The following is a 72,089-nucleotide window of genomic DNA, read 5'->3' as shown; positions in this document are numbered from 1 at the left end:
GTGTGATATTGGATTTGGTATCCTTCCCACTCCCAAGTGATTGGGAGTCCCATAGGATGCCGCATAATTGGCCCAGCGTCGTCCAGGTTTGGCCATCATTGTAAATAAGAATTTGTTCTTAACTGACTTGTCTAGTGAAATAAAGGTTAAATAAAAATAAACTATTCGAGCTGTCTGCTATATTGCTGTGTAAATCCACACACTGCAGGGGAATGATGACACATGCTGTGCAAACACATCGTTACAGTAGTTGTCAGTTTTGTAACGTAAATAAAGAGTTTGTCAAATACTCTGTGGAATACAGTATGTATTATTTTGACCCTGCACAGACTCATGAGCAATAATGATCCACATCTTAATAAAATAGTTTTAAGGCAGCAGTGTTCATACTGTATTTTACATTGATTTCAACCACTATAGGTCTTCATCAGCAAGTGAGGATTTCTATGGATAAAAACTAGTGTTAAGTGTGGGGGGGTGGAGTCTCAATTAGACCCATGTCAAACACTTACAATCACATAAGGCACAACCACAGTCACATTCAGTCAACTGAATGATTCTAGAATAATAATAATTCCATTCACATTTGGCTACTACAAATAGCCAGTGAAATATGATACGTTTTTTGTTACTTGAGAATAGGAATGACTGAGAATCCACTGCCTGCCGTTGTAAACTTTCAGCACACAAATCAAACACAGTACTGACTATATCTATAAGCCTCATCCAAAGGAACGGAATTCTAAGTCGTCCGCATTGTTTCAGGCATCATCCGTTCCAAAGTCTCATCTTGTTCACTGTTAAAAAATATTTAAAAAATTAAATAAGAGTTCCTTTTTGGACAATTCCAGGTTGTCCCTCCTTGTTTCAGTATGTTTAATCTGCCTAATGACCAGGATCCTGGTGTCTACCCAATGTGCTGAGCACTCCTCCTGGCCAGAGTCCGCGCTACATTCAGCTGCTACAACCATGGTCTCTGTGTGAAGGCACTGTTAGAGAGTCAATCAACCAGAACAAGGTTAGGAGACCAAATCTGTGTCCTAGCATTGTGAAATACTGTATATGTAATGGCCTCAATACATTAATGAAGCGCCCTTACATCCTATCCTCTCCCCACACTGAAACAACTTGTTAGGGTGAACCAATAAGACTGACACTATATACCTTCTAAGCATGATAGTTGGCTCATGATTTGTTTCAGGACTTGTTAGGGTAAACCTATAACAGCTTCTAACCCAAAGTCATAAGACTGCTGAACAATTAATCAAATGGCCACCGGACAAGTTCAAATGTTTTATTATTTGTTACTTTAGTTTATTAGGTAAATATTCTCTTAACTCTTCTTGAACTGCACTGTTTGTTAAGGGCTTGTAAAGTAAACATTTCACGGAAAGATCTACACTTGTTGTATTCAGCGCATTTGACAAATAAAGTTTGAGTTGATTTGACTATGTACCTTCTAAGCATGATGGTTGGCTCATGATTTGTTTGTACTGAAATCTATTCAGGGAGGATAAGGGTATATCATAGGCAGTGATGTAGTGGTAAAAACATTGACTGGTAAATGCTGATTGCCGTTCAGGATTAAAGAAGTAACGCTCCCTCTACTTTCAATGCATCTTCCACAAAAGGTGGGTAAATGCTTGAACAAAATAAAATAAAAAGTGTGTAAACAGCTTTTACATGTGTTCCCCCCCACCACCACTGATTATAGGAGGCTTCTTCTGACAGTATTCACACCTTTCATAAGAAACCTCCAGAGAAATATTCATATTCACCGTAGCTGTCATTTAAACTTGGACTAACCTGGCCAAGGCCAAACAGTATATGGGGTTTTCTCTGGGTGTGCGGTCACAGTGGAGAGAAAAGGCCTCCAGTGAGGTGGTGAGTATCTGGGCGGAGTTTGGCGAGGCAAACACAGGTCTGAGATTGGTGTCTCTGGAAATGGGCGGGAGCGGGACTCTGCTCCTCCATTGGTTGCTGTTCTGATCCCCACTCTCATCTTCCTCACATCCCTTCCCTGCACATCCCCTCTTCCTCTTTCTTTCATCCCTCGTGGCCACAGGGTGTAGCCGCCTCGCTTCTCGTTCCTAGGAAACTATGCAGTTTTTTGTTTTTTTTACGTGTTATTTCTTACATTAGTACCCCAGGTCATCTTAGGTTTCATTACATACAGTCGAGAAGAACTACTGAATATAAGATCAGCGTCAACTCACCATCAGTACGACCAATAATATGTTTTTCGCGACGCGGATCCTGTGTTCTGCCTTACAAACAGGACAACGGAGTGGATCCCATGCAGCGACCCAAAAAAAACATTCCGAAAAAGAGGGAAACGAGGCGGTCTTCTGGTCAGACTCCGGAGACGGGCACACCGTGCACCACTCCCTAGCATTCTTCTTGCCAATGTCCAGTCTCTTGACAACAAGGTTGATGAAATCCGAGCGAGGGTAGCATTCCAGAGGGACATCAGAGACTGTAACGTTCTTTGCTTCACGGAAACATGGCTCACTGGAGAGACGCTATCCGAGGCGGTGCAGCCAACATGGTTTCTCCACGCATCGCGCCGACAGAAACAAACATCTTTCTGGTAAGAAGAGGGGCGGGGGCGTATGCCTTATGGCTAACGAGACATGGTGTGATGAAAGAAACATACAGGAACTCAAATCCTTCTGTTCACCTGATTTAGAATTCCTCACAATCAAATGTAGATCGCATTATCTACCAAGAGAATTCTCTTCGATTATAATCACAGCCGTATATATCCCCCCCCAAGCAGACACATCGATGGCTCTGAACAAACTTTATTTAACTCTTTGCAAACTGGAAACCATTCATCCGGAGGCTGCATTCATTGTAGCTGGGGATTTTAACAAGGCTAATCTGAAAACAAGACTCCCTAAATTTTATCAGCATATCGATTGCGCAACCAGGGGTGGAAAGACCTTGGACCATTGTTACTCTAACTTCCGCGACGCATATAAGGCCCTGCCCCGCCCCCCTTTCGGAAAAGCTGACCACGACTCCATTTTGTTGATCCCTGCCTACAGACAGAAACTAAAACAAGAGGCTCCCACGCTGAGGTCTGTCCAACGCTGGTCCGACCAAGCTGACTCCACACTCCAAGACTGCTTCCATCACGTGGACTGGGATATGTTTCGTATTGCGTCAGATAACAATATTGACGAATACGCTGATTCGGTGTGCGAGTTCATTAGAACGTGCGTTGAAGATGTCGTTCCCATAGCAACGATTAAATCATTCTCTAACCAGAAACCGTGGATTGATGGCAGCATTCGCGTGAAACTGAAAGCGCGAACCACTGCTTTTAATCAGGGCAAGGTGTCTGGTAACATGACCGAATACAAACAGTGCAGCTATTCCCTCTGCAAGGCTATCAAACAAGCTAAGCGTCAGTACAGAGACAAAGTAGAATCTCAATTCAACGGCTCAGACACAAGAGGCATGTGGCAGGGTCTACAGTCAATCACGGACTACAGGAAGAAATCCAGCCCAGTCACGGACCAGGATGTCCTGCTCCCAGGCAGACTAAATAACTTTTTTGCCCGCTTTGAGGACAATACAGTGCCACTGACACGGCCTGCAACGAAAACATGCGGTCTCTCCTTCACTGCAGCCGAGGTGAGTAAGACATTTAAACGTGTTAACCCTCGCAAGGCTGCAGGCCCAGACGGCATCCCCAGCCGCGCCCTCAGAGCATGCGCAGACCAGCTGGCCGGTGTGTTTACGGACATATTCAATCAATCCCTATACCAGTCTGCTGTTCCCACATGCTTCAAGAGGGCCACCATTGTTCCTGTTCCCAAGAAAGCTAAGGTAACTGAGCTAAACGACTACCGCCCCGTAGCACTCACTTCCGTCATCATGAAGTGCTTTGAGAGACTAGTCAAGGACCATATCACCTCCACCCTACCTGACACCCTAGACCCACTCCAATTTGCTTACCGCCCAAATAGGTCCACAGACGATGCAATCTCAACCACACTGCACACTGCCCTAACCCATCTGGACAAGAGGAATACCTATGTGAGAATGCTGTTCATCGACTACAGCTCGGCATTCAACACCATAGTACCCTCCAAGCTCGTCATCAAGCTCGAGACCCTGGGTCTCGACCCCGCCCTGTGCAACTGGGTACTAGACTTCCTGACGGGCCGCCCCCAGGTGGTGAGGGTAGGCAACAACATCTCCTCCCCGCTGATCCTCAACACTGGGGCCCCACAAGGGTGCGTTCTGAGCCCTCTCCTGTACTCCCTGTTCACCCACGACTGCGTGGCCACGCACGCCTCCAACTCAATCAACAAGTTTGCGGACGACACAACAGTGGTAGGCTTGATTACCAACAACGACGAGACGGCCTACAGGGAGGAGGTGAGGGCCCTCGGAGTGTGGTGTCAGGAAAATAACCTCACACTCAACAAAACTAAGGAGATGATTGTGGACTTCAGGAAACAGCAGAGGGAACACCCCCCTATCCACATCGATGGAACAGTAGTGGAGAGGGTAGCAAGTTTTAAGTTCCTCGGCATACACATCACAGACAAACTGAATTGGTCCACTCACACAGACAGCATCGTGAAGAAGGCGCAGCAGCGCCTCTTCAACCTCAGGAGGCTGAAGAAATTTGGTTTGTCACCAAAAGCACTCACAAACTTCTACAGATGCACAACCGAGAGCATCCTGGCGGGCTGTATCACCTCCTGGTACGGCAACTGCTCCGCCCACAACCGTAAGGCTCTCCAGAGGGTAGTGAGGTCTGCACAACGCATCACCGGGGGCAAACTACCTGCCCTCCAGGACACCTACACCACCCGATGCTACAGGAAGGCCATAAAGATCATCAAGGACATCAACCACCCGAGCCACTGCATGTTCACCCCGCTATCATTCAGAAGGCGAGGTCAGTACAGCTGGGACCGAGAGACTGAAAAACAGATTCTACCTCAAGGCCATCAGACTGTTAAACAGCCACCACTAACATTGAGTGGCTGCTGCCAACACACTGACACTGACACTGACTCAACTCCAGCCACTTTAATAATGGGAATTGATGGGAAATTATGTAAATAAATCACTAGCCACTTTAAACAATGCTACTTTATATAATGTTACTTACCCTACATTATTAATCTCATATGCATACGTATATACTGTACTCTATATCATCGACTGCATCCTTATATAATACATGTATCACTAGCCACTTTAACTATGCCACTTTGTTTACATACTCATCTCATATGTATATACTGTACTCGATACCATCTACTGTATCTTGCCTATGCTGCTCTGTACCATCACTCATTCATATATCCTTATGTACATATTCTTTATCCCCTTACACTGTGTATAAGACAGTAGTTTTGGAATTGTTAGTTAGATTACTTGTTGGTTATTACAGCATTGTCGGAACTAGAAGCACAAGCATTTCGCTACACTCGCATTAACATCTGCTAACCATGTGTATGTGACAAATAAAATTTGATTTGGTTGAGGTTTATCCTGGGATGCCAGGGCGCGGAGCGGGCAGGATACATGAGATGGGCAGTTGATGGGGGTCAAACGTCGAGAGGCTGTGGACATCACCCTGTTACTCGCCTTGGCCTCACTCCTCCTGGGCTTGGAGGACATCTTGGGGAGGGTGAAGCCGTCCACCAGGACCGTGTCGCCCACCCTGGTCCTGAACAGAGCCCTGTTGAGGCCCATGCAGTGCCTGGATGCTGCCCTCCTCAGCCCCAGCCTCACCCAGCCCTTTATCTGGAGGTATGTCCGCATGGGCAGGGCCATACCTGGGAGGACCACCACAGAGCACAGCTTGGTGGCCAGGTGACTCACACACTCCCTGTGGCCGTACTGAAGGGCGATCCTCAGGGGGTCACGACCCTGGGGATCCCGACAGGCAAGGGTCAGAACGCTGCTGGCGATAAAGAGTTTGAGGATGGTGAGCTGGCCGCGCTCGATGTAGGCGACAGCGGGACATTTGGCGACGTCGGGGTGGGCCGTCTGGTGGCACCACTCACGGTAAGGGTGAACCCCCACCGGCTCAATGACACGCACCCCCCTCTCCAGCAGCCAGCCGGCCAGGTCCAGGTGGCCCAGAGAAGCAGCGATGTAGAGTGCCACCCGGAGCTGGAACCTGGAATAATACAGAATCAATGTATTTATAACACGTTTCAAGTTTTTTTTGTCAAGTTCACAAGATACAGTGGGTTATAAAACAGTACAGTAAAATGCTTACTTGCAAGCTCTTTCCCACAATGCAGTATTAAATATCAGGGTAAGAGAAAAAACGTATGAAGGAAAAAAACACAAGAATATAAGCTATATACAGGGTCAGTACTATCATTGTAAGCTATATACAGGGTCAGTACTATCATTGTAAGCTACATACAGGGTCAGTACTATCATTGTAAGCTATATACAGGGTCAGTACTATCATTGTAAGCTATATACAGGGTCAGTACTATCATTGTAAGCTATATACAGGGTCAGTACTATCATTGTAAGCTACATACAGGGTCAGTACTATCATTGTAAGCTATATACAGGGTCAGTACTATCATTGTAAGCTATATACAGGGTCAGTACTATTATTGTAAGCTATATACAGGGTCAGTACTATCATTGTAAGCTATATACAGGGTCAGTACTATTATTGTAAGCTATATACAGGGTCAGTACCATCATTGTAAGCTATATACAGGGTCAGTACTATCATTGTAAGCTATATACAGGGTCAGTACTATCATTGTAAGCTATATACAGGGTCAGTACTATCATTGTAAGCTATATACAGGGTCAGTACTATCATTGTAAGCTATATACAGGGTCAGTACTATCATTGTAAGCTATATACAGGGTCAGTACTATCATTGTAAGCTATATACAGGGTCAGTACTATCATTGTAAGCTATATACAGGGTCAGTACTATCATTGTAAGCTATATACAGGGTCAGTACCATCATTGTAAGCTATATACAGGGTCAGTACTGTCATTGTAAGCTATATACAGGGTCAGTACTATCATTGTAAGCTATATACAGGGTCAGTACTATCATTGTAAGCTATATACAGGGTCAGTACCATTAATGTATGTTATATACAGGGTCAGTACTATCATTGTAAGCTATATACAGGGTCAGTACTGTCATTGTAAGCTATATACAGGGTCAGTACTATCATTGTAAGCTATATACAGGGTCAGTACCATCATTGTAAGCTATATACAGGGTCAGTACTGTCATTGTAAGCTATATACAGGGTCAGTACTATCATTGTAAGCTATATACAGGGTCAGTACCATTAATGTATGTTATATACAGGGTCAGTACTATCATTGTAAGCTATATACAGGGTCAGTACTATCATTGTAAGCTATATACAGGGTCAGTACTATCATTGTAAGCTATATACAGGGTCAGTACCATTAATGTATGTTATATACAGGGTCAGTACTATCATTGTAAGCTATATACAGGGTCAGTACTATCATTGTAAGCTATATACAGGGTCAGTACCATTAATGTATGTTATATACAGGGTCAGTACTATCATTATAAGCTATATACAGGGTCAGTACTGTCATTGTAAGCTATAAACAGGGTCAGTACTATCATTGTAAGCTATACACAGGGTCAGTACTATCATTGTAAGCTATATACAGGGTCAGTACCATTAATGTATGTTATATACAGGGTCAGTACTATCATTATAAGCCATATACAGGGTCAGTACTGTCATTGTAAGCTATATACAGGGTCAGTACTATCATTATAAGCTATATACAGGGTCAGTACTATCATTGTAAGCTATATACAGGGTCAGTACCATTAATGTATGTTATATACAGGGTCAGTACTATCATTGTAAGCTATATACAGGGTCAGTACCATCATTGTAAGCTATATACAGGGTCAGTACCATCATTGTAAGCTATATACAGGGTCAGTAGCATCATTGTAAGCTATATACAGGGTCAGTACCATCATTGTAAGCTATATAAAGGTTTAGTACCATCACTGTTGATAGTAAGTCTATCATACAGTTCAGTGTGTAGATGTGTATTCTGACATCACAGGTCTCTCCCTAGACAGGTGTCGTTGGACGGTCAGTCTGTGTCCCAGGAAGCAGCCTCTGAGGAACTCCGCCCACCCATCCCAGGTCTCCCACCGTAGAGTAGCCCCTGGGAGACAGAGACACATGCAGGTTGTCCTCCTGGTTGCCATGAACCAAGAATGTGTTCCATACAGTCCATTTGTCTCTGTGTTACATCCATAAGGTGTTGAGCCAGAGGACCATTGAGGCTGTTCTGATGGCAGAAGGCGGGGTGCAACTCAATATTAGGAAGGTGTTTCTAATGTTTGGTACACTCAGTATATATAAATTAGGAGTCATATAATTACAGGGGTGAGATGAACTGGCTCCTTTGCACTGATCTTAGGTCTGGTTTGTGTTTTTACTGCTAATGGTAAAGGTTAGGATTTGGTGAGAGTAAACTGATCCTAGATCTGTGCCCAAGGGCAATTTCTATCCAGAGACAAATCAAAGGTCCATGCTATTTAAACTTTTAATCTACCACCATCTCGTGGCTCAAATTTGTAACAACATTTTCTAATTCATGTGCTTTACTGAGTTTTGTTCTATCACATTGAACACTAATCTGGGTGCAGATTAAATTGAACACTAATCTGGGTGAAAATTAAATTGAACACTAATCTGGGTGAAAATTAAATTGAAGACTAATCTGGGTGCAGATTAAATTGTTAACAGAAATATTATGAATATGTATTTCAATGAACCCAAAGGGCCTCTTCTTCTCCTACTATACGGCCTGCTGTACTCTACTGTGCTCTACTGTACTCTGCTGTGCTCTACTGTAGTCTGCTGTACTCTACTGTAGTCTGCTGTAGTCTGCTATGCTCTACTGTAGTCTGCTGTACTCTGCTGTGCTCTACTGTAGTCTGCTGTACTCTGCTGTGCTCTACTGTAGTCTGCTGTACTCTGCTGTGCTCTACTGTAGTCTGCTGTACTCTGCTGTGCTCTACTGTAGTCTGCTGTGCTCTACTGTACTATACACCACTGGGTATACAGACTCTTCAGATACTGTTAGCGAACACCAGACTGAGGTCGAGGCGATTACATGGGGAAAAGGTTTATGACTGTAAGGGTGTTTGGTACAAAGGCAACACTACATCGGGCCACATTTCAGCTCTATCCCAGGTCAACCATACAATACTATAGATTTCCACTCTAGTCAACCAGCAAGAAGGAGAGACAGACAGAATGTCTGGCTTTGACTATGTCAATGATGGGATGTGTAAGTAAGGAGTAAGGAACACAAATAAACATTATTCTGATGGTTAAATTTGTACTTAGATATATAACCACTCTCCTCTGTTAGCAAATCTTCCACAGAACTTTGTGGAACAGAGTGAGTTCTGTCCCTGTCTGGCTCTGGACATGTACCCAGGGATCTCTGTACAACAACACTTAACACTCACGAAGCAGTGTTCTTACTAACCAATCACTCTACCATAACCATGGTCTCGGTATAAAGCAGTGTTCTTACTAACCAATCACTCTACCATAACCATGGTCTCGGTATAAAGCAGTGTCCTTACTAACCAATCACTCTACCATAACCATGGTATCGGTATAAAGCAGTGGTCCTTACTAACCAATCACTCTACCATAACCATGGTCTTGGTTGAGCAAGGGCAATATTACTTTAAGTCTCAAGCAGGGTGAACTCAACATACTATATACCACCACACTATACAGTGGGGCAAAAAAGTATTTAAAATTTGAAGCAGAGCTTAATTTGTAAATTGGGAGGTGCCAGAACAAAGAGTGGGTGCTAGAGGGGGGGTTCTGTGGTACCAGAACTCATGAGAATAAACATCACCTATTATAATAGAGCATTGAACGCATATCATCACATTTGGGTAGAGCCACTTATAGAAGGTGCACACATGGGGAACATTTTTAGTAGCCTAGGGTCCGGGAAAGTGTTGGCCTTTTTAAAACCGCATTTCGTGCAATTCTACATCCTTTTACATGACTGGAGACTTTGGCATTATCTTTTTTTAATCCGCACAAATGATCGAAATGGCAGGCTACTTTGACACTGACAAACTTAGTATCTGAGATCAATAAAAACGACCTTGTCTTGAATCCATCAATAGCCTATAGGCCTAGGTTTGTGGAGAAACATATAGTAGGCTACAATATGAGGAGGAAATTAGTCCTAAAAATGCTTTCCAGTTTCACTGACTCACCCAATGATGCGCAGCTCACTCGCTGGAGATTGTCGATGCGCTCGTGTCAAAAGCCTATCTCTCCCTCTCTCTGTTTTGTAAAACAATGTTTGGGAGTTGATCAAATGTTTTGGTAGTCTACAGCATAGTCTTATCTTTTCAGCAAGAGTCATTGCTTTTCAACCTGTGTTTTCCCTCGATTATATTTGAAAAATTGCAAAAGGCCTGTTTTGTCTGCGTGCTGTTTTTTCACTGACAGATTTGCCTCGCGGTCCCGACTGTAGGCTATTCTTTGTTATTGGGCTACAATCCGCAGCTAGGCTATTTAAAAAAGGGGGCCATTGGTCCTCTGTAGCTAAATTATAGGGCTTCTCATGACGTATTAGGCTATTCTGAATGATTTAATTTATTTCTGAACAGACAGCAGTAATTCCGTAACTTTAGAAAATTCCTCCAGAACCCTTCATGCAGCTATGATTCTATAAGGAAACAAATGATGAAGTGCAACTCTGGAGAGATGAGGGGGCAGGATAATTGACGAAGAGGTGTAACAGTTCTCTTCTTGCGTTGTGTACAATCAGTCATCGACACGGAACTCCAAAATGTAGCACCAGTCATGTAGATTTATTCTGATAGGAACGGCACAAAATTGCACGTCATGCAATGCACGTCTCACCATCCAACTATGCACTCACGCACGCACGCTGGTTTGGTGCTTGTTCACTGGGGTAGTTACCAAAATAATTCAATTACAATATACAATATAATATATTTAACAATGTACCTGATAGGAACGGCAAAAAATTGCACGTCATGCAATAAACGTCTCACCAACCAACTCTGCACTCACGCACTGTACAAAATATATGACCCCCCCACCAGACACAGTAAGTTGCTAGCTAGTACTGGCGGGAATTCTCTACAACAAAATGCACAACAAATATTCTCCAAAAACCACTGCATCTTATGTGTGATGTTCGAATAACATTTACAAATAATTTGATATAAATTGAACATTTAAACCATCACTTGAGAGTATAAAAATCACTTTTGCTGTACAGTGCTTTGCAACCAACAACTTACCTACCGCTGGTTTGGTGATTGTTCACTGGGACGATTTTAACTGGAACATCCCCCCTCGTAAGCAGCTATTCAAACCAGCCAATAAGATGCCATGTTGAGTAGGTGAAGGCAAGACAAACTCAAACCAAAAACCCATTGGCTTAACAATAAAGTGGCAAGGGGAATCACCAATATAACCCTGTTACAGAGGCAACTCGAATGAACTTTAATGGCTTTTATTATAATTGTTACATAGCAAAAAGTGAAAATTATTTTTCATGGCACGAGAGGTACCGGATTCGGCCAAATAGGTTCCGGAACAAAACAGTCCAGAACGGCACGGTGCCGGATCCTGTTCTGGCATGATCCGGCTCAAATGAAGCACTGATTTGAAGTACCTAGGCCTCTACCTGCTGAGTATAAAGATTATTAAACTAGATTCAGTGGGCTTGTCATTCACAGTACTGATGAAAAATCAAGTATATTTGATCTAAATGTGGATATACGAGGACATCTAGTGGTCACCGGATTTTAAAAAAAAAATCATGCAAGCTATCTTTGCACTAGCATGCGATGCCATATATTTGACGCAGGTATTTATTATTCAACATGTATTGTCATTGACTGGAACAAAATATAATTGTATGAGCTATGCCTCTGTGTCCCGGCGTTGTTGTACCCCTCTACTATCTGGCTTGGTGGGGCGATCTCGTTCTGCATGCCTGCTTCACTGAGATACAATGTGTCGTCATCCATTTGTGCATTCACGCTGTTAACGGTCATACCCGTCTTGCTAGCTAATTTAGCTAGCTCATCAACCAGTATTTTATTCTCTTTCTGCACGATAGCACTTATTAAAGCCTTGAAACTCATGGGGACCTCACTGTTACCACGGGTCATCGAGCTAGCCCTTATTTGGCAGCAGGGTTGCATCGGTTTCCATTGGATTTGACAGCTTGTTAGTCTGGCTAGCTAGGTAGCTAATTCGCTAACGCAAACGGTTTATCACGTAGCAGCCTATGCTGACTAGCATCGCTAGCAACTAGCTAACATGGATAAAGTCTAGTCGTTGGTCCACAAAATCAAACAAATGGTACTGAACTGATGACAAAATCATGTTTCGAAATTGTAGTTTTTGTTGTTGTTGCTTAATGACATTGCGAATATCATATTTTTTGTCATTTAACTACCGGTATTTATTTAATCCGGTTTCGGCATGAGAAAAGTATTAATCGCAAATTCCAGCACTAACGGATACCGGGAAATAGAAATAAGAGAAACGGTCACGAATGCGGAGCCACGCCCTAAAATAACATGTGACCACAAGGCGTTTGTGACGCATTCATGCGTTCCAACTTTGTCATAATTGTCTGTAGGTTCTAAATTGCTTATGAGCTTGGCTGCCCTTCAGAAAGTAGCCGATTCTTGTACTTTACAGCTGTATTTTCCTACAGTTAATAATAATACTAGCAACAAAACAGATTTCATTCCTTAAAATGATTTTGCCAGATGGAAGAAAATAATAAGGTAGGCCTAAACTGTAATAAGATATACCTTAAAGACTGCTTGTGTTTAATCCTGAATCCAGTTGCCCCTCTTGTACTGCGATAAAACAATAGCCAAGCCATGAACCTTATGGAGGAGTACATGTGTTTTGTAGACACACCTGGGTTCTAAACTGGCTGAGGTAAACATTTTAGGAAAGCCTGGGTTTTTAAATCCCGGTGAGAGCGGATATGACAAGGTTTGTCAATGTCATGTTGCCCTTCTATTTAGATGAAACTAGCGAAAAGGATAATTTTGCTTCTCTTAATCCACATTTTCTAGCAAAAAAACATGTTCATGCTTTAGGGCTGGTGGGCTGCATATATATTGGTAAAATATAAAGTGTGTGTGTGTGGGGGGGAGGGGAGGGGCGTAGTGGATATAATGGGGTATAGGCCTAACTGTTGTTTTGAGGGTGAAATTTCAACCACAGTATGATGTCATCATTGTAAACTAAATTCAGCATAGCCAAACCTTGTTATAAAATAGGTTGAATTTGTACCTTTGAAACCATGTCAGATTTTCAACATTTATATACACTTTCAGAAAAAAACAATAGGCAGCACCTCAGCCCGGGATCGAACCCCATCCAGGGTTTTAATTACACCCAGCCCTGCTTAGCTTTAATATGTCACTGACTACTACCAATATGCTATTGTGAGAATTATTATTGAGAGCTCTCTTAATAACAAAATATATTCAGTGTTAATATCGAAGTCATTCTAAGGGGTAGGTTTGACAAAGCAAATGAGTGAGTGAGTCTTTGACATGAAGACAGTGGTTAGATTCTGCCATTGGGACTGCTCTGATGTTTCCATTCTCTCCTGGTTATGACCATAGAGCCTTGTCCCAGTCTCTAGACCTGCCTGTCTGTGTGATGGATGACCACCTGACCTCTGAAGCTGTCAATGAGATGGTAAGTTGACCTTGTCATTTCATATTACAACATTAATCCAATAAAATGTTATAGTGATGCTATCATTGGCAATGTTGACGTACCACAACCATCTCTGTTGTGTTGCAGTTGTTTAATTGGCCCAACGTTGCCAATGCTCCTCCACTCTTTAACAGTTAATAATTATTTCAGTATGATATTTGTTGTATATTAAGTTTGATTATTTGCAATATAATTACATTTCTACCAGGAGCAGAGCAATTGTACCAGGAGCAGAGCAACCTCAGTGATGGAAACCACAGAAGAGGGGAAGCTCAACATTGTGGAACATCTGACACTTATGGACTTCCTTCAAAACCTAACTGAGAAGTATGTTCTGTTTTCTTTGGTACTATCACACCTTCAAGGAAATAGGATTAAATTAGAAACTGATCAATCGGAAAAAAATGTTCAGTGCTAGAAAAGTTGTCACATTGCAATTTTGCCAAACAACTGACACAAAGCAAGTATAACTTCACGATCAGGCAAATAATTAAATAAAAACAATTCTGCCACGCATCCTGATATGACAACATTTATAACAATATTGTTTTCAGGCAATGGAGGGGGATTCGTGAGGGCATGTTTGACCCGGTAAGATCATGTTACTGACAATTTAATCAGATTACCATGAAAACTCTGCCTAATGTTTAACCTTGTTCATAAGCTTTAAAAAGACGCACTATGCAACATTTTAAAACACTTCTTCTGTTTCTGGAATACAGCTGACAAAACAACAGCTTGCCGGCTTGTGTCTGAGGATTGTCCAGTTTTTATCGGACAAGCTGATGCAGATCATCATCCCAGGTCTTTACGAACTACTGGGCATCCAAGATGCTGCCTCCTCTCCATTGTCACAGAGATCTCTCACAGCGTCACTCACCAGTCTGTTAGACGATAAGACTAACACCAAGTCCCGCGTGAGATTTACTGAGGCTGGTGTACCTAAGAGGCCAGGCAGTCGAAAGTCTTTCAATAGCTTTCGCATCCCGACTCCCTACCCTTCCTCCAACTGTATGGAGCAGGAAGAGGAAGAAGAACAGGAATCACAACTTAAGTTCAAGGAGATTTACCTGACTAAGGGCAGTCTGGGCAGTGGAAGCTACCTGCCCAAGGGGGCCATGAGGTATGTTCTTAAAGGGAAATTTAACAACTTCATATTCATCTCCAGCATCACCATATGTGAAAATTACACATTTCCATGCTTTGTAGTAAAAAAAATATAGAGGAACGTAACTGTTTCCAATAGTGCTGAGAAATTAGTGCTTTTTGAGGTTGGTTTGGTTTCCATTCAAATATTTAAAAAATAATCACGGTTTTGGATTTCAATACTTTTTTTAGACATTGAATGCACTATGGATTATGTGTGTTGAATGCTGTAACAACACATAATAAAACAATGAATAAAAGTCCCATGATGGTAGTGACTGTCCATTACTGTTTATGACTTATCAACCATCATTTACTTTCTCATATAAAATATTTATTTGATGACTTTATTATTTCATTCCAAGTCATCAACTCATCTCTATAGAGCTGCTGCTTATTCTGTCTGACAAAATCACTATTTTAGTAGTTCTTCTAAGTAAATAAGACCTACTTTTATGACCGCTGAACACCAACTGTCAATCACTTAGATCATGTATTTCCAGGTAGAGAATCCTCGCAACGCAACTGCTTTTTATCTCTCTCATGCATTCTCTCGTCTCTCCGTCTCAGTCAATGAGTTTTCCGTATCTGCTCCACACAGAGTGGACAAGCAAGTGGGCGTGCAATGGATTATGGGAATTAATTGCCGTATTTTCTGTGCTAAACTATGTAGAATATTGGCCTGTTGGAAACTACAACTCCCTACTATATTGCATAGTTTGTGCTTGATCTGATTTATCTCTACAGAAACTGAGCATCGAGCTCACAGAAGAAGAAAAAAATGAACTATATGGAATTCAAATAATTGAGCCGACGTCGGTCAATTAATTGTTTAAAAACCGAAAAATAACAAAAATGTTGGTTAAATGCTCAGCTCTAGATTCTAATGACATCATCAGTGTGCATCGTGTGATTTTAACCAATTATGAGTAGGCATTGCCTACTAATTGGTTGATGATGTCATAGAAAACACTTATCTTCCTCTTTCTTTTTTTACTACAAAACATAGAAATGCCCGTTTTTCACATATGCTGATGTTGGGGTGGTGCTGGAGTTGATGAATATGAAGTTGAAACATTTAGAAATTTCCCTTTAACATTTCTTCAAACTGCCTTGTATTTATGATTGTCCTTGAAGTTATTAGAAGTTACAGTATTTGAAGTTTATAGCAATTTGGATTTTTGTAGAGGATAGATATTGCCAGGATAGATAGATATCTACAGGCCAGTTTCAATACAAATGACTTATACAAAATACATTTTATTGGGCTTTAGAAATTAAGCAGTTAGGCTGACATCACACTAAGGTTTTTTCTCAGAGAAACAGCAGCGTTTTCCTCATTGTTTTCAATGGTGCAGATGTATTTGACACACTGAATGTGCATCACAGCCTTACATATTATTTGTTTGACTTTGATGATTTCTGCGGTTTTTTTCCCCAAGGACTCTAACCTCTCTGTCTGATGTGCAGAAGAAAACAACCAACTCTGAGACGCTACAAGTCCTCTTAGGTGTCTCAGAGGACACCCTTGTCACCTGTGTGCAGGACAGCCTGCAAGGTTCTCTCTCCAAACTTGCATGCATGTCCAATTCTCCATCTGGAAGTGCAGGCTCTATGATGCTAACCCCTGCTGTAATGGCAGAGTTGGCTAAAGATGTCAAGTCGGCCTTATCAGTGGTCGTTAAGAGTGCCTCCGCAAGTCAAACCTCTCTAGTGACACCGGTAAGGGGAGACTCACAGACCAAGGTGACTGAGAGCATGGTGAGAGAGCTGGCTGTTAAACTTGAAAAAGTTGACCAAGAGAGCAAGAGTCTAACAGGGCAAGTCATGACCACCATCTCTGACACAATGGTGGCTTTTGTTGACGAGAACGAACAGAATTTGCTGGAAGATCTGAAGGACAAGATCACGTTTTTAGCATCGCATGTTGGCTTCATTGAGGATCTTGATGCCCTGATAAGGAAATACGAGAGCAGCTACAATATTAGTGAATCTGGTTCCTCCTGCACGCTCACATCTAAGAGCATCCAAAAACTATCTAGCCGGGAGTTTCAAACATCAGCAATACAAGCAGTGAGTGGAGTTCTTGACAAAAAAGTCAGTAGTTTGAGCTTTCCTAGTTCAGTCATTAAGTCTGAGTTAACAGGTGCTGTATCAGGTCAAACATTGTCTGGCATTGTAAAGACAGAGTCAATTCACCCAGTGGGCTCAGCAGCGTCAGTAGTTGTTAAGACTTTCGTGTCAGATATGAAGTCCTTGGCTGAATCTGAAGAGAGTCCCCAACAGAAGAGTGCCTGGTCTGCTGCTGTTCACATTTACCACAGCATCCAAAACAACTTGAAAGATTATTTCGACAAGCTTCAGAGATTTTCCCTAAAGAGCATCGTCACATCTGATGACAACATCACAAATGCTGAGTTTAAGGAGACAGTTCCACTTCCTTGCTTAGACATGAAATATAGGCCCAGTAAGAGTGAGCCTCAGTTGCCAGAGTCCACTGGTGAAGTTACTTTACAAAAAGGCCTAAGTGAGAGCTCAAAACTTATTTGGGCAAAAACTGAGTCAGAAGAAAGCAAGCTCCTTCTGACAACTTGCACCAAAGAAGTCATCTCAGAGCTTCTGGTCTTGTACAACACTGAGATGTCAAAGGAGGACCCCCTGTACACTGTTGGAGAAAAAGGATCAGGCTTCTCTATTGAGAGAGATACATTTGTAGAGGGTGTTCTGGCTCAGCTTGGGGATATTGCCCATTCCAGGGCCTCATCACCAATAGTATGTGAGTTCCCCTGTCAAATTGAGGACAGCAGAAGTAAGGCCACAGCTTCTTTGACCAGTCTGTTAGATTGTATTAGAAAACTCTCAAGTGAGGAATTTAAGAGAAATGCCACTCAAGCAGTGAGTGAGTTCCTAGTTAAAAAGTCCACCAGTAGCTTAATTAGTGCACAGCCTGCTTATTCTGTAGCATCCAGGTCTTGTTCCATTCAAAACCAGTACACATGGTCAAAGGATATTTGTGCGGATTCTGCTGCCTTTGGCATCATTGAAACATTTGTGGAAGACCTGCAGAGCTTGGCGCAACCTGCAGAAGTAGAGGAGAGAGAACCTGACCTCCAGGAAAATGCACACAAGCTACAGAGCAGGATCTGGTCTGCTACCACTAGTTTATATAACAATATTCAGAAGACATTAAAGGACTTCATCATTCACCAGCGGAGGTCAGACATGCTGAGCAGAATGTCTAGTCATATACCCACAGAGGACTCTGGACATCTTGGGACTAAGGAGTACCTTGGTTTGGCAAGCCAGGACTTGAGGCAAGCTAGTAAGAGTGTGCCTCACTTGCACAGTTTGAACCTTGAAGTGGCTCTACACAGGGGTGTCAGCGAGAGTTCAAAACTTCTCTGGACTGAAACAGACGAGGCTCTACTGACCAATAGTACCAAAGAGGTCATTTCAACAATCTTGACCTCATGCGAGGATCAGACATCAAATGCACCTTGCTTCTCCACAGTAGGAAAGAAAATATCTGATATGTCCCTTGAGGTCAACATGTTGGTAGGTGGTGTTCTGTCTCAGCTGAAGGACATCTCCTTGTCAAGGTCCCCAACACCATGTGAAGACATGTTTGAACGTCTCCAAGGTTCTCCTGAGCGAACCTCTCCAGTAAGTCTAGATTGCAGCACGGCTGCCTCCAAAGGCATTGCATCTTCCCACAGTCTTTCAACAAAGAGCCTCCAAAAACTCTCTAGTCATGAGTTCCAAACTAAAGCTGAGAAAGGAGTGAGTGAGGTCCTCTCTAGATCATTTAACATTGTGGAGGAAGGCACAACAGATAAGTACCTCCAGTCTGTATCTACATCCACCACATCTACTGATATTATACAAACCATGGTGAAAGACCAGCAGGAGCTCACCCAGACCACCCAATCATCTGACATGGTATCTGGAACCTCCCTGCTCACCACTGGACAGGTTTCTGAGAAAAGAATCTGGTCTGTTGCTCGTAACATCTACTACAGTCTGCAAAGTAAGATTACGGAGTTTCTCAGAAAAGATCTTCAAAGATCAGACACAACACTTGGTTCAATCCAAAACTTTACATATAAAAGCAGTCCTGCATCACAAAGAGCAAGTCTCGGCCATCTTAAGGTCAACCAGAGCAGTGTTACACCTGGTGTAAACGATGCCTGTGTGGACATTCCGCACAAATTACTACCTAAAACCACTGAGCTCTCAGGATCCATGCTGGAAGATATTGACACGATCCGTTGTAGGAGTGCTGACAGCCAAAATACAAGAAATACCTCTTCTTCACGCTCCTCCATCTCTCTAACACCTACTTCAAAATTAAGGAAGTCGAAATGGCACTTTGCCTTACCCGGGACTCCCATCCCCACTGAGTTTCCTGCTCAGATTGACTTTCCCATTGTTAGAAACACAATCATTGAGGACTTCTTTCACACAGAGGACTTACTTCCTGTAACCTTTGTGGACAAAGTCAGGCAAGCTGCTGGGGTGGTAGTGGACATTATGGTGGAAAGTGTTGAGAACACACAGGAAAATGGACAGGGTGCTTCACATCTTGACGACCTCCGATCTGCTGTTAGGAAATTGAGAAAAATCATTTCCACTTGGACCATCCACATTTTCAGCCATGAATTGGTGGATAAAGTGATAGCCCTTCAGGACAGCCACAGCACTCCACAGGTCTTAACATTGGAAGCAGCCAAAAGTGCTTCAGACTCCATTCTTTCAAGGCTGAAATGGGGAAAGGAACAATGTGCCATATCCAAGGAGCTCTCCTCTCAGCTTCTCCAGATATTTGCTGAAGAGACAGTGAAGTGCTTCCTGAGACAGTGGTCAGATGAGTATGAAAACATAAACTTTGATGTTTCAGTCCAGAACGATCCAAAGACTTCTACTTGCATGGTCATTCTTCAAATGATCACCAAAGCCACTGCTAAATGTTATTTTGAGTCCGCTACCAGCGTGGCCACCAGTGGCATTGTAGAAGGCGTGTTTGATTTGGAAAGGGATACCATCAGCAGTACTGGAGAGCAGGTCCTCACCTTCAATACAAAGGTATAGTACACATACATCTTTCATGAATAACACTGCTGTTGACCTTTTATGAGATATATGATTCTTTGTGTCATGGCATTGCACTGCTTCTTTGCAATTGATATGCTGTACTTTAAGATATCGAACATTTTTCAGTTTGTTTTAATGTGCCTTTTCCCACCAACCAGGGTTCCAAGAAAGTTAGTAAGAACCTCTGTCCTCAAGAGTCTCTGGAGTACCAGCCTCAGAACATTTCCCCTACTGTGTACTTTACAGGTAAGCCCTGCTGCTGTTTAGGCTGCTGCTCAGTCAAGACTGAGACATTATCCCTTTACCATTCCACTAATTCATTTGGAAAGACATTGTACTCCTCTGAGTTGTTACCTATGACATACTGTACTGTGGGCTGGGTGGTAGCCTAGTGGGTTAAGAGGTTGGGCCAGTAACCGATAGGTTGCTGGTTCAGAATCCCTGAGTTCACGAGTCAAAATCTGTCAATGTACTCTTGAGCAAGGCACTTAATCCTAATTGCTCCTTGTAAGTCTCTCTGGATAAGAGTGTCTGATAAATGAGTAAAAATGTAAATTGATGGCATGCTGGATGGTCTTTCGTTGCAGAGACGATGACAACATCTCATGGCTCCTTTTCTCCAGAGGGAATTTATGATATCGCATCGTCCTTCCCACTTGAAGAGAAGAGTCGCAAGCCCTCCCTTTTCACCAGATTGTCTAGATCCATCACGAAAGGCTTTCTCAGCCCATTCAAATCTTCAAGGAAAACCAAATTATTTAAATAAATTCCTCATTATAACAACGAGAGCATTCATTTGTTCAGATGAGAATCTAATCGTATTGGTCACATACGCCGAAAACAACTGTGAGATGCTTTATTACGAGCCCATTCCCAACAATGCAGAGTTAAAAAGTAAGAATATATTTTCTAAATAGTAACACAATAACAAGGCTATATACAAGGAGTACCAGTACCGAGTCAATGTGCATGGGTGCGAGGTAGTTGAGGTAATACAGTATGTACATGTAGGTAAGGGTAAAAGTGACTAGGCAATCAGGATAGATAATAAACACAGTAGCAGCAGCTAGTGTGAAAGTCGGTCAGTGTCACAGTGAATGTGTGGGTAGTGTAGTGAGTGTGCATCGAGCCAATTCAAGAGAGTCAGTGGAAAACAATTAGAAAAATACATCAATAACAAAGGGGCAAATAGTGCAGGTGGCCATTTAATTAACGTTCATCAGTCTTATGGCTTGGGGGTAGAAGCTGTTCAGCAGTCTTATGACTTGGGGGTAGAAGCTGTTCAGCAGTCTAATGACTTGGGGGTAGAAGCTGTTCAGCAGTCTTATGACTTGGGGGTAGAAGCTGTTCAGCAGTCTAATGGCTTGAGGGTAGAAGCTGTTCAGCAGTCTAATGACTTGGGGGTAGAAGCTGTTAAGGAGCCTTTTGTCCCAGACTTGGTGCTCTCGTATCGCTTGCCGTGTGGTAGCAGAGTGAACAGTCTATGACTTGGGTGGTTGGAGCCTTTTGACAATCATTTACATATCACTTATTTTATTTGTATTTGATGTCATATTGTAAACGTATGTATCCGTTTTGCTGACAATATGATTTTGAAAACAATGAATGTCTACAAGTGCTTCATAAAACAGTTATATTTATTTTTGTATTTTCAAAACACAGCAAATAGCCAATCAAGTATCAACATAAGTGAAATGAAAGACAGATTTAATTTTCAGTGAATAATTGTCTTGTCCAGTGAGCAACTCAATGACAGCGATTCAAATGACATCATTAGATCACCTCCAAGAAGCATCTTCAACGTTCACCTGACAACCCATTGGATAAGACACATACACTAACCAAGTGTTTCTTACCTGTCAAGAAGGTTGAGATCAGAAGCTTCTTCAATACCCCAGAAATGGAAAGGCTTTGAGACAAAGACAATCAACTGACAAGATAATGCACATACACTAACCCGGACGTTCTACTTGCCCCACTGAGTTACAGCAAAGTTATCATTTATGCATGGGTCCACGATCCACTCATAGCTATCTGACAGTTCTCAGAATACTAAGGAAGAAGTGTGTGATATTGGATTTGGTATCCTTCCCACTCCCAAGTGATTGGGAGTCCCATAGGATGCCGCATAATTGGCCCAGCGTCGTCCGGGTTTGGCCATCATTGTAAATAAGAATTTGTTCTTAACTGACTTGTCTAGTGAAATAAAGGTTAAATAAAAATAAACTATTTAAGCTGTCTGCTATATTGCTGTGTAAATCCACACACTGCAGGGGAATGATGACACATGCTGTGCAAACACATTGTTACAGTAGTTGTCAGTTTTGTAACGTAAATAAAGAGTTTGTCAAATACTCTATGTGGAATACAATATTATTTTGACCCTGCACAGACTCATATGAGCAATAATGATCCACATCTTAATAAAATAGTTTTAAGGCAGCAGTGTTCATACTGTATTTTACATTGATTTCAACCACTATAGGTCTTCATCAGCAAGTGAGGATTTCTATGGATAAAAACTAGTGTTAAGTGTGGGGGGGGTGGGGGGGTGGAGTCTCAATTAGACACATAAGGCACAACCACAGTCACATTCAGTCAACTGAATGATTCTAGAATAATAATAATTCCATTCACATTTGGCTACTACAAATAGCCAGTGAAATATGATACGTTTTTTGTTACTTGAGAATACGAATGACTGAGAATCCACTGCCTGCCGTTGTAAACTTTCTGCACACAAATCAAACACAGTACTGACTATATCTATAAGCCTCATCCAAAGGAACGGAATTCTAAGTCGTCCGCATTGTTTCAGGCATCATCCGTTCCAAAGTCTCATCTTGTTCACTGTAAAAAAAATAATAATAAATTAAATAAGAGTTCCTTTTTGGACAATTCCAGGTTGTCCCTCCTTGTTTCAGTATGTTTAATCTGCCTAATGACCAGGATCCTGGTGTCTACCCAATGTGCTGAGCACTCCTCCTGGACAGAGTCCGCGCTACATTCAGCTGCTACAACCATGGTCTCTGTGTGAAGGCACTGTTAGAGAGTCAATCAACCAGAACAAGGTTAGGAGACCAAATCTGTGTCCTAGCATTGTGAAATACTGTATATGTAATGGCCTCAATACATTAATGAAGCGCCCTTACATCCTATCCTCTCCCCATACTGAAACAACTTGTTAGGGTGAACCAATAAGACTGACACTATATACCTTCTAAGCATGATAGTTGGCTCATGATTTGTTTCAGGACTTGTTAGGGTAAACCAATAACAGCTTCTAACCCCAAGTCATAAGACTGCTGAACAATTAATCAAATGGCCACTGGACAAGTTCAACTGTTTTATTACTTGTTACTTTAGTTTATTAGGTAAATATTCTCTTAACTCTTCTTGAACTGCACGGTTTGTTAAGGGCTTGTAAGTAAAGTATTTCACGAAAAGATCTACACTTGTTGTATTCAGAGCATGTGACAAATAAAGTTTGAGTTGATTTGATTTGACTATGTACCTTCTAAGCATGATGGTTGGCTCATGATTTGTTTGTACTGAAATCTATTCAGGGAGGATAAGGGTATATCATAGGCAGTGATGTAGTGGTAAAAACATTGACTGGTAAATGCTGATTGCCGTTCAGGATTAAAGAAGTAACGCTCCCTCTACTTTCAATGCATCTTCCACAAAAGGTGGGTAAATGCTTGAACAAAATAAAATAAAAAGTGTGTAAACAGCTTTTACATGTGTTCCCCCCCCACCACCACTGATTATAGGAGGCTTCTTCTGACAGTATTCACACCTTTCATAAGAAACCTCCAGAGAAATATTCATATTCACCGTAGCTGTCATTTAAACTTGGACTAACCTGGCCAAGGCCAAACAGTATATGGCGTTTTCTCTGGGTGTGCGGTCGCAGTGGAGAGAAAAGGCCTCCAGTGAGGTGGTGAGTATCTGGGCGGAGTTTGGCGAGTCAAACACAGGTCTGAGATTGGTGTCTCTGGAAATGGGCGGGAGCGGGTCTCTGCTCCTCCATTGGTTGCTGTTCTGATCCCCACTCTCATCCTCCTCACATCCCTTCTCTCCACATCCCCTCTTCTTCTCTCTTTCATCCCTCGTGGCCACAGGGTGTAGCTTCGGTAGTTGAAGAGGTTTATCCTGGGATGCCAGGGCGCGGAGCGGGCAGGATACATGAGATGGGCAGTTGATGGGGGTCAAACGTCGAGAGGCTGTGGAAATCACCCTGATACCCGCCTTGGCCTCACTCCTCCTGGGCTTGGAGGACATCTTGGGGAGGGTGAAGCCGTCCACCAGGACCGTGTCGCCCACCCTGGTCCTGAACAGAGCCCTGTTGAGGCCTGGATGCTGCCCTCCTCTGCCCCAGCCTCACCCAGCCCTTTATCTGGAGGTATGTCCGCATGGGCAGGGCCATACCTGGGAGGACCACCACAGAGCACAGCCTGGTGGCCAGGTGACTCACACACTCCCTGTGGCCGTACTGAAGGGCGATCCTCAGGGGGTCACGACCCTGGGGATCCCGACAGGCAAGGGTCAGAACGCTGCTGGCGATAAAGAGTTTGAGGATGGTGAGTTGGCCTCGCTCGATGGAGGCGATAGCGGGACACTTGGCGACGTCGGGGTGGGCCGTCTGGTGGCACCACTCACGGTAAGGGTGAACCCCCACCGGCTCAATGACACGCACCCCCCTCTCCAGCAGCCAGCCGGCCAGGTCCAGGTGGCCCAGAGAAGCAGCGATGTAGAGTGCCACCCGGAGCTGGAACCTGGAATAATACAGAATCAATGTATTTATAACACGTTTCAAGTTTTTTTTGTCAAGTTCACAAGATACAGTGGGTTATAAAACAGTACAGTAAAATGCTTACTTGCAAGCTCTTTCCCACAATGCAGTATTAAATATCAGGGTAAGAGAAAAAACGTATGAAGGAAAAAAACATGAGAATATAAGCTATATACAGGGTCAGTACTATCATTGTAAGCTATATACAGGGTCAGTACTATCATTGTAAGCTATATACAGGGTCAGTACTATCATTGTAAGCTATATACAGGGTCAGTACTGTCATTGTAAGCTATATACAGGGTCAGTACTATCATTGTAAGCTATATACAGGGTCAGTACTATTATTGTAAGCTATATACAGGGTCAGTACCATTATTGTAAGCTACATACAGGGTCAGTACCATCATTGTAAGCTATATACAGGGTCAGTACTATCATTGTAAGCTATATATAGGGTCAGTACCATCATTGTAAGCTATATACAGTGTCAGTACTATCATTGTAAGCTATATACAGGGTCAGTACTATCATTGTAAGCTATATACAGGGTCAGTACTATCATTGTAAGCTATATATAGGGTCAGTACTATCATTGTAAGCTATATACAGGGTCAGTACCATCATTGTAAGCTATATACAGGGTCAGTACTATCATTGTAAGCTATATACAGGGTCAGTACTATCATTGTAAGCTATATACAGGGTCAATACCATTATTGTAAGTTATATACAGGGTCAGTACTATCATTGTAAGCTATATAAAGATTCAGTAACATCATTGTAAGCTATATAAAGGTTCAGTACCATCACTGTTGATAGTAAGTCTATCATACAGTTCAGTGTGTAGATGTGTCATCTGACCTCATCAAAGGTCTCTCCCTAGACAGGTGTCGCTGGACGTCAGTCTGTGTCCCAGGAAGCAGCCTCTGAGGAACTCCGCCCACCCATCCCAAGTGTCCAACCGTAGAGTAGCCCCTGAGAGACAGAGACACATGCAGGTTGTCCTCCTGGTTTCCATGAACCAAGAATGTGTTCCATACAGTCCATTTGTCTCTGTGTTACATCCATAAGGTGTTGAGCCAGAGAACCATTGATCTACTGCACAAGGAAGGCCATACCCAGGTCAATGGCGTAGTCGTGCAGCCGGTTGCAGTCGTAGAGTTGCAGGCCGGTGGGAGAGCTCAGTCTGAAGGAGCTGACGGGAAGCCCACACTGCTGGGACACCAGGGTCATGAGCCTGGCCACAGACGTACTCAGGAGAAACACAGTGCCCAAGACTGAGAGGGTCTCCCCCGTCACGGCACTGAACACACGCACCACCGGCTCCCGCTGAAGTATAAGACCATGGACATACAGTAAATTCACTTGTTTTACATAAATACCTATGTTGTGTTTATACACCGAGTAAACAAAACATTATGAACACCTGTTCTTTCCATGACAAAGACTGACCAGGTGAATCCAGGTGAAAGCTATGATCCCTTAATGATGTCACTTGTTAAATCCACTTCAGTGTAGATGAAGGGGAGCGGACAGGTTAAAGAAGGATTTTTAAGCCTTGAGACAATTGAGACATGGATTGTGTATGTGTGCCATTCAGAGGGTGAATGGGCAAGACAAAATATTTAAGTGCCTTTGAACGGGGTAGTAGGTGCCAGGTGCACCGGTTTGTGTCAATACCTGCAATGCTGCTGGGGTTTTTCACACTCAACAGTTTCCTGTGTGTATCATGAATGGTCCACCACCCAAAGAACATCCAGCCAACTTGGCACAACTGTTGGAAGCATTGGAGTCAACATGGGCCAGCATCCCTGGGGAACGCTTTCAAACACCTTGTAGAGTCCATGCCCCAACGAATTGAGGCTGTTCTGATGGCAAAAGGCGGGGTGTAACTCAATATTAGGAAGGTGTTTCTAATGTTTGGTACACTCAGTATATATAAGTTAGGAGTCAAATAATTACAGGGGTAAGATGAAGTGGCTCCTTTGCACTGATCTTAGGTCTGGTTTGTGTTTTTACTGCTAATGGTAAAGGTTAGGATTTGGTGAGAGTAAACTGATCCTAGATCTGTGCCCAAGGGCAATTTCTATCCAGAGACAAATCAAAGGTCCATGCTATTTAAATGTATAATATACCACCATCTCGTGGCTCAAATTTGTAACAACATGTTCTAATTCATGTGCTGTACTGAGTTTTGTTCTATCACATTGAACACTAATCTGGGTGCAGATTAAATTGAACACTAATCTGGGTGAAAATTAAATTGAACGCTAATCTGGGTGCAGATTAAATTGAAGACTAATCTGGGTGCAGAAATATTATGAATATGTTTTTCAATGAACCCAAAGGGCCTCTTCTTCTCCTACTATACAGCCTGCTGTGCTCTACTGTACTCTGCTGTACTCTGCTGTACTCTACTGTACTCTGCTGTGCTCTACTGTACTCTACTGTGCTCTGCTGTGCTCTACTGTACTCTACTGTAGTCTGCTGTACTCTGTTGTGCTCTACTGTACTCTACTGTACTCTGCTGTGCTCTACTGTACTCTACTGTAGTCTGCTGTACTCTGCTGTGCTCTACTGTACTCTACTGTACTCTACTGTACTCTGTCTGCTGTACTCTGCTGTGCTCTACTGTAGTCTGCTGTACTCTGCTGTGCTCTACTGTAGTCTGCTGTACTCTGCTGTGCTCTACTGTACTATACACCACTGGGTATACAGACTCTTCAGATACTGTTAGCGAACACCAGACTGAGGTCGAGGCGATTCCATGGGGAAAAGGTTTATGACTGTAAGGGTGTTTGGTACAAAGGCAACACTACATCGGGCCACATTTCAGCTCTATCCCAGGTCAACCATACAATACTATAGATTTCCACTCTAGTCAACCAGCAAGAAGGAGAGACAGACAGAAGGTCTGGCTTTGACTATGTCAATGATGGGATGTGTAAGTAAGGAGTAAGGAACACAAATAAACATTATTCTGATGGTTAAATTTGTACTTAGATACATAACCACTCTCCTCTGTTATCAAATCTTCCACAGAACTTTGTGGAACAGAGTGAGTTAGTTCTGTCCCTGTCTGGCTCTGGACATGTACCCAGGGACCTCTGTACAACAACATTTAACACTCACGAAGCAGTGTTCTTACTAACCAATCACTCTACCATAACCATGGTCTCGGTATAAAGCAGTGTTCTTACTAACCAATCACTCTACCATAACCATGGTCTCGGCATAAAGCAGTGTCCTTACTAACCAATCCCTCTACCATAACCATGGTCTTGGTTGAGCAAGGGCAATATTACTTTAAGTCTCAAGCAGGGTGACCTCAACATACCATATATCACCATATACCACCACACTATACAGTGGGGCAAAAAAAGTATTTAAAATTTGAAGCAGAGCTTAATTTGTAAATTGGGAGGTGCCAGAACAAAGAGTGGGTGCTAGAGGGGGGGTTCTGTGGTACCAGAACTCATGAGAAAAAACATCACCTATTATAATAAGAGCATTGAACGCATATCATCACATTTGGGTAGAGCCACTTATAGAAGGTGCACACATGGGGAACATTTTTAGTAGCCTAGGGTCCGGGAAAGTGTTGGCCTTTTTAAAACCGCATTTCGTGCAATTCTACATAATTTTACATGACTGGAGACTTTGGCATTATCTTTTTTTTAATCCGCACAAATGATCGAAATGGCAGGCTACTTTGACACTGACAAACTTAGTATCTGAGATCAATAAAAACGACCTTGTCTTGAATCCATCAATAGCCTATAGGCCTAGGTTTGTGGAGAAACATATAGTAGGCTACAATATGAGGAGGAAATGAGTCCTAAAAATGCTTTCCAGTTTCACTGACTCACCCAATGATGCGCAGCTCACTCGCTGGAGATTGTCGATGCGCTCGTGTCAAAAGCCTCTCTCTCTCTCTCTCTGTTTTGTAAAACAATGTTTGGGAGTTGATCAAATATTTTGGTAGTCTACAGCATAGTCTTATCTTTTCAGCAAGAGTCATTGCTTTTCAACCTGTGTTTTCTCTCGATTGTATTTGAAATATTGCAAAAGGCCTGTTTTGTCTGCCTGCTGTTTTTTCACTGACAGATTTGCCTCGCGTTCCCGACTGTAGGCTATTCTTTGTTGTTGGGCTACAATCCGCAGCTAGGCTATTTAAAAAAATAAGAAGCTATTGGTCCTCTAGATAAACTATTGGGCTTCTCATGACGTATTAGGCTATTCTGAATGATTTGATTTATTTCTGAACAGACAGCAGTAATTCCGTAACTTTAGAAAATTCCTCCAGAACCCTTCATGCAGCTATGATTCTATAAGGAAACAAATGATGAAGTGCAACTCTGGAGAGATGAGGGGGCAGGATAATTGACGAAGAGGCAACTCGAATGAACTTTGATCGCTTTTATTATAATTGTTACATAGAAAAAAGTGAAAATGATTTTTCATGGCACGATAGGTACCGGATTCGGTAAAATAGGTTCCGGAACAAAACAGTCCAGAACGGAAAGGTGCCGGATCCTGTTCTGGCATGATCCTGCTCAAATTAAGCACTGGTTTGAAGTACCTAGGTCTCTCTACCTGCTGAGTATAAAGATTATTAAACTAGATTCAGTGGGCTTGTCATTCACAGTACTGATGAAAAATCAAGTACAGTTGATCTAAATGTGGATATACGAGGACATCTAGTGGTCACCGGATTTAAAAAAAAAATTCATGCAAGCTATCTTTGCACTAGCATGCGATGCCATATATTTGACGCAGGTATTTATTATTCAACAAGGATAGTCATTGACTGGAACAAAATATAATTGTATGAGCTATGCCTCTGTGTCCCGGCGTTGTTGTACCCCTCTACTATCTGGCTTGGTGGGGCGATCTCGTTCTGCATGCCTGCTTCACTGAGATACAATGTGTCGTCATGCATTTGTGCATTCACGCTGTTAACGGTCATACCCGTCTTGCTAGCTAATTTAGCTAGCTCATCAACCAGTATTTTATTCGCTTTTTCTGCACGATAGCACTTATTAAAGCCTTGAAACTCACGGGGACCTCACTGTTACCACGGGTCATCGAGCTAGCCCTTATTTGGCAGCAGGGTTGCATCGGTTTCCATTGGATTTGACAGCTTGTTAGTCTGGCTAGCTAGGTAGCTAATTCGCTAACGCGAACTGTTTATCACGTAGCAGCCTAATCTGACTAGCATCGCTAGCAACTAGCTAACATGGATAAAGTCTAGTCGTGGGTCCACAAAATCAAACAAATGGTACTGAACTGATGACAAAATCATGTTTCGAAATTGTAGTTTTTGTTGTTGTTGTTGTTGCTTAATGACATTGCGAATATCATATTTTTTGTCATTTAACTACCGGTATTTATTTAATCCGGTTTCGGCATGAGAAAAGTATTAATCTCAAATTCCAGCACTAACGGATACCGGGAAATAGAAATAAGAGAACCGGTCACGAATGCGGAGCCACGCCCTAAAATAACATGTGACCACAAGGCGTTTGTGACGCAATCATGCGTTCCAACTTTGTCATAATTGTCTGTAGGTTCTAAATTGCTTATGAGCTTGGCTTCCCTTCAGAAAGTAGCCGATTCTTGTACTTTACAGCTGTATTTTCCTACAGTTACTAATAATACTAGCAACAAAACAGATTTCATTCCTTAAAATGATTTTGCCAGATGGAAGAAAATAATAAGGTAGGCCTAAACTGTAATAAGATATACCTTAAAGACTGCTTGTGTTTAATCCTGAATCCAGTTGCCCCTTTTGTACTGGGATAAAACAATAAGGAACCCATGAACCTTATGGAGGAGTGCATGTGTTTTGCAGACACACCTGGGTTCTAGACTGGCTGAGGTAAACATTTTAGGAAAGCCTGGGTTTTTAAATCCCGGTGAAAGCAGATATGACAAGGTTTGTCAATGTAATGTTGCCCTTCTATTTAGATGAAACTAGCGAAAAGGATCATTTTGCTTCTCTTAATCCACATTTTCTAGCAAAAAAACATGTTCATGTTTTAGGGCTGGTGGGCTGCATATATATTGGTAAAATATAAAGTGTGTGTGTGTGGGGGGGAGGGGAGGGGCGTAGTGGATATAATGGGGTATAGGCCTAACTGTTGTTTTGAGGGTGAAATTTCAACCACAGTATGATGTCATCATTGTAAACTAAATTCAGCACAGCCAAACCTTGTATAAAATAGGTTGAATTTGTACCTTTGAAACCATGTCAGATTTTCAACATTTATATACACTTTCAGAAAAAAACAATAGGCAGCACCTCAGCCCGGGATCGAACCCCATCCAGGGTTTTAATTACACCCAGCCCTGCTTAGCTTTAATATGTCACTGACTACTACCAATATGCTATTGTGAGAATTATTATTGAGAGCTCTCTTAATAACAAAATATATTCAGTGTTAATATCGAAGTCATTCTAAGGGGTAGGTTTGACAAAGCAAATGAGTGAGTGAGTCTTTGACATGAAGACAGTGGTTAGATTCTGCCATTGGGACTGCTCTGATGTTTCCATTCTCTCCTGGTTATGACCATAGAGCCTTGTCCCAGTCTCTAGACCTGCCTGTCTGTGTGATGGATGACCACCTGACCTCTGAAGCTGTCAATGAGATGGTAAGTTGACCTTGTCATTTCATATTACAACATTAATCCAATAAAATGTTATAGTGATGCTATCATTGGCAATGTTGACGTACCACAACCATCTCTGTTGTGTTGCAGTTGTTTAATTGGCCCAATGCTCCTCCACTCTTTAACAGTTAATAATTATTTCAGTATGATATTTGTTGTATATTAAGTTTGATTATTTGCTATATAATTACATTTCTACCAGGAGCAGAGCAATTGTACCAGGAGCAGAGCAACCTCAGTGATGGAAACCACAGAAGAGGGGAAGCTCAACATTGTGGAACATCTGACACTTATGGACTTCCTTCAAAACCTAACTGAGAAGTATGTTCTGTTTTCTTTGGTACTATCACACCTTCAAGGAAATAGGATTAAATTAGAAACTGATCAAATGTTCAGTGCTAGAAAAGTTGTCACATTGCAATTTTGCCAAAACAACTGACACAAAGCAAGTATAACTTCACGATCAGGCAAATAATTAAATAAAAACAATTCTGCCACGCATCCTGATATGACAACATTTATAACAATATTGTTTTCAGGCAATGGAGGGGGATTCGTGAGGGCATGTTTGACCCGGTAAGATCATGTTACTGACAATTTAATCAGATTACCATGAAAACTCTGCCTAATGTTTAACCTTGTTCATAAGCTTTAAAAAGACGCACTATGCAACATTTTAAAACACTTCTTCTGTTTCTGGAATACAGCTGACAAAACAACAGCTTGCCGGCTTGTGTCTGAGGATTGTCCAGTTTTTATCGGACAAGCTGATGCAGATCATCATCCCAGGTCTTTACGAACTACTGGGCATCCAAGATGCTGCCTCCTCTCCATTGTCACAGAGATCTCTCACAGCGTCACTCACCAGTCTGTTAGACGATAAGACTAACACCAAGTCCCGCGTGAGATTTACTGAGGCTGGTGTACCTAAGAGGCCAGGCAGTCGAAAGTCTTTCAATAGCTTTCGCATCCCGACTCCCTACCCTTCCTCCAACTGTATGGAGCAGGAAGAGGAAGAAGAACAGGAATCACAACTTAAGTTCAAGGAGATTTACCTGACTAAGGGCAGTCTGGGCAGTGGAAGCTACCTGCCCAAGGGGGCCATGAGGTATGTTCTTAAAGGGAAATTTAACAACTTCATATTCATCTCCAGCATCACCATATGTGAAAATTACACATTTCCATGCTTTGTAGTAAAAAAAATATAGAGGGATGTAACTGTTTCCAATAGTGCTGAGAAATTAGTGCTTTTTGAGGTTGGTTTGGTTTCCATTCAAATATTTAAAAAATAATCACGGTTTTGGATTTCAATACTTTTTTTAGACATTGAATGCACTATGGATTATGTGTGTTGAATGCTGTAACAACACATAATAAAACAATGAATAAAAGTCCCATGATGGTAGTGACTGTCCATTACTGTTTATGACTTATCAACCATCATTTACTTTCTCATATAAAATATTTATTTGATGACTTTATTATTTCATTCCAAGTCATCAACTCATCTCTATAGAGCTGCTGCTTATTCTGTCTGACAAAATCACTATTTTAGTAGTTCTTCTAAGTAAATAAGACCTACTTTTATGACCGCTGAACACCAACTGTCAATCACTTAGATCATGTATTTCCAGGTAGAGAATCCTCGCAACGCAACTGCTTTTTATCTCTCATGCATTCTCTCGTCTCTCCGTCTCAGTCAATGAGTTTTCCGTATCTGCTCCACACAGAGTGGACAAGCAAGTGGGCGTGCAATGGATTATGGGAATTAATTGCCGTATTTTCTGTGCTAAACTATGTAGAATATTGGCCTGTTGGAAACTACAACTCCCTACTACATTGCATAGTTCGTGCTTGATCTGATTTATCTCTACAGAAACTGAGCATCGAGCTCACAGAAGAAGAAAAAAATGAACTATATGGAATTCAAATAATTGAGCCGACGTCGGTCAATTAGTTGTTTAAAAACCGAAAAATAACAAAAATGTTGGTTAAATGCTCAGCTCTAGATTCTAATGACATCATCAGTGTGCATCGTGTGATTTTAACCAATTATGAGTAGGCATTGCCTACTAATTGGTTGATGATGTCATAGAAAACACTTATCTTCCTCTTTCTTTTTTTACTACAAAACATAGAAATGCCCGTTTTTCACATATGCTGGAGTTGATGAATATGAAGTTGAAACATTTAGAAATTTCCCTTTAACATTTCTTCAAACTGCCTTGTATTTATGATTGTCCTTGAAGTTATTAGAAGTTACAGTATTTGAAGTTTATAGCAATTTGGATTTTTGTAGAGGATAGATATTGCCAGGATAGATAGATATCTACAGGCCAGTTTCAATACAAATGACTTATACAAAATACATTTTATTGGGCTTCAGAGATTAAGCAGTTAGGCTGACATCACACTAAGGTTTTTTCTCAGAGAAACAGCAGCGTTTTCCTCATTGTTTTCAATGGTGCAGATGTATTTGACACACTGAATGTGCATCACAGCCTTACATATTATTTGTTTGACTTTGATGATTTCTGCGTTTTTTTCCCCAAGGACTCTAACCTCTCTGTCTGATGTGCAGAAGAAAACAACCAACTCTGAGACGCTACAAGTCCTCTTAGGTGTCTCAGAGGACACCCTTGTCACTTGTGTGCAGGACAGCCTGCAAGGTTCTCTCTCCAAACTTGCATGCATGTCCAATTCTCCATCTGGAAGTGCAGGCTCTATGATGCTAACCCCTGCTGTAATGGCAGAGTTGGCTAAAGATGTCAAGTCGGCCTTATCAGTGGTCGTTAAGAGTGCCTCCGCAAGTCAAACCTCTCTAGTGACACCGGTAAGGGGAGACTCACAGACCAAGGTGACTGAGAGCATGGTGAGAGAGCTGGCTGTTAAACTTGAAAAAGTTGACCAAGAGAGCAAGAGTCTAACAGGGCAAGTCATGACCACCATCTCTGACACAATGGTGGCTTTTGTTGACGAGAACGAACAGAATTTGCTGGAAGATCTGAAGGACAAGATCACGTTTTTGGCATCGCATGTTGGCTTCATTGTGGATCTTGATGCCCTGATAAGGAAATACGAGAGCAGCTACAATATTAGTGAATCTGGTTCCTCCTGCACGCTCACATCTAAGAGCATCCAAAAACTCTCTAGCCGGGAGTTTCAAACATCAACAATACAAGCAGTGAGTGGAGTTCTTGACAAAAAAGTCAGTAGTTTGAGCTTTCCTAGTTCAGTCATTAAGTCTGAGTTAACAGGTGCTGTATCAGGTCAAACATTGTCTGGCATTGTAAAGACAGAGTCAATTCACCCAGTGGGCTCAGCAGCGTCAGTAGTTGTTAAGACTTTTGTGTCAGATATGAAGTCCTTGGCTGAATTTGAAGAGAGTCCCCAACAGAAGAGTGCCTGGTCTGCTGCTGTTCACATTTACCACAGCATCCAAAACAACTTGAAAGATTATTTCGACAAGCTTCAGAGATTTTCCCTAAAGAGCATCGTCACATCTAATGACAACATCACAAATGCTGAGTTTAAGGAGACAGTTCCACTTCCTTGCTTAGACATGAAATATAGGCCCAGTAAGAGTGAGCCTCAGTTGCCAGAGTCCACTGGTGAAGTTACTTTACAAAAAGGCCTAAGTGAGAGCTCAAAACTTCTTTGGGCAAAAACTGAGTCAGAAGAAAGCAAGCTCCTTCTGACAACTTGCACCAAAGAAGTCATCTCAGAGCTTCTGGTCTTGTACAACACTGAGATGTCAAAGGAGGACCCCCTGTACACTGTTGGAGAAAAAGGATCAGGCTTCTCTATTGAGAGAGAGAAATTTGTAGAGGGTGTTCTGGCTCAGCTTGGGGATATTGCCCATTCCAGGGCCTCATCACCAATAGTATGTGAGTTCCCCTGTCAAATTGAGGACAGCAGTAGCTTAACTAGTGCACAGCCTGCTTATTCTGTAGCATCCAGGTCTTGTTCCATTCAAAACCAGTACACATGGTCAAAGGATATTTGTGCGGATTCTGCTGCCTTTGGCATCATTGAAACATTTGTGGAAGACCTGCAGAGCTTGGCGCAACCTGCAGAAGTAGAGGAGAGAGAACCTGACCTCCAGGAAAATGCACAAAAGCTACAGAGCAGGATCTGGTCTGCTACCACTAGTTTATATAACAATATTCAGAAGACATTAAAGGACTTCATCATTCACCAGCGGAGGTCAGACATGCTGAGCAGAATGTCTAGTCATATACCCACAGAGGACTCTGGACATCTTGGGACTAAGGAGTACCTTGGTTTGGCAAGCCAGGACTTGAGGCAAGCTAGTAAGAGTGTGCCTCACTTGCACAGTTTGAACCTTGAAGTGGCTCTACACAGGGGTGTCAGCGAGAGTTCAAAACTTCTCTGGACTGAAACAGACGAGGCTCTACTGACCAATAGTACCAAAGAGGTCATTTCAACAATCTTGACCTCATGCGAGGATCAGACATCAAATGCACCTTGCTTCTCCACAGTAGGAAAGAAAATATCTGATATGTCCCTTGAGGTCAACATGTTGGTAGGTGGTGTTCTGTCTCAGCTGAAGGACATCTCCTTGTCAAGGTCCCCAACACCATGTGAAGACATGTTTGAACGTCTCCAAGGTTCTCCTGAGCGAACCTCTCCAGTAAGTCTAGATTGCAGCGCGGCTGCCTCCAAAGGCATTGCATCTTCCCACAGTCTTTCAACAAAGAGCCTCCAAAAACTCTCTAGTCATGAGTTCCAAACCAAAGCTGAGAAAGGAGTGAGTGAGGTCCTCTCTAGATCATTTAACATTGTGGAGGAAGGCACAACAGATAAGTACCTCCAGTCTGTATCTACATCCACCACATCTACTGATATTATACAAACCATGGTGAAAGACCAGCAGGAGCTCACCCAGACCACCCAATCATCTGACATGGTATCTGGAACCTCCCTGCTCACCACTGGACAGGTTTCTGAGAAAAGAATCTGGTCTGTTGCTCGTAACATCTACTACAGTCTGCAAAGTAAGATTACGGAGTTTCTCAGAAAAGATCTTCAAAGATCAGACACAACACTTGGTTCAATCCAAAACTTTACATATAAAAGCAGTCCTGCATCACAAAGAGCAAGTCTCGGCCATCTTAAGGTCAACCAGAGCAGTGTTACACCTGGTGTAAACGATGCCTGTGTGGACATTCCGCACAAATTACTACCTAAAACCACTGAGCTCTCAGGATCCATGCTGGAGGATATTGACACGATCCGTTGTAGGAGTGCTGACAGCCAAAATACAAGAAATACCTCTTCTTCACGCTCCTCCATCTCTCTAACACCTACTTCAAAATTAAGGCAGTCGAAATGGCACTTTGCCTTACCCGGGACTCCCATCCCTACTGAGTTTCCTGCTCAGATTGACTTTCCCATTGTTAGAAACACAATCATTGAGGACTTCTTTCACACAGAGGACTTACTTCCTGTAACCTTTGTGGACAAAGTCAGGCAAGCTGCTGGGGTGGTAGTGGACATTATGGTGGAAAGTGTTGAGAACACACAGGAAGATGGACAGGGTGCTTCTCATCTTGACGACCTCCGATCTGCTGTTAGGAAATTGAGAAAAATCATTTCCACTTGGACCATCCACATTTTCAGCCATGAATTGGTGGATAAAGTGATAGCCCTTCAGGACAGCCACAGCACTCCACAGGTCTTAACATTGGAAGCAGCCAAAAGTGCTTCAGACTCCATTCTTTCAAGGCTGAAATGGGGAAAGGAACAATGTGCCATATCCAAGGAGCTCTCCTCTCAGCTTCTCCAGATATTTGCTGAAGAGACAGTGAAGTGCTTCCTGAGACAGTGGTCAGATGAGTATGAAAACATAAACTTTGATGTTTCAGTCCAGAACGATCCAAAGACTTCTACTTGCATGGTCATTCTTCAAATGATCACCAAAGCCACTGCTAAATGTTATTTTGAGTCCGCTACCAGCGTGGCCACCAGTGGCATTGTAGAAGGCGTGTTTGATTTGGAAAGGGATACCATCAGCAGTACTGGAGAGCAGGTCCTCACCTTCAATACAAAGGTATAGTACACATACATCTTTCATGAATAACACTGCTGTTGACCTTTTATGAGATATATGATTCTTTGTGTCATGGCATTGCACTGCTTCTTTGCAATTGATATGCTGTACTTTAAGATATCGAACATTTTTCAGTTTGTTTTAATGTGCCTTTTCCCACCAACCAGGGTTCCAAGAAAGTTAGTAAGAACCTCTGTCCTCAAGAGTCTCTGGAGTACCAGCCTCAGAACATTTCCCCTACTGTGTACTTTACAGGTAAGCCCTGCTGCTATTTAGGCTGCTGCTCAGTCAAGACTGAGACATTATCCCTTTACCATTCCACTAATTCATTTGGAAAGACATTGTACTCCTCTGAGTTGTTACCTATGACATACTGTACTGTGGGCTGGGTGGTAGCCTAGTGGGTTAAGAGGTTGGGCCAGTAACCGATAGGTTGCTGGTTCAGAATCCCTGAGTTCACGAGTCAAAATCTGTCAATGTACTCTTGAGCAAGGCACTTAATCCTAATTGCTCCTTGTAAGTCTCTCTGGATAAGAGTGTCTGATAAATGAGTAAAAATGTAAATTGATGGCATGCTGGATGGTCTTTCGTTGCAGAGACGATGACAACATCTCATGGCTCCTTTTCTCCAGAGGGAATTTATGATATCGCATCGTCCTTCCCACTTGAAGAGAAGAGTCGCAAACCCTCCCTTTTCACCAGATTGTCTAGATCCATCACGAAAGGCTTTCTCAGCACATTCAAATCTTCAAGGAAAACCAAATTATTTAATTAAATTCCTCATTATAAACAACGAGAGCATTCATTAGTTCAGATGATAATCTAATCGTATTGGTCACATACGCCGAAAACAACTGTGAGATGCTTTATTACGAGCCCATTCCCAACAATGCAGAGTTAAAAAGTAAGAAAATATTTTCTAAATAGTAACACAATAACAATAACAAGGCTATATACAAGGAGTACCAGTACCGAGTCAATGTGCATGGGTGCGAGGTAGTTGAGGTAATACAGTATGTAGATGTAGGTAAGGGTAAAAGTGACTAGGCAATCAGGATAGATAATAAACACAGTAGCAGCAGCTAGTGTGAAAGTCGGTCAGTGTCACAGTGAATGTGTGGGTAGAGTGTAGTGAGTGTGCATCGAGCCAATTCAAGAGAGTCAGTGGAAAACAATTAGAAAAATACATCAATAACCAAGGGGGTCAATGCAAATAGTGCAGGTGGCCATTTAATTAACGTTCATCAGTCTTATGGCTTGGGGGTAGAAGCTGTTCAGCAGTCTTATGACTTGGGGTTGAAGCTGTTCAGCAGTCTAATGACTTGGGGGTAGGAGCTGTTCAGCAGTCTTATGACTTGGGGGTAGAAGCTGTTCAGCAGTCTTATGACTTGGGGGTAGAAGCTGTTCAGCAGTCTAATGGCTTGAGGGTAGAAGCTGTTCAGCAGTCTAATGACTTGGGGGTAGAAGCTGTTAAGGAGCCTTTTGTCCCAGACTTGGTGCTCTCGTATCGCTTGCCGTGTGGTAGCAGAGTGAACAGTCTATGACTTGGGTGGTTGGAGCCTTTTGACAATCATTTACATATCACTTATTTTATTTGTATTTGATGTCATATTGTAAACATATGTATCTGTTTTGCTGAAAATATGATTTTGAAAACAATGAATGTCTACAAGTGCTTCATAAAACAGTTATATTTATTTTTGTATTTTCAAAAGACAGCAAATAGCCAATCAAGTATCAACATAAGTGAAATGAAAGACAGATTTAATTTTCAGTGAATAATTGTCTTGTCCAGTGAGCAACTCAATGACAGCGATTCAAATGACATCATTAGATCACCTCCAAGAAGCATCTTCAACGTTCACCTGACAACCCATTGGATAAGACACATACACTAACCAAGTGTTTCTTACCTGTCAAGAAGGTTGAGATCAGAAGCTTCTTCAATACCCCAGAAATGGAAAGGCTTTGAGACAAAGACAATCAACTGTCCAGATAATGCACATACACTAACCCGGATGTTCTACTTGCCCCACTGAGTTACAGCAAAGTTATCATTTATGCATGGGTCCACGATCCACTCATAGCTCTCACAGCTATCTGACAGTTCTCAGAATACTAAGGAAGAAGTGTGTGATATTGGATTTGGTATCCTTCCCACTCCCAAGTGATTGGGAGTCCCATAGGATGCCGCATAATTGGCCCAGCGTCGTCCAGGTTTGGCCATCATTGTAAATAAGAATTAGTTCTTAACTGACTTGTCTAGTGAAATAAAGGTTAAATAAAAATAAACTATTTAAGCTGTCTGCTATGTTGCTGTGTAAATCCACACACTGCAGGGGAATGATGACACATGCTGTGCTAACACATCGTTACAGTAGTTGTCAGTTTTGTAACGTAAATAAAGAGTTTGTCAAATACTCTATGTGAAATACAGTATGTATTATTTTCCCATAATGCCATTATTTCATGTCTTGTGCTATTTTTAGCATTTTCCCCCCCCTTATGTATCAGGTGTATTATTTTGACACTGCACAGACTCATTTAAATGAGCAATAATGATCCACATCTTAATAAAAGAGTTTTAAGGCAGCAGTGTTCATACTGTATTTTACATTGATTTCAACCACTATATGTCTTCATCAGCAAGTGAGGATTTCTATGGATAAAAACTAGTGTTAAGTGTGTGGGGGGGGGGGGGGGGGGGGGGGGGGGAGCCTCAATTAGACCCATGTCAAACACTTACAATCACGTACAGTACAACCACATTCAGTACAATCACATACAGCACAACCACATAGTCACATTCAGTCAACTAAATGATTCTAGAATAATAATAATTCCATTCACATTTGGCTACTACAAATAGCCAGTGAAATATGATACGTTTTTTGTTACTTGAGAATAGGAATGACTGAGAATCCACTGCCTGCCGTTGTAAACTTTCTGCACACAAATCAAACACAGTACTGACTATATCTATAAGCCTCATCCAAAGGAACGAAATTCTAAGTCGTCCGCATTGTTTCAGGCATCATCCGTTCCAAAGTCTCATCTTGTTCACTGTAAAAAAAAAAATAAGAGTTCCTTTTTGGACAATTCCAGGTTGTCCCTCCTTGTTTCAGTATGTTTAATCTGCCTAATGACCAGGATCCTGGTGTCTACCCAATGTGCTGAGCACTCCTCCTGGACAGAGTCCGCGCTACATTCAGCTGCTGCAACCATGGTCTCTGTGTGAAGGCACTGTTAGAGAGTCAATCAACCAGAACAAGGTTAGGAGACCAAATCTGTGTCCTAGCATTGTGAAATACTGTATATGTAATGGCCTCAATACATTAATGAAGCGCCCTTACATTCTATCCTCTCCCCATACTGAAACAACTTGTTAGGGTGAACCAATAAGACTGACACTATATACCTTCTAAGCATGATAGTTGGCTCATGATTTGTTTCAGGACTTGTTAGGGTAAACCTATAACAGCTTCTAACCCCAAGTCATAAGACTGCTGAACAATTAATCAAATGGCAACTGGACAAGTTCAAATGTTTTATTATTTGTTACTTTAGTTTATTGGGTAAATATTCTCTTAACTCTTCTTGAACTGCACTGTTTGTTAAGGGCTTGTAAGTAAAGTATTTCACGGAAAGATCTACACTTGTTGTATTCAGCGCATGTGACAAATAAAGTTTGAGTTGATTTGATTTGACTATGTACCTTCTAAGCATGATGGTTGGCTCATGATTTGTTTGTACTGAAATCTATTCAGGGAGGATAAGGGTATATCATAGGCAGTGATGAAGTGGTAAAACCTGGCCAAGGCCAAACAGTATATGGCGTTTTCTCTGGGTGTGCGGTCGCAGTGGAGAGAAAAGGCCTCCAGTGAGGTGGTGAGTATCTGGGCGGAGTTTGGCGAGGCAAACACAGGTCTGAGATTGGTGTCTCTGGAAATGGGCGGGAGCGGGACTCTGCTCCTCCATTGGTTGCTGTTCTGATCCCCACTCTCATCCTCCTCACATCCCTTCCCTCCACATTCCCTCTTCTTCTCTCTTTCATCCCTCGTGGCCACAGGGTGTTGCTTCGGTAGTTGAAGAGGTTTATCCTGGGATAGCAGGGCACGGAGCGGGCAGGATACATGAGATGGGCAGTTGATGGGGGTCAAACATTGAGAGGCTGTGGACATCACCCTGATACCCGCCTTGGCCTCACTCCTCCTGGGCTTGGAGGACATCTTGGGGAGGGTGAAGCCGTCCACCAGGACCGTGTCGCCCACCCTGTTCCTGAACAGAGCCCTGTTGAGGCCCATGCAGTGCCTGGATGCTGCCCTCCTCTGCCCCAGCCTCACCCAGCCCTTTATCTGGAGGTATGTCCGCATGGGCAGGGCCATACCTGGGAGGACCACCACAGAGCACAGCCTGGTGGCCAGGTGACTCACACACTCCCTGTGGCCGTACTGAAGGGCGATCCTCAGGGGGTCGCGACCCTGGGGATCCCGACAGGCAAGGGTCAGAACGCTGCTGGCGATAAAGAGTTTGAGGATGGTGAGCTGGCCGTGCTCGATGGAGGCGACAGCGGGACACTTGGCGACGTCGGGGTGGGCCGTCTGGTGGCACCACTCACGGTAATGGTGAACCCCCACCGGCTCAATGACATGCACCCCCCTCTCCAGCAGCCAGCCGGCCAGGTCCAGGTGGCCCAGAGAAGCAGCGATGTAGAGTGCCACCCGGAGCTGGAACCTGGAATAATACAGAATCAATGTATTTATAACACGTTTCAAGTTTTTTTTGTCAAGTTCACAAGATACAGTGGGTTATAAAACAGTACAGTAAAATGCTTACTTGCAAGCTCTTTCCCACAATGCAGTATTAAATATCAGGGTAAGAGAAAAAACGTATGAAGGAAAAAAACACGAGAATATAAGCTATATACAGGGTCAGTACTATCATTGTAAGCTACTATATACAGGCTATATACAGGGTCAGTACTATCATTGTAAGTCATTGTAAGCTATATACAGGGTCAGTACTATCATTGTAAGCTATATACAGGGTCAGTACTATCATTGTAAGCTATATACAGGGTCAGTACAGGGTCAGTATTGTAAGCTATATACATTGTAAGCTATATACAGGGTCAGTACTATCATTGTAAGCTATATACAGGGTCAGTACTATCATTGTAAGCTATATACAGGGGTACTATCATTGTAAGCTATATACAGGGTCAGTACTATCATTGTAAGCTATATACAGGGTCAGTACTATCATTGTAAGCTATATACAGGGTCAGTACTATCATTGTAAGCTATATACAGGGTCAGTACTATCATTGTAAGCTATATACAGGGTCAGTACTATCATTGTAAGCTATATACAGGGTCAGTACTATCATTGTAAGCTATATACAGGGTCAGTACTATCATTGTAAGCTATATACAGGGTCAGTACTATCATTGTAAGCTATATACAGGGTCAGTACCATCATTGTAAGCTATATACAGGGTCAGTACTATCATTGTAAGCTATATACAGGGTCAGTACTATCATTGTAAGCTATATACAGGGTCAGTACTATCATTGTAAGCTATATACAGGGTCAGTACTATCATTGTAAGCTATATAAAGGTTCAGTACCATCACTGTTGATTGTAAGTCTATCATACAGTTCAGTGTGTAGATGTGTATTCTGACCTCATCACAGGTCTCTCCCTAGACAGGTGTCGTTGGACGGTCAGTCTGTGTCCCAGGAAGCAGCCTCTGAGGAACTCCGCCCACCCATCCCAGGTGTCCAACCGTAGAGTAGCCCCTGGGAGACAGAGACACATGCAGGTTGTCCTCCTGGTTGCCATGAACCAAGAATGTGTTCCATACAGTCCATTTGTCTCTGTGTTACATCCATAAGGTGTTGAGCCAGAGGACCATTGATGTACTGCACAAGGAAGGCCATACCCAGGTCAATGGCGTAGTTGTGCAGCCGGTTGCAGTCGTAGAGTTGCAGGCCGGTGGGAGAGCTCAGTCTGAAGGAGCTGACGGGAAGCCCACACTGCTGGGACACCAGGGTCATGAGCCTGGCCACAGACGTACTCAGGAGAAACACAGTGCCCAAGACTGAGAGGGTCTCCCCCGTCACAGCACTGAACACACGCACCACCGGCTCCCGCTGAAGTATAAGACCATGGACATACAGTAAATTCACTTGTTTTACATAAATACCTATGTTGTGTTTATACACCGAGTAAACAAAACATTATGAACACCTGTTCTTTCCATGACAAAGACTGATCAGGTGAATCCAGGTGAAAGCTATGATCCCTTAATGATGTCACTTGTTAAATCCACTTCAGTGTAGATGAAGGGGAGCGGACAGGTTAAAGAAGGATTTTTAAGCCTTGAGACAATTGAGGCATAGATTGTGTATGTGTGCCATTCAGAGGGTGAATGGGCAAGACAAAATAAGTCCGCTTTGCACTGATCTTAGGTCTGGTTTGTGTTTTTTTACTGCTAATAGTAATGGTTAGGATTTGGTGAGAGTAAACTGATCCTAGATCTGTGCCCAAGGGCAATTTCTATCCAGAGACAAATCAAAGGTCCATGCTATTTAAATTTATAATCTACCACCATCTCGTGGCTCAAATTTGTAACAACATTTTCTAATTCATGTGCTGTACTGAGTTTTGTTCTATCACATTGAACACTAATCTGGGTGCAGATTAAATTGAACACTAATCTGGGTGAAAATTAAATTGAAGACTAATCTGGGTGCAGATTAAATTGTTAACAGAAATATTATGAATATGTATTTCAATGAACCCAAAGGGCCTCTTCTTCTCCTACTATACGGCCTGCTGTACTCTACTGTGCTCTACTGTACTCTGCTGTACTCTACTGTACTCTGCTGTGCTCTACTGTACTCTGCTGTACTCTGCTGTGCTCTACTGTACTCTGCTGTACTCTGTCTGCTGTACTCTGCTGTGCTCTACTGTACTCTGCTGTGCTCTACTGTACTCTACTGTACTCTGCTGTGCTCTACTGTACTCTGCTGTGCTCTACTGTACTCTGCTGTGCTCTACTGTACTCTACTGTACTCTACTGTGCTCTACTGTACTCTACTGTACTCTACTGTGCTCTACTGTACTCTACTGTGCTCTACTGTACTCTACTGTGCTCTACTGTACTCTACTGTGCTCTACTGTACTCTACTGTAGTCTGCTGTAATCTGCTGTACTCTGTCTGCTGTACTTTACTGTAGTCTGCTGTGCTCTACTGTACTATACACCACTGGGTATACAGACTCTTCAGATACTGTTAGCGAACACCAGACTGAGGTCGAGGCGATTACATGGGGAAAAGGTTTATGACTGTAAGGGTGTTTGGTACAAAGGCAACACTACATCGGGCCACATTTCAGCTCTATCCCAGGTCAACCATACAATACTATAGATTTCCACTCTAGTCAACCAGCAAGAAGGAGAGACAGACAGAAGGTCTGGCTTTGACTATGTCAATGATGGGATGTGTAAGTAAGGAGTAAGGAACACAAATAAACATTATTCTGATGGTTACATTTGTACTTAGATACATAACCACTCTCCTCTGTTAGCAAATCTTCCACAGAACTTTGTGGAACAGAGTGAGTTCTGTCCCTGTCTGGCTCTGGACATGTACCCAGGGACCTCTGTACAACAACACTTCACACTCACGAAGCAGTGTTCTTACTAATCAATCACTCTACCATAACCATGGTCTCGGTATAAAGCAGTGTCCTTACTAACCAATCACTCTACCATAACCATGGTCTTGGTTGAGCAAGGGCAATATTACTTTAAGTCTCAAGCAGGGTGACCTCAACATTCTATATATCGCCATACTATATACCACCACACTATACAGTGGGGCAAAAAAGTATTTAGTCAGTCACCAATTGTGCAAGTTCTCCCACTTAAAAAGATGAGAGAGGCCTGTAATTTTCATCATAGGTACACTTCAACTATGACAGACAAAATGAGAAGAAAAAAAAATCCAGAAAAATCACATTGTAGGATTTTTAATGAATTTATTTGCAAATTATGGTGGAAAATAAGTATTTGGTCACCTACAAACAAGCAACATTTCTGGCTCTCACAGACCTGTAACTTCTTCTTTAAGAGGCTCCTCTGTCCTCCACTCGTTACCTGTATTAATGGCACCTGTTTGAATGAACTAAATCACCTAATCATACCTAATCATACTATATAATCATACTATATAATCATACTATATAACCATACTATATAATCATACTATATAACCATACTATATAACCATACTGTATAATCATACTATATAACCATACTATATATTACCACACTCTATATCACCATAATATATATAATCATACTATATAACCATACTATATAATCATACTATATAATCATACTATATAACCATACTGTATAATCATACTATATAACCATACTATATATTACCACACTCTATATCACCATAATATATATAATCATACTATATAACCATACTATTTAACCATACTATATAACCATACTATATATTACCACACTAAATCTGAAACACTTTATGTTAATGATAGTATGAAGCTGTTTCAAGCAATAGCCAGCTCACTTTGATATGCATTTTCAAGCACGGGTAGAAACAGCTAGGTGTTTGGCTGGTACCTTCAGCAGGCAGCAGATGGCACTGCTAGGGGTGATGCCAACGTCTGTCAGGACCCAGCTGTCCCGAAGGATGGCACCAGCATAGCTCAGCTCCAGGAAGTACCTCACCTGCTTGTCGTCTGACAGTTGCACGTGGAAGTAATCCTGCCAGAGGAAGAAGATTGGAAACACAAGGAGCCGTAATTGAGTGTCCCATACAATCAGAGTGAGAGGGCTCAGCACTGATGGAGCCGTAATGGAGGGTGTCCCACACAGACACCCATTATGGAGGGTGTTCCACCCAGGCAGATGTCAATGTTTACCATACAATAATTGTAAAAGTGTCCAAATGTGTACAATTAAGAAATAAGGCCCAAGGAGGTGTGGTATATGGCCAATATACCACGGTCAAGGGCTGTTCTTAGGCACAACGCAACGTGGAGGTATATTGGCCATATACCACAAACCCCCAAGGTGAATTCTTTTTTTTTCTTCTCCAATTTAGTGGTATCCAATTGGTAGTTACAGTCTTGTCCCATTGCTACAACTCCCATATGGACTTGGGAGAGGCGAGAGCCAAGAGCCGTGCGTCCTCCGAAACACAACCCAGCCAAGCCACACTGCTTCATGACACCATGCCCGCTTAACCTGGAAGCCAGCCGTGTCGACCGTGTCAGCGTGCACTGCTGCGTGCACTGCACCTGGCCCGCCACAGGAGTCACTAGTGCGTGATGGGACAATGTTGACAAAGCACTGCTGGCGTGGCTGTCTCCTACTGTAAGTACTATCGCCCTATCACATGTCTCCTACTGTAAGTACTATCGCCCCATCACATGTCTCCTACTGTAAGTACCATCGCCCCATCACATGTCTCCTACTGTAAGTACTATCGCCCCATCACATGTCTCCTACTGTAAGTACTATCACCCCATCACATAACCATGTCTCCTATTGTAAGTACTAGTCACATACTTTACTTGACACCAGCCAAATGAACAAATTGCTTCTTAGAATCATCTTCCTTTCCCATGGAGCTGTTGGCCGAGGTTGGAGTAGCCAGGAGGAAGGCATGGCCAGCCGTTGAGAAATGCTTGTTTTTGGTTATCATGGATTTATCTGTGGTGACTGTGTTACCTAGCCTCAATGCAGTGGGCAGCTGGGAGGGATGCAAACAGGCTCACATGAAACCCTTCATGAAGACAAGTAGCCTAGTGGTTAGAGTGTTGGACTGGTAACCGAAAGGTTGCAAGTTCAAATCCCTGAACTGACAAGGTACAAATCTGTCATTCTGCTCCTGAACAGGCAGTTAACCCACTGTTCCTAGGCCTTTAATGAAAATAAGAGTTTGTTTTTAACTGACTTTCCTTGTAAAATAAAAATTTGAAGCAGAGCTTAATTTGTAAATTGGGAGGTGCCAGAGGGGGGGCTCTGTGGTACCAGAACTCATGAGAAAAAAGATCACCTATTATAATAGAGCATTGAACGCATATCATCACATTTGGGTAGAGCAGTAGAGTAGAGCCATTTACAGTAGGTGAACACATGGGGAACATTTTTAGTAGCCTAGGGTCCGGGAAAGTGTTGGCCTTTTTAAAACCGCATTTCGTGCAATTCTACATCCTTTTACATGACTGGAGACTTTGGCATTATCTTTTTTTAATCCGCGCAAATGATCGAAATGGCAGGCTACTTTGACACTGACAAACTTAGTATCTGAGATCAATAAAAACGACCTTGTCTTGAATCCATCAATAGCCTATAGGCCTAGGGTTGTGGAGAAACATATACTAGGCTACAATATGAGGAGGAAATTAGTCCTAAAAATGCTTTCCAGTTTCACTGACTCACCCAATGATGCGCAGCTCACTCGCTGGAGATTGTCGATGCGCTCGTGTCAAAAGCCTATCTCTCCCTCTCTCTGTTTTGTAAAACAATGTTTGGGAGTTGATCAAATATTTTGGTAGTCTACAGCATAGTCTTATCTTTTCAGCAAGAGTCATTGCTTTTCAACCTGTGTTTTCCCTCGATTGTATTTGAAATATTGCAAAAGGCCTGTTTTGTCTGCGTGCTGTTTTTTCACTGACAGATTTGCCTCGCGTTCCCGACTGTAGGCTATTCTTTGTTATTGGGCTACAATCCGCAGCTAGGCTATTTAAAAAATAAGCTATTGGTCCTCTGTAGCTAAATTATAGGGCTTCTCATGACGTATTAGGCTATTCTGAATGATTTAATTTATTTCTGAACAGACAGCAGTAATTCCGTAACTTTAGAAAATTCCTCCAGAACCCTTCATGCAGCTATGATTCTATAAGGAAACAAATGATGAAGTGCAACTCGGGAGAGATGAGTGGGCAGGATAATTGACGAAGAGGCAACTCGAATGAACTTTGATCGCTTTTATTATAATTGTTACATAGCAAAAAGTGAAAATTATTTTTCATGGCACGAGAGGTACCGGATTCGGCCAAGTAGGTTCCGGAACAAAACAGTCCAGAACGGAACGGTGCCGGATCCTGTTCTGGCATGATCCTGCTCAAATTAAGCACTGATTTGAAGTACCTAGGCCTCTACCTGCTGAGTATAAAGATTATTAAACTAGATTCAGTGGGCTTGTCATTCACAGTACTGATGAAAAATCAAGTACAGTTGATCTAAATGTGGATATACGAGGACATCTAGTGGTCACCGGATTTTAAAAAAAAAATCATGCAAGCTATTTTGCACTAGCATGCGATGCCATATATTTGACACAGGTATTTATTATTCAACAAGGATAGTCATTGACCCGGACAAAATATAATTGTATGAGCTATGCCTCTGTGTCCCGGCGTTGTTGTACCCCTCTACTATCTGGCTTGGTGGGGCGATCTCGTTCTGCATGCCTGCTTCACTGAGATACAATGTGTCGTCATGCATTTGTGCATGCACGCTGTTAACGGTCATATCCGTCTTGCTAGCTAATTTAGCTAGCTCATCAACCAGTATTTTATTCGCTTTTTCTGCACGATAGCACTTATTAAAGCCTTGAAACTCATGGGGACCTCACTGTTACCACGGGTCATCGAACTAGCCCTTATTTGGCAGCAGGGTTGCATCGGTTTCCACTGGATTTGACAGCTTGTTAGGCTGGCTAGCTAGGTAGCTAATTCACTAACACGAACTGTTTATCACGTAGCAGCCTATGCTGACTAGCATCGCTAGCAACTAGCTAACATGGATAAAGTCTAGTCGTGGGTCCACAAAATCAAACAAATGGTACTGAACTGATGACAAAATCATGTTTCGAAATTGTAGTAGCTATTTATGTTGTTGTTGCTTAATGACATTGCGAATATCATATTTTTTGTCATTTAACTACCGGTATGTATTTAATCCGGTTTCGGCATGAGAAAAGTATTAATCGCAAATTCCAGCACTAACGGATACCGGGAAAAAGAAATATGAGAACCGGTCACGAATGCCGAGCCACGCCCTAAAATAACATGTGACCACAAGGCGTTTGTGACGCATTCATGCGTTCCAATTTTGTCATAATTGTCTGTAGGTTCTAAATTGCTTATGAGCTTGGCTTCCCTTCAGAAAGTAGCTGATTCTTGTACTTTACAGCTGTATTTTCCTACAGTTACTAATAATACTAGCAACAAAACAGATTTCATTCCTTAAAATGATATTGCCAGATGGAAGAAAATAATAAGGTAGGCCTAAACTGTAATAAGATATACCTTAAAGACTGCTTGTGTTTAATCCTGAATCCAGTTGCCCCTCTTGTACTGGGATAAAATAATAGGGAACCCATGAACCTTATGGAGGAGTACATGTGTTTTGTAGACACACCTGGGTTCTAGACTGGCTGAGGTAAACATTTTAGGAAAGCCTGGGTTTTTAATATCGAAGTCATTCTAAGGGGTAGGTTTGACAAAGCAAATGAGTGAGTGAGTCTTTGACATGAAGACAGTGGTTAGATTCTGCCATTGGGACTGCTCTCATGTTTCCATTCTCTCCTGGTTATGACCATAGAGCCTTGTCCCAGTCTCTAGACCTGCCTGTCTGTGTGATGGATGACCACCTGACCTCTGAAGCTGTCAATGAGATGGTAAGTTGACCTTGTCATTTCATATTACAACATTAATCCAATAAAATGTTATAGTGATGCTATCATTGGCAATGTTGACGTACCACAACCATCTCTGTTGTGTTGCAGTTGTTTAATTGGCCCAACGTTGCCAATGCTCCTCCACTCTTTAACATTTAATAATCATTTCAGTATGATATTTGTTGTATATTAAGTTTCATTATTTGCAATATAATTACATTTCTACCAGGAGCAGAGCAATTCTACCAGGAGCAGAGCAACCTCAGTGATGGAAACCACAGAAGAGGGAAAGCTCAACAATGTGGAACATCTGACACTTATGGACTTCCTTCAAAACCTAACTGAGAAGTATGTTCTGTTTTCTTTGGTTCTATCACACCTTCAAGGAAATAGGATCAAATTAGAAACTGATCAATCGGAAAAAAATGTTCAGTGGTAGAAAAGTTGTCACATTGCAATTTTGCCAAAACAACTGACACAAAGCAAGTATAACTTCACGATCAGGCAAATAATTAAATAAAAACTATTCTGCCACGCATCCTGATATGACAACATTTATAACAATATTGTTTTCAGGCAATGGAGGGGGATTCGTGAGGGCATGTTTGACCCGGTAAGATCATGTTACTGACAATTTAATCAGATTACCATGAAAACTCTGCCTAATGTTTAACCTTGTTCATAAGCTTTTGAAAGACGCACTATGCAACATTTTAAAACACTTCTTCTGTTTCTGGAATACAGCTGACAAAACAACAGCTTGCCGGCTTGTGTCTGAGGATTGTCCAGTTTTTATCGGACAAGCTGATGCAGATCATCATCCCAGGTCTTTACGAACTACTGGGCATCCAAGATGCTGCCTCTTCTCCATTGTCACAGAGATCTCTCACAGCGTCACTCACCAGTCTGTTAGACGATAAGACTAACACCAAGTCCCGCGTGAGATTTACTGAGGCTGGTGTACCTAAGAGGCCAGGCAGTCGAAAGTCTTACAATAGCTTTCGCATCCCGACTCCCTACCCTTCCTCCAACTGTATGGAGCAGGAAGAGGAAGAAGTGCAGGAATCACAACTTAAGTTCAAGGAGATTTACCTGACTAAGGGCAGTCTGGGCAGTGGAAGCTACCTGCCCAAGGGGGCCATGAGGTATGTTCTTAAAGGGAAATTTAACAACTTCATATTCATCTCCAGCATCACCATATGTGAAAATTACACATTTCCATGCTTTGTAGTAAAAAAAAATATAGAGGGACGTAACTGTTTCCAATAGTGCTGAGAAATTAGTGCTTTTTGAGGTTGGTTTGGTTTCCATTCAAATATTTAAAAAATAATCACGGTTTTGGATTTCAATACTTTTTTTAGACATTGAATGCACTATGGATTATGTGTGTTGAATGCTGTAACAACACATAATAAAACAATGAATAAAAGTCCCATGATGGTAGTGACTGTCCATTACTGTTTATGACTTATCAACCATCATTTACTTTCTCATATAAAATATTTATTTGATGACTTTATTATTTCATTCCAACTCATCAACTCATCTATAGAGCTGCTGCTTATCCTGTCTGACAAAATCACTATTTTAGTAGTTCTTCTAAGTAAATAAGACCTACTTTTATGACCGCTGAACACCAACTGTCAATCACTTAGATCATGTATTTCCAGGTAGAGGATCCTCGCAACGCAACTGCTTTTTATCTCTCTCATGCATTCTCTCGTCTCTCCGTCTCAGTTAATGAGGTTTCCGTATCTGCTCCACACAGAGTGGACAAGCAAGTGGGCGTGCAATGGATTATGGGAATTAATTAAAAACCGAAAAATAACAAAAATGTTGGTTAAATGCTCAGCTCTAGATTCTAATGACATCATCAGTGTGCATCGTGTGATTTTAACCAATTATGAGTAGGCATTGCCTGCTAATTGGTTGATGATGTCATAGAAAACACTTATCTTCCTCTTTCTTTTTTACTACAAAACATAGAAATGCCCGTTTTTCACATATGCTGATGTTGGGGTGGTGCTGGAGATGATGAATATGAAGTTGAAACATTTAGAAATTTACCTTTAACATTTCTTCAAACTGCCTTGTATTTATGATTGTCCTTGAAGTTATTAGAAGTTACAGTATTTGAAGTTTATAGCAATTTGGATTTTTGTAGAGGATAGATGTTGCCAGGATAGATAGATATCTACAGGCCAGTTTCAATACAAATGACTTATACAAAATACATTTTATTGGGCTTTAGAAATTAAGCAGTTAGGCTGACATCACACTAAGGTTTTTTCTCAGAGAAACAGCAGCGTTTTCCTCATTGTTTTCAATGGTGCAGATGTATTTGACACACTGAATGTGCATCACAGCCTTACATATTATTTGTTTGACTTTGATGATTTCTGCGTTTTTTTCCCCAAGGACTCTAACCTCTCTGTCTGATGTGCAGAAGAAAACAACCAACTCTGAGACGCTACAAGTCCTCTTAGGTGTCTCAGAGGACACCCTTGTCACCTGTGTGCAGGACAGCCTGCAAGGTTCTCTCTCCAAACTTGCATGCATGTCCAATTCTCCATCTGGAAGTGCAGGCTCTATGATGCTAACCCCTGCTGTAATGGCAGAGTTGGCTAAAGATGTCAAGTCGGCCTTATCAGTGGTCGTTAAGAGTGCCTCCGCAAGTCAAACCTCTCTAGTGACACCGGTAAGGGGAGACTCACAGACCAAGGTGACTGAGAGCATGGTGAGAGAGCTGGCTGTTAAACTTGAAAAAGTTGACCAAGAGAGCAAGAGTCTAACAGGGCAAGTCATGACCACCATCTCTGACACAATGGTGGCTTTTGTTGACGAGAACGAACACAATTTGCTGGAAGATCTGAAGGACAAGATCACGTTTTTGGCATCGCATGTTGGCTTCATTGAGGATCTTGATGCCCTGATAAGGAAATACGAGAGCAGCTACAATATTAGTGAATCTGGTTCCTCCTGCACGCTCACATCTAAGAGCATCCAAACACTCTCTAGCCGGGAGTTTCAAACATCAGCAATACAAGCAGTGAGTGGAGTTCTTGACAAAAAAGTCAGTAGTTTGAGCTTTCCTAGTTCAGTCGTTCAGTCTGAGTTAACAGGTGCTGTATCAGGTCAAACATTGTCTGGCATTGTAAAGACAGAGTCAATTCACCCAGTGGGCTCAGCAGCGTCAGTAGTTGTTAAGACTTTCGTGTCAGATATGAAGTCCTTGGCTGAATCTGAAGAGAGTCCCCAACAGAAGAGTGCCTGGTCTGCTGCTGTTCACATTTACCACAGCACCCAAAACAACTTGAAAGATTATTTCGGCAAGCTTCAGCGATGTGCCTTAAAGAGCATTGTCACATCTGATGACAACATCACAAATGCTGAGTTTAAGGAGACAGTTCCACTTCCTTGCTTAAACATGAAATATAGGCCCAGTAAGAGTGAGCCTCAGTTGCCAGAGTCCGCTGGTGCAGTTACTTTACAAAGAGGCCTAAGTGAGAGCTCAAAACTTCTTTGGGCAAAAAAAGAGTCAGAAGAAAGCAAGCTCCTTCTGACAACTTGCACCAAAGAAGTCATCTCAGAGCTTCTGGTCTTGTACAAGACTGAGATGTCAAAGGAGGACCCCCTGTACACTGTTGGAGAAAAAGGATCAAGCTTCTCTATTGAGAGAGAGAAATGTGTAGAGGGTGTTCTGGCTCAGCTTGGGGATATTGCCCATTCCAGGGCCTCATCACCAATAGTATGTGAGTTCCCCTGTCAAATTGAGGACAGCAGAAGTAAGGCCACAGCTTCTTTGACCAGTCTGTTAGATTGTATTAGAAAACTCTCAAGTGAGGAATTTAAGAGAAATGCCACTCAAGCAGTGAGTGAGTTCCTAGTTAAAAAGTCCACCAGTAGCTTAACTAGTGCACAGCCTGCTTATTCTGTAGCATCCAGGTCTTGTTCCATTCAAAACCAGTACACATGGTCAAAGGATATTTGTGCGGATTCTGCTGCCTTTGGCATCATTGAAACATTTGTGGAAGACCTGCAGAGCTCGGCGCAACCTGCAGAAGTAGAGGAGAGAGAACCTGACCTCCAGGAAAATGCACAAAAGCTACAGAGCAGGATCTGGTCTGCTACCACTAGTTTATATAACAATATTCAGAAGACATTAAAGGACTTCATCATTCATCAGCGGAGGTCAGACATGCTGAGCAGAACGTCTAGTCATATACCCACAGAGGACTCTGGACATCTTGGGACTAAGGAGCACATTTGTTTGGCAAGCCAGGACTTGAGGCAAGCTAGTAAGAGTGTGCCTCACTTGCACAGTTTGAACCTTGAAGTGGCTCTACACAGGGGTGTCAGCGAGAGTTCAAAACTTCTCTGGACTGAAACAGACGAGGCTCTACTGACCAATAGTACCAAAGAGGTAATTTCAACAATCTTGACCTCATGCGAGGATCAGGCATCAAATGCACCTTGCTTCTCCACAGTAGGAAAGAAAATATCTGATATGTCCCTTGAGGTCAACATGTTGGTAGGTGGTGTTCTGTCTCAGCTGAAGGACATCTCCTTGTCAAGGTCCCCAACACCATGTGAAGACATGTTTGAACGTCTCCAAGGTTCTCCTGAGCGAACCTCTCCAGTAAGTCTAGATTGCAGCACGGCTGCCTCCAAAGGCATTGCATCTTCCCACAGTCTTTCAACAAAGAGCCTCCAAAAACTCTCTAGTCATGAGTTCCAAACTAAAGCTGAGAAAGGAGTGAGTGAGGTCCTCTCTAGATCATTTAACATTGTGGAGGAAGGTACAACAGATAAGTACCTCCAGTCTGTATCTACATCCACCACATCTACTGATATTATACGAACTTGGGTGAAAGACCAGCAGGAGCTCACCCAGACCACCCAATCATCTGACATGGTATCTGGAACCTCCCTGCTCACCACTGGACAGGTTTCTGAGAAAAGAATCTGGTCTGTTGCTCGTAACATCTACTACAGTCTGCAAAGTAAGATTACAGAGTTTCTCAGAAAAGATCTTCAAAGATCAGACACAACACTTGGTTCAATCCAAATCTTTACATATCAAAGAAGTCCTGCATCACAAAGAGCAAGTCTCGGCCATCTTGAGGTCAACCAGAGCAGTGTTATACCTGGTGGAAACGATGCCTGTGTGGACATTCTGCACAAATTACTACCTAAAACCACTGAGCTCTCAGGATCCATGCTGGAGGATATTGACACGATCCGTTGTAGGAGTGCTGACAGCCAAAATACAAGAAATACCTCTTCTTCACGCTCCTCCATCTCTCTAACACCTACTTCAAAATTAAGGCAGTCGAAATGGCACTTTGCCTTACCCGGGACTCCCATCCCCACTGAAGATCCTGCTCAGATTGACTTTCCCATTGTTAGAAACACAATCATTGAGGACTTCTTTCACACAGAGGACTTACTTCCTGTAACCTTTGTGGACAAAGTCAGGCAAGCTGCTGGGGTGGTAGTGGACATTATGGTGGAAAGTGTTGAGAACACACAGGAAAATGGACAGGGTGCTTTACATCTTGACGACCTCCGATCTGCTGTTAGGAAATTGAGAAAAATCATTTCCACTTGGACCATCCACATTTTCAGCCATGAATTGTTGGATAAAGTGATAGCCCTTCAGGACAGCCACAGCACTCCACAGGTCTTAACATTGGAAGCAGCCAAAAGTGCTTCAGACTCCATTCTTTCAAGGCTGAAATGGGGAAAGGAACAATGTGCCATATCCAAGGAGCTCTCCTCTCAGCTTCTCCAGATATTTGCTGAAGAGACAGTGGTCAGATGATTATGAAAACATAAACTTTGATGTTTCAGTCCAGAACGATCCAAAGACTTCTACTTGCATGGTCATTCTTCAAATGATCACCAAAGCCACTGCTAAATGTTATTTTGAGTCCGCTACCAGCGTGGCCACCAGTGACATTGTAGAAGGCGTGTTTGATTGGGAAAGGGATACCATCAGCAGTACTGGAGAGCAGGTCCTCGCCTTCAATACAAAGGTATAGTACACATACATATTTCATGAATAACACTGCTGTTGACCTTTTATATGATTCTTTGTGTCATGGCATTGCACTGCTTCTTTGCAGTTGATATGCTGTACTTTAAGATATCGAAAACATTTCAGTTTGTTTTAATGTGCCTTTTCCCACCAACCAGGGTTCCAAGAATGTTAGTAAGAACCTCTGTCCTCAAGAGTCTCTGGAGTACCAGCCTCAGAACATTTCCCCTACTGTGTACTTTACAGGTAAGCCCTGCTGCTGTTTAGGCTGCTGCTCAGTCAAGACTGAGACATTATCCCTTTACCATTCCACTAATTCATTTGGAAAGACGTTGTACTCCTCTGAGTTGTTACCTATGACATACTGTACTGTGGGCTGGGTGGTAGCCTAGTGGGTTAAGAGGTTGGGCCAGTAACCGATAGGTTGCTGGTTCAGAATCCCTGAGTTCACGAGGCAAAATCTGTCAATGTGCTCTTGAGCAAGGCACTTAATCCTAATTGCTCCTTGTAAGTCTCTCTGGATAAGAGTGTCTGATAAATGAGTAAAAATGTAACTTGATGGCATGCTGGATGGTCTTTCGTTGCAGAGACGATGACAACATCTCATGGCTCCTTTTCTCCAGAGGGAATTTATGATATCGCATCGTCCTTCCCACTTGAAGAGAAGAGTCGCAAACCCTCCCTTTTCACCAGATTGTCTAGATCCATCACGAAAGGCTTTCTCAGCCCATTCAAATCTTCAAGGAAAACCAAATTATTTAAATAAATTCCTCATTATAACAACGAGAGCATTCATTTGTTCAGATGAGAATCTAATCGTATTGGTCACATACGCCGAAAACAACTGTGAGATGCTTTATTACGAGCCCATTCCCAACAATGCAGAGTTAAAAAGTAAGAAAATATTTTCTAAATAGTAACACAATAACAATAACAAGGCTATATACAAGGAGTACCAGTACCGAGTCAATGTGCATGGGTGCGAGGTAGTTGAGGTAATACAGTATGTACATGTAGGTAAGGGTAAAAGTGACTAGGCAATCAGGATAGATAATAAACACAGTAGCAGCAGCTAGTGTGAAAGTCGGACAGTGTCACAGTGAATGTGTGGGTAGAGTGTAGTGCACATATGTCAGAGTCAAGGCCCGCGGGCCACATCCGGCCCGCAAGAAGGTTTTTTACGGCCCCTGGGATGATCTTGATTTATTATTAGAACCGGCCCGCAGCAAGCCGGCAGCCCGCAGATCTTTTACACGCACCAATACTACATTTCCCACAATGCAAAGGTGACGCACCGAGCAGTAGGCTGCTTCATTTCAATATTTATTGGCACAGCAGTCGTCAGCATCACAGTAAAATTAACTTTCAGATACCCATCAAAAATGGCAAAACGGAAGGTGGATACTGAGAACCGGGGGTTTCAAACAAGGTGGGAGTCGGAGTATATGTTCACGAAGGTAGCTGGAAAACCTGTGTGTCTTCTGTGTGGAGAAAGTGTGGCGGTACTGAAAGAGTATAATCTGAGACGACATTATGAAACGAAACACGCGGACACACACGCGGACGCAACTGTCAAGGCCAGTTTTATTTTGGCAGAAGAGATCGCTAAATCAGCCCGGCCATTTACGGAGGGGGATTTCATAAAAAACTGCATGATTAAAGTTTGTGACGAAGTTTGCCCAGAAAAAATGCAACTCTTTTTAAATGTGAGTCTGAGCAGAAACACCATTGCCGAGAGAGTAGACCAGTTGTCCATCAATCTAAAAGAGCAGCTTGTGAAAAAGGGAAAAGATTTTATTGCATATTCCTTGGCTGTGGATGAGAGCACCGACATTTCTGACATTGCCCAGTTGTCAATTTTCATCCGCGGAGTGGACTCCAACCTAAGCGTGACAGAGGAGTTTTTGGCTTTACGTCCTATGCATGGCACAACTACGGGGCATGATTTGTATGAAGAGGTGTCAAGATGTGTAAATGAGATGGAGCTGCCTTGGGAAAAACTCGTGGGTTTGACAACCGACGGAGCACCTGCGATGTGTGGACACAGGAGCGGACTGGTGGCGAAGATACGGGAAAAGATGCAAGAGGAAAACGCGACAGGTGAGCTGACAGCTTATCATTGTATCATACACCAGGAAGCGTTGTGCGGTAAAGCCTTGAAAATGGAGCATGTAATGAGCATCATCACGCGCACAGTTAACTTTATCAGAGCCAAAGGTTTGAATCACCGCCAGTTCAAGGCATTTCTGACGGAGTTAGAAACGGAGCATGGTGATTTGCCTTATCACACAGAGGTGCGATGGCTAAGCCAGGGAAAGGTGCTTCAAAGATGTTTCGAGCTTCGTGAGGAGATTTGTCTGTTCTTGGACAGCAAAGGGAAAGACACAACACAACTCCGAGACGAAATGTTTCTGTGTGAAATGGCTTTTCTGTGTGACATTACGAGTCATCTGAATGCAATAAACTTGCAGCTGCAGGGTCGGGATCGTGTCATCTCTGATATGTACAGTACAGTGAAGGCATTTAAAACCAAACTGACTCTGTGGGAGACGCAGATGCGGAAAGAAAATTTGAGCCACTTTCCCAGCTGCCAGACCATGAAAGAGAAGCTCTCTACCAGTGCGTTCCCGAGCACACAGTTGGCTGATAAAATAGGTATGCTTGCCGCTGACTTTCGACGCCGATTTGCTGACTTTGAAGCACAAAAAAGCAGGTTGGAACTGCTCGGTAACCCATTTGCTGTTGACGTGGAAAGCTCACCACCAAACCTCCAAATGGAGTTGATTGACCTCCAATGCAATGATGCACTGAGGGCAAAATATGCGGCAGTGGGTGCTGCGGAGTTCGCCCGTTTCCTCCCCGGCACAATGCCCCAGCTGCGCATCCAGGCTGCTCAAACGTTGTCTATGTTTGGCAGCACATACCTGTGTGAACAACTGTTTTCTTTGATGAACCTGAACAAAACATCACACAGAAGTCGACTTACTGCTGAACACCTCCACTCAATTCTGAGGATTTCTTCAGCTCAGAGCCTTACCCCGAACATTGATGAACTTGTGGAAAAGATGGGACACCACCAAGTATCACCCTCAACCTCAAACAAGTGAACATTACTGTGCAATCACATATTTAGAGTTTTTACTCAGTTCAAGTTTAAAAGTTAAAATTTAATATTTGTTTTCACTGCATGTTACTTCTCCTTAAACAAAGTGTTGTTTTTGATTAATAGATTTTTGCACTTTATTTTTTTGTATTTCAATCCAATTATATTTTAAAAATATTTCAGTTGAGTGGATGATAGAAAATTGCTATTATTGTTTTTTCTTTGAAGTAAATTTAGCCCACTTTTGCTAAAATAGAAAATATAGTCTACTGATGGTGCCTTGAATACCGGTTTCTTTCATTTAATGTTCATGTTATGGGGATATTTATATAAAGGAAATTTGTCTTTTGTGTCTGTTGAAAATTAAAGATTACTGACAGAGCCATAAGAAAATATTGCTTTATTTATCTGATCATATTGTAATATATTTGTTAGGTTTTCAGTAGGTTCAATTAGGTTCACTAGACTATATGCGTCATTTAAAAAATTTTCAATGAACATTCGAACAGTCCGGCCCTCGTCTTGTAGCTGATTTTTTTATTTGGCCCTCCGTCCATTTGACTTTGACACCCCTGGTGTAGTGAGTGTGCATCGAGCCAATTCAAGAGAGTCAGTGGAAAACAATTAGAAAAATACATCAATAACAAAGGGGGTCAATGCAAATAGTGCAGGTGGCCATTTAATTAACGTTCATCAGTCTGATGACTTGGGGGTAGAAGCTGTTCAGCAGTCTAATGACTTGGGGTAGAAGCTGTTCAGCAGTCTAATGACTTGGGGGTAGAAGCTGTTCAGCAGTCTAATGACTTGGGGGTAGAAGCTGTTCAGCAGTCTAATGACTTGGGTGTAGAAGCTGTTCATCAGTCTGATGGCTTGGGGGTAGAAGCTGTTCAGCAGTCTAATGACTTGGGGGTAGAAGCTGTTCAGCATTCTAATGACTTGGGGGTAGAAGCTGTTCAGCAGTCTTATGGCTTGGGGGTAGAAGCTGTTCAGCAGTCTAATGACTTGGGGGTAGAAGCTGTTCAGCAGTCTAATGGCTTGGGGGTAGAAGCTGTTCAGCAGTCTAATGGCTTGGGGGTAGAAGCTGTTCAGCAGTCTAATGGCTTTGGGGTAGAAGCTGTTCAGCAGTCTAATGACTTGGGGGTAGAAGCTGTTCAGCAGTCTAATGACTTGGGGGTGGAAGCTGTTCAGCAGTCTAATGACTTGGGGGTAGAAGCTGTTCAGCAGTCTAATGACTTGGGGGTGGAAGCTGTTCAGCAGTCTAATGGCTTGGGGGTAGAAGCTGTTAAGGAGCATTTGGTCCCAGACTTGGTGCTCTCGTATCGCCTGCCGTGTGGTAGCAGAGTGAACAGTCTATGACTTGGGTGGTTGGAGCCTTTTGCCAATCATTTACATATCACTTATTTTATTTTTATTTGATTTGATGTCATATTGTAAACGTATATCTGTTTTGCTGAAAATATGATTTTGAAAACAATGAATGTCTACAAGTGCTTCATAAAACAGTTATGTTTATTTTTGTATTTTCAAAAGACAGCAAATAGCCAATCAAGTATCAACATAAGTGAAATGAAAGACAGATTTAATTTTCAGTGAATAATTGTCTTGTCCAGTGAGCAACTCAATGACAGTGATTCAATGACGTCATTAGATCACCTCCAAGAAGCATCTTCAACGTTCACCTGACAACCCATTGGATAAGACACATACACTAACCAAGTGTTTCTTACCTGTCAAGAAGGTTGAGATCAGAATATAAGGTCCATAAACAAACTGAAAATGGCATACTGAAGATGGAGTCAAAAGGAACTCAGCCTTTCACCCTTTTCATAGCAATGGAATATGTGACACGGTTCGTTATAGTTCATGTTTTCTACAAAAAATGATAAAGGCAGATTCGATTATCCAGTTTTTAAAAAAACATGTTTTTTTTAATCGACAGAACTACCGTCCTTGGGTGTTCCTGAGCTCACAGTAAAAGGTTAAACTAGACATGTTATTGTGAGTTCTGGAGGCAGCAGATGCTGTTGGTGGTCGATCAAGGGCACTTCCTGTCTACGCACTGCTTCCCGCCCTCTTCGTACTCCTGTTTTGAGATCCACATTTGCTGGAAAGTTCCCTAAAGTAAGACAACATGATGCTTATCAGTACAAATCCAAAACAATACAACCACCATCATTGATGAAGTGCATTAGGTCAAAGTAATAGGTTATTATCAAACTATTTCAAAACAGGCCAACACACAAATCCCAAAACAAATAGACAAATCATAGTGTGCAAGAGACCAGAAGCATTGCAATACAGTATAAGTATATATCAATGGAGGCTGCTGAGCTGCTCAGTGGAGGCTGCTGCCTCTCTGTGGTGAGAGCACTAACACACTGAACATGATGGACAAGGATGCTCCATATAGCCATCCATCAGTGTCCAGGCACAGCCTGGGTGTATGTAATACAATATGACCAGATATGGTTTGATATCTCTTCTGAAACTGGGGTGGGGTTATTGAGTTCAGGGTTGTGTAATGGTTGCTTCCATGTCAGTCCTCCTCAAAGATGAAATTGCATAGAATCGAATGAATCACATCCAATGATTTCCCGTTTTGGACATTGTTTTGAAAATGATTCAGCATAGCTGCCAATACCTTTGTGATGTCATAAAGTGTTACAGAATTCCCCTTCCTTATTATAAACTCTGATTGAAACTATGGAGTTCATTGGCCTACAACACGTGTGTGTATTTGCCCTTAAAATTATATTGCTAGATGGAAGAAAATAATAAGGTAGACCTAAACTGTAATAAGATGTACTTGAAAGATACTATAAATAGCAGGAGACATACCTGGGTTCAAGACTGGTATTTAGGGCAAGCATTTTAGGATTATACATATTTTTAGTGTCAACTTCTACTTACACGTTAAATCTCAGCCATGTTGCTACATGTTTACTCATTGACTTCAAGTAGAGCATTGTTTGTGAATCTGAATAAAAGCCTAATAAAAGTGTATCGCCCCCAGCTTGGGCAGCACTGCTACACTGCTTTTTTGGGCTAAAAGTGTTTGTGACACGTGCATGTGTTCCAATGATGTCATAATTGTCTGTAGGTTCTATGTTGCCTATCAACTTGGCTGTCCTTCAGAAAGTAGATAATACTTGTATTTTCAAACGATTAATAAAAATACTCACAACAAAACAAACTAAATAGATTTAATCCATGAATATGATATTGCCAGATGGAAGAAAATAACAAGGTAGGCCTAAACTGTATTAAGATATATCTTATAGACTGCTTCAGTGCATTTGGAAAGTATTCAGACCCCTTGACTTTTTACACATTTCATTTTTTACATTACAGCCTTATTCTAAAATGGATTACATACAACATTTTCCTCATCAATCTACACACAATATCCTATAATGACAAAGCAAAAACTGTTTTTTAGACATTTTTGCAATTTAAAACGGAAAAAAACAGAAATACCTTATTTACATAAGTATTCAAACCCTTTGCTATGAGACTCGAAATTGAGCACCGGTGCATCCTGTTTCCCTTGATCATCCTTGAGGTATTTCTACAACATGATTGGAGTCCACCTGTGGTAAATTCAATTGATTGGACATGATTTGGAAAGGCACATACCTATGGTCCCACAGTTGACAGTGCAAAAATCTATTTTAATTCCAGGTTATAAGGCAACAAAATAGGGAAAATGCCAAGGGGGGTGAATATTTTTGCAAGCCACTGTAAATGGTTCAGTTCACATAAACAGTCATTATTTTCAGTTTGAGAGATCTTTGCCCCGTCTGCTGTAGCTGAGATGTCCCTGGAGGACATAGAACAACAAGACTATGATGTTTCTGACACTGAGAGAGTCAGGTAAGGCCACTTACACTCTGTCCAGTTAGATATTTGTGTGGAGATTAAGAGAGAGAGACTACTAAGAAAGAACTTGTTATGGGGCAGGTCAGGCATCATTCATGGAGTCATTTGTAGGGTCAAGTCCCCAGCCGATCTATTTGAACCGCTCATTATTTGTGGCCATGTATTAACTACTAAGTGAGTCTTTGACATGAAGACAGTGTGGCAGAAGTGATTAAAGATGTCAAGTCGGCCGTATCAGTGGTTGTTAAGAGTGCCTCCGCTAGCCAAACCTCTCAAGTGACACCGGTAAGGGGAGACTCACAGACCAAGGTGACTGAGAGCATGGTGAGAGAGCTGGCTGCTAAACTTGAAAAAGTTGACCAAGAGAGCAAGAGTCTAACAGGGCAAGTCATGACCATGATCTCTGACACAATGGTGGCTTTTGTTGACGAGAACGAACAGAATTTGCTGAAAGATCTGAAGGACAAGATCACGTTTTTGGCATCGCATGTTGGCTTCATTGACGATCTTGATGCCCTGATAAGGAAATACGAGAGCAGCTACAATATTGGTGAATCTGGTTCCTCCTGCACGCTCACATCTAAGAGCATCCAAAAACTCTCCAGCCGGGAGTTTCAAACATCAGCAATACAAGCAGTGAGTGGAGTTCTTGCCAAAAAAGTCAATAGTTTGAGCTTTCCTAGTTCAGTCGTTCAGTCTGAGTTAACAGGTGTTGTATCAGGTCAAACATTGTCTGGCATTGTAAAGACAGAGTCAATTCACCCAGTGGGCTCAGCAGCGTCAGTAGTTGTTAAGACTTTCGTGTCAGATATGAAGTCCTTGGCTGAATCTGAAGAGAGTCCCCAACAGAAGAGTGCCTGGTCTGCTGCTGTTCACATTTACCACAGCATCCAAAACAACTTGAAAGATTATTTCGGCAAGCTTCAGAGATTTGCCCTAAAGAGCATTGTCACATCTGATGACAACATCACAAATGCTGAGTTTAAGGAGACAGTTCCACTTCCTTGCTTAGACATGAAATATAGGCCCAGTGAGAGTTAACCTAAGTTGCCAGAGTCCACTGGTGAAGTTACTTTACAAAGAGGCCTAAGTGAGTGCTCAAAACTTCTTTGGGCACAAACTGAGTCAGAAGAAAGCAAGCTCCTTCTGACAACTTGCACCAAAGAAGTCATCTCAGAGCTTCTGGTCTTGTACAAGACTGAGATGTCAAAGGAGGACCCCCTGTACACTGTTGGAGAAAAAGGATCAGACTTCTCTATTGAGAGACAACAATTTGTAGAGGGCGTTCTGGCTCAGCTTGGGGATATCTCCCATTCCAGGGCCTCATCACCAATAGTATATGAGTTCCCCTGTCAAATTGAGGACAGCAGAAGTAAGGCCACAGCTTCTTTGACCAGTCTGTTAGATTGCATGAAAAAACTCTCAAGTGAGGAATTCAAGAGAGACACCACTCAAGCAGTGAGTGAGTTCCTAGTTAAAAAGTCCAACAGTAGCTTACCGAGTGCACAGCCTGCTTATTCTGTAGCATCCAGGTCTTGTTCCGTTCAAAACCAGAGCACCTGGTGGGCGGAGCTAGCATGTTGGAGTGAACGGCTGTGCGTGAGAGGCTCCTGCAACTTTTTTGCGAAATAATCTAATTTAACCTACTTTATGGCACTTTTTACAACAAACGTTTCTTTCTAATACAAGATTGTAACTTTTTATATGAAAATGCCGAGTAATAAGCGACCAAAGGACAATAAATCCACAGCGGAGGCCTACTCCCCACTAAACAACGAGACAGACATGGCGGGAGGCACATGCAACAACGTGACACTTACAGAACTTACCCGGGCTTTGGGGGAGCTACGTGTTGCTATAGCTGAGGATCTTAAGGCCACTATTGCTGAACTGGACACCAAAATCGAGAGCATCATTTGAACGGTCGCTTCGCATGGCCAGAGTATTGTGGACCTTGAGAAAGCTTCTGAATTCAACGCTGGTAGGATCGACGAGTTAGAGAAGCTATGCACGTCATTGCAGGATACTGTGCAGAGGCTTTCTGTGAAAGTGGTGGACCTGGAGGGCCGATCCAGACGTAATAACCTTCGCGTTGTTGGTCTGGCAGAGGGGGTAGAGGCGGGCTCTCGCCCCAACGACTTCTTCGCCAAGCTATTGAAGGATGCAATGGGATCGGATGTTTTGGATTCGGATCCCCAGCTGGACCGCGCACATCGCTCCCTTGTCCCAGTGCCTGGACCGGGCAAACGTCCTCGCCCAGTAATCATCTGTTGTCGCAGTTTCAAGACCAAGGATCTTATCCTGCGTGAAGCTCGACTGAGGGGCAACCTGTCACATAAAGGGCATCCATTCCGTGTCTATGAGGATTATGCGCCCGATGTGGCAAAGCATCGCGCCGACTACAGAGATGTCATGACCAAACTCTACAAACTCCATCTTCGCCCAGCCTTACTCTTCCCTGCAACACTAAGAATTACCCTGCCTTCCGGTGAGAAGATTTGGCTCTCCTCGGTTTTGGACGCAGAGAAGTTTATCCGGGGATATACACCAATCCCCCGTACAGGTTAGAGTGCCTTGTTATTGCGTGTTAGGGTCTGCTCATGGACTCGAATCCATACTATACCATATTGGGTGAAAACGTATTAAACGGACTCAACAAGGGCTACCGAACATGTAAGACGCTGAGCAGACCAATGGATGGCGGTCAGAGCTCTCAATTAACGTTACATTCACTTTCATCCCGGCTGTGCTCAGAGCGATGCATATTTTTTACTTCCAGGTTTGATCACTGACACCTTCGGACGGATATACTTATATTCCCCCACTTTTGTTTTGTTTCGTTATTTATTTTACAATCCTTACATTATTCTTACTACCATACCATTTTTTTATTGCTTGCAGGGGACTGGGGGTGATGGTTGGGAGGGGGCAGACACCTGGTTAGCAGGTTGATGTTTTGTGCCGTTCTGCCTTTGTCTGGCCGTGGGCCTCTCTCCCGACTAGAGTCCCACCAGCCCTCTGTAGTGCTTATGTCTGTGTAGGTGTGCGTACATATAATTACTATTTGTACTTTATTACTATTTTCTCTTAGCATTTTAGTATTATGTATGTGTATATTTTAAATCAGTGTAGATTGTTATTCTGGGGTATGAATGTTTGTATGTGTATATGTGCATATGGATGTATATACATATTCTTTAAATATATATTTTTATATATGATTTTTTTTGTGTGGGTATGTATACATGTATACACATGTATATGTATGTATATGTGTATGTGTGTATGTATATATGTATATATATATACGTATGTGTATCTATATGTATGTATGTATGTGTTTGTATGTATGTGTGTATGTATATGTGTATATATGTGTGTATGTATGTATATATGTATGTATGTATGTGTGTATGTATGTATATGTATGTGTTTATGTATGTGTGTATATGTATGTGTTTGTGTACGTATGTATGTATGTATGTATGTATGTATGTATGTATGTATGTGTGTGTGTGTGTATGTATGTGTGTATATATATAATGTATATATTTTTATTTAAACATGTTTTGTTTATGGGGGGAACGTTTAATTTAACAAATCCTTGTTCCGATCTCCTGACCCACAGTATGTAAAGGTACGGCTGACTATGTCGGTTGCGGATGGTTTATTTTTTGACCAGCAGTGCTTAGCAATATAATCTTGAGGCTATACCTTGCTTATCTCTGGGATTGACCCAGGATGACGCTTAAATGCGCAATATGTTTAAGTTGCAACTTATTCTGTTTAGGTTTATTAGATGCTAACTGAACACTTAACTCGCGGGAGCCTCCTCAGTTCATATGTTAGTAGAAGTTCTAGGATAGCGAGAGGTGAACGTATAGTTGGGATTTTATTTTTGTTTTACCTCTTGTTTGAGGTCGCGCCGTGCTTTTTTGGCATCGGCCAGACAATGTGTTTATTATTTTTATTTATCCTTTTTTTTCTCTCCTGTTTGTACATGCCTGTTAAATGTGGGTTGATGGGAGGGGGGGGGGGGGGTAAGTGTTGGGGAAATTAGGGGAACAGGGTGGGAAGTAAAGGTGCTTGCAGGGGGGGAGGGGTGGGTTGGATACTGCTCGGGTGTAGGTGCTACATATGCTGATCGTGATGGTTTGGTGCGCTTTCTTACCTTTTTATCAAGTTACATGGTATGCAGGCCACCATAGGAACTACAAACGAGAGGAGGGCGGGGCTTACATTCACTTCCTGGAATGTCAAGGGTTTAAACGAACCAATTAAGAGGGGCAAGGTCCTAGCCCACTTGAAAGCACTCTCGTCTGATATTATATTTTTGCAAGAAACCCATCTGAAGAATAACTCTCATAGCAGACTTAAGTGTAGGTGGGTGGGGCAAGTGTATCACTCTAACTTCTCTGCCAAAACGAGAGGCACAGCGATTCTGGTACGGAAAGGAATTCCCTTTCTACATAAAACCACTATTGCGGATAAAGAGGGTCGGTATGTGATCGCAATAGGAGAAATCCACTCTACCTCAGTAACTCTACTAAATATCTATGGGCCAAACATTGACAACCCCTCTTTTTTCAAAAGAGTCCTTGCCCTGATTCCAGATATCTCCCATACTAACCTGGTCATTGGAGGGGACCTTAACTGTGTACTAGACCAATATTTGGATAGATCCTCTACCCGGCGAACCCCTACCTCCTATTCAAGCGAATTCTTGAATACCTACATAAAAAATTCAAACTTATTTGATATATGGAGGATCGCTAACCCTACGGGTAGGGAATACTCCTTTTACTCTAATGTTCACAAGGTTTACACTCAACTTGACTACTTTTTGTTGGATGCTAGACTACTCCCCTATACCTGTAATGTGAGGTATCATGATATTATAATCTCGGACCACAGTCCACTCACCTTCTCCCTGAGATTGGGTGACATTGTACCAAACGAGAGGGTCTGGAGGTTGAATCCTCAGCTCCTCACAGAACCAACATTCTGTGAATATCTTAAAGACCAAATTAAATTTTTCTTTGATACCAACGACAACACAGAGACCTCCCCAGCATTATTGTGGGAAACACTGAAGGCTTATCTGAGAGGCTGTATCATCTCCTTTCAGGCTGCCAGGAGTAGGCAAAACAGAGGAAAACTGGAAGAACTGGAGGGACAAATTCACTTACTGGATAGGGAGAATGCTAGCCACCCATCTATGGAGAAACATTTAAAAAATTACCTCTTTAAAATTTGAATATAATCAGATTCTCTCAGCTAAAATTGCTAAATCTTTTCTCTATGCCAAGAAAAAATATTTTGAGTTTGGTGACAAACCACACAAATTACTCGCCAGACAACTTCGAAAAAATGTGAGTGACCGAATGATTCACAGGGTTAAATCTGCATCTGGGGAATTACTCTCTTCCCCCAAAGACATCAATGACAGATTCCGGCAGTTTTATGAGACTCTATATACATCTAAAGCGGATCCTAACCCCTTAATTATGCAAACATTTTTGGAGGACTGTAATCTTCCTGCCCTGAACCAGGAAGATTCTAACTTCCTGAATAAGGAAATATCTCTTGATGAAATTCGAGAAACAATTAAATCTCTAAAGAGTGGCAAGACCCCGGGCCCAGATGGATACCCTGGTGAATTCTATAAAACATTCAGCAACATGCTCTCTCCCTATCTGCACAAAATGTTGGTTCAGGCCAATGAGGATGGAGCTCTCCCTTCTACTTTGGACGAAGCGTTCATTACAGTTATACATAAGAAGGGTAAAGATCCAGAAGAGGTAGGGTCATACAGACCAATATCTCTCCTTAATACAGACCAAAAGATTTTAGCAAAAACTCTGGATAACAGGCTTAGCACTTTAATTGGCAAATTGGTCCATTCGGATCAGACCGGCTTTATCCCTAACAGAAACTCATTCTTCAATCTCAGGCGCCTCTTCAATATTATGTATTCTCAGAGGTTACCCAACGTGGACCTTGCCGTCATATCTCTTGACGCCGAAAAGGCCTTTGACCAAGTTGAGTGGCCCTATCTATTCAAGGTCCTACAGAAATTTAATATTGGAGATAGGTTCATAAATTGGATCCAGCTTTTATATAGGAACCCCTGTGCCAGAATACTCACTAACCAATCATTGTCGCCCCGATTTAACCTCAACAGGGGGACAAGGCAGGGTTGTGCGCTGTCGCCTATGCTCTTCGCCCTAATTATCGAACCGCTCGCTCAGACGATTAGATTTCATGCAGCAATACACGGCTATAATACTAAAGATACTCTAAATAAGATCTCCCTATACGCAGATGACATCCTCCTCTATGTAACAGAACCCCAGGCTAGTATCCCAGCTATTCTACCTATATCAGAACATCCCAGTATTCATACCTAAATCCTTTCATAAACAACTGGACTCAATTATCAATCCTTTCATCTGGGATTATAAAACACACAGGATAGGTAAAAAACACCTCTGTAAATCCAAGATGGAAGGAGGATTGTCTCTCCCAAATTTTATATTTTATTACTGGGCCGCTAACCTCCGCATTGTTACGTTTCTGCTGGATGACGTACTTCCGGCATCCAGCTGGCTTAGTATGGAGCGTGAGGAGTGTCACCCCTTCTCTATTGGCGCTGTGATTTTGTCGCCTGTCAATCTGGAGATGTCACTTTATTGTAACAATCCTATTATACATAGCACAGTCCGAATCTGGAAGCAAATTAAAGTCCACTTTGAGCTTAGACCAATGTCATTCATGCTCCCTGTCGCCAGGAATCCCTCCTTTGCCCCTTCTAACCTTGATAACACCTTTGAGCGATGGGGAGAGTTGGGGATAAGTACCATAGGGGATTTATACATAGAAGGGACCTTTGCTTCCTTTGAGTTGCTGAGGGAAACTTATAACCTTCCCAGAAGTAATTTTTTCAGATACCTACAAATTAGAGACTACGTTAGGAAACACCTCCCAACATTTGGGAATGCCAAACCTTCCATGTTTGACGGATGCATAAAAATATGCCCCACCTCCGATAAACTGATATCGCGTCTATATGATGCTTTTCAATCTGTTAGCACACCTTCCACTGATGCCATCAAGGCAAAATGGGAGGAAGAACTAGGGACTGACATCTCGGTGGCAGACTGGGAAGAGAGCTTGGAGTATATCCACACATGCTCCATTAATTCCAGACATCGTCTCATACAATTCAAGGTTTTACACAGATTACACTATTCCAAAACTAAACTGCATAGGATATTTCCTGACACATCCCCCATACACTACTCCACTGCTTTGCCCTATGCTCTAGCTTGCATGGTTATTGGAGTGGAATTTTTGGGATCCTCTCTGAAGTTTTGGAGACTTCAATAGATCCAGACCCGCTTCTGATAATCCTGGGAGTATCTGAGTCCCTAAACGGATTAACCAACCCCCAAAAACAACTAATCTCGTACGGTCTCATCTCGGCAAAAAAACTAATCTTGTTGTTTTGGAAGAGGAGGGAAGCGCCCTCTACCAAATTATGGCTCAGTGAATTGGCAAACACTGTACACTTAGAAAGAATTAGATATATTCTGAACAATAAATTATCAACATTTGATCAAATCTGGCAGCCTTTCCTCTCCTACTTGGACGAGTCGGCGCTGTGAATTTGTACTTATTAACGCACTCTCAATTGTAATATTTTAATCTACCTTTGGGCAGCATGTGCTGCCCAAAGGGGGGGGAGGGGTTGGGGGAATAAGGGGGGGGGGGGGGGGTAGGGGGGACATCTTCCCTCTTTCTTTCTACGTGTCCTTGTTTTGTATGTCGTGTTTTGTATTATTTGTTCTGCACCCAGAACTCTGGGTCTTGTTGTTCCTGTATGCTCTTTTATGTTTAGATAAGAATTGTATACCTGTCTTGTATACCTATACACCATTCTTGTGTGTGTTTAATAAAAAATATTTGAAACAAAAAACCAGAGCACCTTGTCAAAGGATATTTGTGCGGATTCTGCTGCCTTTGGCATCATTGACACATTTGTGGAAGACCTGCAGAGCTTGGCGCAACCTGCAGAAGTAGAGGAGAGAGAACCTGACCTCCAGGAAAATGCACAAAAGCTACAGAGCAGGATCTGGTCTGCTACCACTAGTTTATATAACAATATTAAGAAGACATTAAAGGGCTTCACCATTCACCGGCGGAGGTCAGACGTGCAGAGAAGAATGTCTAGCCATATACCCACAGAGGACTCTGGACATCTTGTGACTGAGGAGTACCTTGGTTTGGCAAGCCAGAACTTGACGCAAGCTAGTAAGAGTGTGCCTCACTTGCCCAGTTTGAACCAGGAAGTGACTCTACACATGGGTGTCAGCGAGAGTTCAAAACTTCTCTGGACTGAAACAGACGAGGGTCTAATGAACAATAGTACCAAACAGGTCATTTCAACAATCTTGACCTCATGCGAGGATCAGACATCAAATGCACCTTGCTTCTCCACAGTAGGAAAGAAAATATCTGATATGTCCCTTGAGGTCAACATATTGGTAGGTGGTGTTCTGTCTCAGCTGAAGGACATCTCCTTGTCAAGGTCCCCAACACCATGTGAAGACATGTTTGAACGTCTCCAAGGTTCTACTGAGCGAACCTCTCCAGTAAGTCTAGATTGCAGCACGGCTGCCTCCAAAGGCATTGCATCTTCCCACAGTCTTTCAACAAAGAGCCTCC

At 42.3% G+C, this 72,089-nt stretch overlaps 3 pseudogenes; all 3 read right to left on the bottom strand.

Annotated features, from left to right (window-relative positions):
* Positions 1–907: 907 nt before the first annotated feature.
* Positions 908–8,223, bottom strand: LOC139414408 (protein ANKUB1-like; annotated as a pseudogene).
* Positions 8,224–22,854: 14,631 nt separating this feature from the next.
* Positions 22,855–29,945, bottom strand: LOC139414397 (protein ANKUB1-like; annotated as a pseudogene).
* A 10,665-nt stretch (positions 29,946–40,610) lies between these two features.
* Positions 40,611–49,163, bottom strand: LOC139414388 (protein ANKUB1-like; annotated as a pseudogene).
* Positions 49,164–72,089: the final 22,926 nt, after the last annotated feature.

This window comes from Oncorhynchus clarkii, chromosome 1 (assembly GCF_045791955.1).
Source record: "Oncorhynchus clarkii lewisi isolate Uvic-CL-2024 chromosome 1, UVic_Ocla_1.0, whole genome shotgun sequence".
In the NCBI taxonomy this organism is placed as follows: domain Eukaryota; kingdom Metazoa; phylum Chordata; class Actinopteri; order Salmoniformes; family Salmonidae; genus Oncorhynchus; species Oncorhynchus clarkii.
The sequence above is the reverse complement of the archived record's forward strand: the minus strand, read 5'-3'. Positions and strand labels throughout refer to the sequence as shown.